Source organism: Microcaecilia unicolor, chromosome 2 (genome assembly GCF_901765095.1).
Source record: "Microcaecilia unicolor chromosome 2, aMicUni1.1, whole genome shotgun sequence".
Classification (NCBI taxonomy): domain Eukaryota; kingdom Metazoa; phylum Chordata; class Amphibia; order Gymnophiona; family Siphonopidae; genus Microcaecilia; species Microcaecilia unicolor.
The window spans coordinates 156,890,311-156,962,399 of record NC_044032.1 but is presented as its reverse complement, the minus strand read 5'-3'; positions in this window follow the sequence as shown (position 1 = coordinate 156,962,399).

Below are 72,089 nucleotides of genomic sequence, written 5' to 3'. Positions count from 1 at the left end.
GGTCAGTGTCTTATTGTGGCTTTGCTAATTGATGCTCTAGTTGCTGCTGCCCAGTCATTTGTTTCCCCAGTGGGTTCTGTTAGTACTAAATTCAAAACAATAATAGAGAATAAACTAATATTCCCCTATTCTCTGCTTCTGGTGCTGCTGCAACTTCTGTCATAGCATAATGGCCTGCTCTGGCCATGCTGTCATGGTCCCAGTGGGTTTTGTTAAGTCTGCGCACACACACATACACACACACACACACACACACACGAGAAGAGAATGGAAAAATGGTCCTCCTTTCTGGGACTTCATTACTTTTGGTGTCTCTGCCTGTTTGCAAACCTCTGGCCTGACATTTTATTCTGTTAGGCCCACATACAAAAACCAGAAAAGAAGAGTAACCTCTTTCCCAGACACTCTCTGCTTCTGCTGTCTTTGTCTCTATAGTTCCCTCTGAGGACAGGGTTGATGTAAGCAAAAATGTTCTGTTACATTACTCTGTGAATGCTACTTACTGTTATGCAATATGCCAATTCATTATAGAATGCATTAGAATATATATTTATTGAAATGGCAGCTTGTTACCAGTTCAATTTATACCTCAAATACAAAGAGCAAACCTTAAGATCATATATTCTTTCAATCAGAAGTCAACATAGTTTACAAAAGAATGGAATGACAGATAATTAAACACAGTTCTTTTTCACTTCCTGCTAATTTAGTTCAGTACTGGAGTTGGTGCTACCTTTCCTCAGATGTGGGGAGAAAGCTAGGACCCTTTAACCAGGGCCGGTCTTAGCAAGTGCGGGGCCCTGTGCAGACCAATTTGGTGGGGCCCCATCCTAGCCCCGCCCTAGCCCCACCCTAGCTCCATTGATAAGATTATTCCATTTTTAGAAATTTTTTTTATTTATGAAATTTCAAATAAAGACAAATGAAGTTAAACTTGTACAAAAAAACTGATTGAAATAATAAGCACAATGCTATCATGAAACCTCCCTCCCCAGAAGTGGAGTGGCCGAGCTGCGGGATCACCATGAATGATGCGGATGGTCGTCCGAGGCGAGCGGAGGTCGGAGCGGAGGCAGAGCGGGGCCCCCTTAGGCGCGGGGCCCTATGCGGCCGCCTAGGTCGCCTCTGCCTAAGCCCGGCCCTGCCTTTAACATCCCCCCCTCCACACCTGTGCAGTCTGCCTAATAGCCTCAGGATTCTGATGCCACACAGGGATCTGGGGCCACTGTGTGCTAGAGCTCAGCCTACTGCCTCAGCAATGAATCCCTAAGCAACTAACTGAAGAACCCTGGCAGGTGTGACACAGACTTCAAGAAGCTGTATATCCTTATCTGCTTATCAGTCAGCAGTGGTTTGAATAGGTGCAGCAGGAGATGAGCCATGAGCAAGCCTTGACTTAAACAAATGGAACCAAGCCTGAGCTCAAGCATAAGCTGGGACTTCTAGATGTCCACTTTCCCCAGACTAAGAAACTGACCTCCTCTATGCAGTCTTTCAAAATGACATGTGCTCAGAGATCTGTCAGTGTGTGAGCATTCACACATGTACAGCATAGAGGGAATTATATTTGTCACTGCCTGCCCTTCTTGCTCCACCCTGCTGCCCCCCATCCTGCCTAGGACTGCAGATAGTGTGGACAATACATTTTTAATGCAAAAGAAATAAATATCTTGGCTCCAGTGGGTTCTGTTAGGCCCACATATTAAAACAGAAAAAGTTAAAAACCCTACTCCTCAGCTGCTGTTGCTGCTCCTGCTGCCTGTATCACTGCCTCGCCTGCTTCAGGCCCTGCTGCTGCCCAGTCTATCTTGAATGAATAGGTTTTGAATTGGGACACATTTACGATTGAATTGGGACACAATCGTAAATGTGTCCCGTATACCCTGAAGCAGCCTTATAGTAGGCAAAATGCTGGCCGTCGTCGTTAATGGGACCTGACATATGATTTGGATATGCTCCATTTCAATTTAACTTTGAACATTTTGATATATTCTTTAAGATAATATTTTTCACGTATATAAAAATTTCAAAAGGTTTTGAGACTGCTGGATGAAAGGTTTTTATGCCTGTGAGGAACCCTGGTTAAATCTGAGAGAACAATTTGAGTTCTGGATTGGGGCTGAGGCTTTTCCTTTCATTCATTTAACACATAAACACATATGTCTGTCTATCTATCTATCTATCTATCTATCTATCTATCTATCTATCTATCTAATCTGCTGTTGTTATAAGTTTTTTGGTTCATACATTGTAGTTAGTTTTTTGGCATGATTTGTCATTGTTAACTACAGTTTCTTTTTGATTTTGAATATTTATTCTTGATTTGAATGGGGATTCCCAGGTTCTTAGCCCATTGCTCTAACCATTAAGTTACTCTTCCACTGCACTAGCAATACTTTGCACTAGGGCTGAAAATTTTAAGGAAGAAGTAGAAGTATTGAGCAATCATTTGGGGGGTAATGTTATAATAGGGTGTCTGGTTTAAGATGGGCAAGTATATGCTTACTTAAGTGCTGTATGTTGTAAAGACAAGTAGGCACATGGTTGTCTTTACAAAATACTAGTAGAGGAGTAGCCTAATGGTTAGAGCACCAGTCTTGACATCTTGTGATCTTGGGCAAGTCACTTAATCCTCCATTGCCTCAGATACAAAATTAGAATGTGAACCCTCCAGTGACAGAGAAATGCCCAGTGTACCTGAATGTAATTCACCTTGAGCTACTACTGAAAAGGTGTGAGAAAATCCAAATAAAATAATATAAGTGCTGGAAATCATGTTTAACATGCAGTCATGGACATTTACACCTCCCCTGGAGCAGGTGTAAATGTCTGCATCTGGACTGTACATAGATTAGCATATTTTATGATCTGTGCAAGTATTTGTGAACTACACCTATGCTTTGCCCATACTGTTATGGCTGTATTTAATAAGAGCCCATTTAAGTTTTTAATCAACATTTTAACATGAAAATGGTTTATAACATTTCCCTCTTTCTGATACGGGCTTATCCAGTAAAAGTGCATTGTTTTTGAACCTGGATTTCTGACTTCAGATAAGTCAGATAAATAAGCACGATCATCCCATGTGCATATCAAGAATATAATCTCGGGGAATGCATTTGTCATTATTCAACAACAGTAAACTGTACTCAGTCTTCTTCAAGCTTTCAATCAGTGCCTTTATTTGCAGCAATAGCATAAAAATTCAGGTAGTAAGTTCTGTTTTATAGTGGCACAAGGACAGCAGAGTAGTTTGAATGTCCATTTTCCTATGGTTCCTGTTCAGTTTACTTTCTCAGTTTAAAGTATAAAATGTTGCAACATCTGGTTTCTGGTGACATTTTTCATCTTCAAAATTTCACTGACTGTACAGCTGCATTTGTGATTTATATGATTATCTACCCTTGTCAGTTATTATATGGGGGAAAACTACCCATGCAGTACGTGTTCATTTGATTGAACATCTGAGCTACCTGAACACAAGGAAACTAGATGTTCCAGTGGATGATCACTGCCTATCTGGAGGTCATAGTTTTGATCGACTGCTAGGTCCATTTGGAGTCTAACTTATGCATGAGAAGGGAATTTAAAAAGGCAACTTTTTTGTGGAGCAATGATGAATTTACAAATTTAAGTCTTCAGTTTCTTTGAGTATAAATTGTAAATTTAAATGGAATATATTCTTAACAATATATATATTCCAGATATATTTGTATTCATTTTCTTTGTCCTTTTCAAAGAATTTATTGATGGATGTGCAGGGATGGTGAAAGACACAGAAACAGAGGCAAAGAGGTAATCAGAGACTCAGAGAGAAAAAAAATGAAGGACAGCAACAGCAGAGGAAAGCAAACAGGCAGCAGAGGCCATGCATCCTTAGACCTAGGCTTGCTGTACTGGGCCTGGCAGAGAGAAATAACATATAAATCCCTGGATGAAAAGGTAAAACCTAACATTCATTGTCAGACAGCAAGGTCTTATGCCATATCTGGTCATGTCAAACTGTTGAGGTCATTATATTACCATGCACTCAGAAGGCAATATTTTCAATCCATTTAACCAAGTACATAATAAGTACATAAGTATTGCCATACTGGGAAGACCAAAGGTCCATCGAGCCCAGCATCCTGTTTCCAACAGTGGCCAATCCATACTGTACCAGGATAAAATTGCCTGAAAATTTCCCTCCTCAGGGTGACTCACAAATATTTCTCTTTAGGGGTAGTCCTATGAAGAAGGTGCTAACATTTAGGCAACAAATATTGCCAAATACATGCATATACTTTTATATAAGTGTATAAATACCAATATTCTAGCTACATGCTATTCTGTAAAATGATGCATAGTTTGAAGGTGTGTGTACACATAGGTGGAGTCTGTGCAGAGTGTGGGCAGAGGTCACAGTTAGGCATGTAAAGCATATAATACTATAATTTATATACATTTTTAAGCAATCTAGATGTAAACATTTTACACCAGCTTTATGGCTGTTATGTTTGTATCTCAATTAAATGCACATATGTTACCTGTTACACTAGTACTTTTTTATTTCATTTACAGTCTGCCTATTAACTAAGCAGGTACCAATAAAATATTCACAATAAAATCAACAAACAAACCTACAACACAAACATTCTGTGCTGACTCTTTGGCCAGCCAGCAGCTTTCTCATCGACAATATGCTTGTACAAACAAATATGTTATTCTATCAAGGCAAGTACGTGCCTGCTTTTCTTTCTGGAATAGGCTCCAATTAGGCACCCTTTAGGTGTCTAAATGTAGATGCCCCTTTAAACAATTGCTCTGTTTATGTGCACTAATGTAGCTTATAAAATGCACTTGCACCTCACAACTTTTTGTAATCCCCATGATTGTGGCCATTTAAAACTGCATGCCCCCCTGGGTGATGCAGAATAATGATGTAACCGTGGAGATCACACCCAGGTCATGACCCCAAATATGGGTTTTGTGACCCCCATTTGGGGTCCTGATCCACACTTTGGGAAGTTTTGCTTTATAGAATACTACTGGGTATATATGCACTAAGACAGGAACATTTTGCCAGACATAGAGCTTGTGTTAACCCTGGATTTTATATAAAGTGACTAAAGTAACAGATGCAAATCAGCGCACATAGCTGATTTGTGCATGCAACTTAATTGATTAATGAGCTAATCATCACCAATAATTGGCTGCTAACAACCATTGGCGTTAATTGGCTTTAATTAGGAGTTACACACACATTATATTCTTTTTTTTAAAAATATTTTTATTAAGGTGCACAGCATATACATTACATGGAATCTTATCACCTCTATAACAAGTGCATCGCAGGCTTACAGATACATAATAGTGAATACAGGTTAAGGTACCGCACTACTTCAGATATCAAAGTACAGGCTCACAGAACCTGCTATACATTCTGTATCAACGATCCCACAGCCTTGTTATGTGCACAAAACAAATAAAAAATTCCTGAAAAATCATAAGCATGCATATCACCCTACTTTTATGTTGGTGCCCCCCACAAACATACATCACCTATTTACTGCCCTTCCCCCCTCCATCCCCTCCCCCTCCCCCACCCTCTTCTGGAGAAGGTTGAGAACCCGTGCATGACACCAGATACAGCTGCCATAAAGATCTATATGCCTGGCCACTTATTTGTCGAGATGCTTGTAGTCTCTCTGTTTCCCATTTAGCCATTTGTGCCATCTTTGATGTCCATTGCTGAACAGTCGGTGGTTCTTCTGCTACCCAATTCACCAATATAACTTTTCTAGCTGTCATTAATCCAACACACACAAAGCGCACCTGTGGGGGAGATAATCCCTGGTCAGACAAATGCGTCTCATCCCCCAGAAGTAGCTTCCTGTATGACCATTCCACCAACACATTTAACATACGCTCAACAGCCCCCAGCACCCCCCCAAAAGTATGCAATTTAATGCATTCCAAGAAAGTATAGACAAGTGTACCCACTCGCTGCTTACATCGCCCACAACTATCATCCTCCCACAGCCCCATCCTCTTCCCCTTTTCCCTAGTGATGAAAGCACCATGGAGCAGCTTAAACTGCATTTCTTGCAAGTTAGCACTTGGAGTAACCCTGAATGCTCCCACAAAATATTTTGATATCATGTCTGCCGTGATCTCCTCACCCAACTGCTCCCCCTTGTAACTCCTTTAGTACGTAATTTCAAGGGGGCATTCCTATAAGTTACACACATTTTTATAGAATATGCCCGATCTATGCCTAATTTAGGTGCCGACATTCATACCTGGTTTCATCAGGCATAGATGCAGGTGCTTTAAGTTAGGCGCGGATTAGTTGCGGATACCCTTTATAGAATAGCTCTTGATGCATACTTTTTTCCTACAGTGATTTTTTGAGTTTTAAGTGTGTACATCCAAGTTCCAATGAAATAGACATAACTTATAGTATTCTATAAGTTAGATATATAAATGTTTGCCTTGCCCATGCTCTATCCTCTTAGGGTGCATTCTTTGTGCTAGCATACTTTCAAAGGAAAACCACCCACTTGGCAAATTGCCCCCTCTGGTAGTACAATATAAGGTGCTTCTGGTCTGGATTTCCTTTGCCAGACAATTTTAAGAAATCAGCATTGAAAAAAGTGAATGTTCCTGCACACAGCCATTGTTAAAGGAAAAGGCCATTTTGATTAGCTCATTTATTTACAAAATTTAAAAAATTCATAACTCAATTTGATTCCCTTATCTACCAGAAATGTGGTGTGAGGGAGTGAGGGAGGTAGCAGCAGGTGTCCCTGAGAACACTCCCCTACTAAGGTTGCAGTTTAGCCACCTTATGGCAGGTGGCACCAACCTACCACATCAGAGACTAAGTCAGAGGGGCGGGGCTCAGGCCAAGAGGTGATTAATTGCCCTGGAGCAGAATGGATCATGGAGGCCCCAAGGGAGAAGGTCTTCAGGAGGAGCTTGAGGAATGATCCTCTCAAGGACTTCTGGCTTGGCTGCGGTACCTAAGGGGAGATCTGGGGAACAGAAGTGGCCCTAGCTCAGACTCTAATATTCTTGTATGATAAGAAGTCTTAAGTCTATGCCTCTAGGGACTCCAAGGTTGTGTGATCACAAGTGAGGTAACTAAAGCCTGCCAAGGTAGGCTAATTATCCCTTGGCTATTGGAACTGTGGTTATGATTAAGGAAGTTATTGAATATTGAAGAGTGTAGTCAAGCCAGGGTCAGGCTACTGGAATTAGGACTGTGTTTGAGACACTTTATTGGAAGTACCAACCCTGTGAGGAAGCAGGGCTGATTATTCTCCTTGCATATACATAAATAAAGGTATTTTAACTTCCTACCTATAACCTGTACATATGTGCCACATGTGTGAGGTCCTGCAGCCAGCTGTAAGCCACACTATCACATGTGAGAATAGCTGAAGCATTTCCAATTTCCAAAGGAACTTTTTGTTTTCAACGGATAAAGGAAGAATAACTTTGCCTTTAAGTTCCGCCTTCACCACATCTCCGACACGCCCCCGTCAACTTTACCCGTTTCCACGACGGGTTGCAGTTGGAAACACCCAAAATCGGCTTTCGATTATACCAATTTGGGTGCCCACGGGAGAAAGACGCCCATCTCCCGATTTGGGTCGCAATATGGGCGTTTTTCTCTTTCGATTATAAGCAGGCTAGTGTGTTCCGAGGACTGGGTTGAGAACTCCTGATCTGATGCTTTGATTAGATGTTCATACTTTATTGCTATATTTTGCCTATGCCCATGTGCTCTCATCCTCCAGGATCCAACTGAAAACAAGACTTACCGATACTCTGACTTTCTAGAGCAACACACTTAAAAAAAAATGTGAGAATGAACATGCAACAACATTTTTAAAGCCATGAACTTTGGTATAACAGCATGTCTGAAAAGTTTGCCTTCTGTCGAACTAAAGGTGTGTATAGTCTTCTGTAACATGCTTCAGCTGGTATAAAAAGAGGCATTGCCGATTATGTATTATAGCCAATACTGGACTAATTTTACCCCCCTTACTACTGAAGAAGTCATCATAACCATATCAATATAAAAAAAATACAGAAAGAATCAAATTCTTGACATGAAAAGTAAAAGCTAAAAATTTAAGTAAAAGGAATCAGCCATATGTTGGTGTTTTAAGGAAAGAGAACAAAACACTTATCTGAGATATCTCGATCAGCTGTTGTTGGAATTTAGGCTGTAAGGAAAAAAATAACATGTATTAGTAATATTGCTGATTATTGGGGGTTCATACTTCATTAATTTAGAACAAATGTGTTTTCTGAATGTTCAGTATACTTAAAAGTCATTTTTGTTTCCAAATAAAGCAAAGTGTAAATTGCTTATCATCCTGTGTTTGGTTCCATTAAATTCTGGGAAATAAACATCAAAATCCTAACATTAGTTTAAATTCCTCTCCCATCCTCTGAAGGTGGGCGAAGTGGTTAGTGAATTTTACACCCTCCTGCTCGGGAGTTTACTTGTAGGGTACCTCAGAGTGCATAAAATCTGCATTTTACCGAGAGTCTGGTAAAATCCCGAGGTTCACAGAGAGGGTGCATTACAACAGCTTCAGGTATTTTAGGCATTCTTAACAAAGCAGGAAACAAATCTGAGTAGCCTTGTGGTTAGTATAGTGGAGTGAAACCCAAGGGACCCCTAGTTGAAATTCCAGTTCTGCTTTTTTTAATTTAAATTGTGAGCCCTCCAGGAACAGGAACATACCTACTGTACCTAAATATATAAGCTACTGGAGAGTCCTGGGCTGGAAGTTTCGTTGAGCCCTGATGATAGAGTGCCTCCCCCTCCTCCTCAGCCATGTGGAACTAGCTCTCTAAAGATGGAGTCTCCGAATCTGAGTTCCGAAGTGGTCACAGGAGCAGGAAGCAAGAGGTGCGATTAGATCAAGCGGAAGCTATGTTAACCACGGCGATCGAAACAGCGATGATGGAGGAAAATGCCTCAATCTTGGCAGGTGTTGCTGTACAACAAACAGAGGTAGAAACTATTTCAATTACAATATTACAGACAATTAAACCTCCCGAAGTGACATTAGATAGTCTTTGGACATTGATTGTTGATTTGGGGAAGGCGTTAGTTCCCCAGATTCAGAAGATAAAACAAGATTTTGGACAGGTAGAGGAGAAAGTTAAACTATTGAATTCGCAAATCCAAAAGCAAGAGAAAGATATTCAACAAGTGCAAGAAGTACAAAATATCATGCTTAAAGATTTAACAAATTTAAGGCGTAAGACAGAAATTTTGGAGAACTACTCTAGAAGTAACAATTTACGATTTATAAATTTTCCTTATCTATTTTCTGTGGCTTCAAGAGAGATGTTAAAATCTTACTTTAAAGAAATTATTCAGATAGGGGAGGAAAATATTCCCCCCTTTGCTCATGTTTACTATCTACCTCCCAGGAATTTACCAATACAGGAAAATCAACCCTTAGATGTAACGAGCTTATTGGAAACTTCAGATATTGAACAAATATTACCAGCAACTTTGGTAGCGATGGTAGCCTTAATGCTGGATAAAATATGGATGCTAAAAATGTTTCATAAAAATTGAGAAAAACTATTTAAGGGACTAAAGATCTCTGTTTATCCAGATGTCTTGAGGGAGACTCAAATACGCCGGAAAAGATTTCTTCAAAAGAAACAAGAAATGATTCATGTGGGAGCAACTTTCTTTCTTAAATTTCCTTGCAAATGTTTAGTTAACTATCACTCTGATAAATTTGTATTTTATGATCCCTCCCAACTTGAGTCATTTATTACAGCGAGAAGGGTAGTTGGAGTAGAAGCTCCAATAATAAGTAGCTCTTCAAATATTATATATAGGATCAAGCGCATGACCGTTAACTCTCTTAATTATATATTGTTTATTCTTCAACGTATGAGATTTTGAACTCCGATTAGTGGACTTATGTTTGGTTAATAGAGAAAAGATATATGTTTTATTATAATTTCTAGAGATGTTAAACAAGATTCTAATTAACCAGTTTTCTGGACAAGTTTGAAATGCTTGTATATATTTGAAAATTCAATTAAAAAAAAAATATATATAAGCTACCTGCAAGCCTAAAGGATATAGAAGTGGTGTACATTCAGGTACAGTAGGTATTTTCCTGTTCCTGGAAGGCTCACAATTACAAAATAAAAATGTTAACGTGGGATTTGAAACTGAGTCCCTTGGTTCATAATCCACTGCACCAACCACTAGGCTGCCCCTCTGCTCTGCAAGGATGTTTGTGTGGCCAATTTTAAAGAATGCTGCCATTCAGACATCTGTCTCCCTTGTTTTACCTGTTCATAATTTGGATGTTCCAGTTTGTAAAACGGATGTTCATGCTGGACGTTTCTAGGGTATGGACGTCCATCTCACATATTTTCGAACACGAAATCTTGACCTATTTTCTGATTGAAAATACATGTGAGTTGGACGTCATTTCGAAAATGCTCTTCTTTATATATCTCCTTCCATATAAAATCACGTGGAGGGTCATTTTTGAAAGGTCGTCCAAGTATGAATGAGGACGCCCTCACAAAGTCGGCCAAAATCAGGCAGGTATAATGGAAAATTAGTATGGACGTCCTTAGACATTCCATTATCGCAGTTGAAAACGCCCAAATCAGGGACGCCCAAAGTATAGGAAAAAGGACGCCCTTAGACGTTCCATTATCGCAATTGAAAACACCCAAATCAGGGATGCCCAAAGTATAGGAAAAATACTGCAAAGATGTCCTTAAAACATTCAATGTATAAAGTACAGTAACAAGGATGCGTTTCTCACAGAATTGCCGAAGGACGTCCATCTTACTAGGCCCACTGAAGGACAGTGGCCCTGTAACAGGGACGTCCTTCGGCTGTTCTATGAGAAAGACGTCCTTATTACTATACTTTGGACTTCTTTGCATGTAGTTGCAGACAGCCAGATACGGAAAATATAAAGAACATTCATAAGTGTAAAATAAAGGAACAAGGACATGTGTCTCAGAGAACTGCCGAAGGACGTCCATCTTGCAAGGGCCACTGAAGGACAGCGGGCCTGTAAGAGGGACGTCCTTCGGCAGCTAAGGGAAATATAAGAAACATACATATTTTATTGTGTATATATGAAGAGGTTCGCACACTTGATAATGATTCAGATAAGAAAGACTCCGCATGTGTGAACACGTACTCATACAAATAAGGCCCCGCACACATGACAACGGTCCATGCACGTCATGGACGTCCATACGACATGGTCATCCACGTGCTGACTCATCGTCCATATATGGAAGTGTGCATGCAAGGATGTCCATCACGCATGGGTGTCCATATAAGGCGATGCACGCTTTCCAACGCTTGTTCACTGAGAAACATGGCGCTGCGATGAGCCTACAAATAGGTGGGAAAATGTGGAATATAAATGTAATAAAATAAAATACATAGAAGAATTTAAAGGTAATGTGTTAAACTAGGACTCATGAGTTTTTGAATGTTTATATCTTTATGGGGGAAGGGACATATTAGGGTGGAAACTGCCAGCTTTTAGATAGTCTTCTATTTTATTAAATTCATATTGCCAGTAAATCAAGGCATCTTATGGGGATCATTTGAATAAACATATATGTAAATACTTGGCTAAGCAGTATGGGATCTAACTATTATCTAGAGGAGGGAATACTATGCGGCCAGCCAGCAGGGGAAACCGATGATCCACAACCAAGCAGTATAAACTTGATAAGCAAGAAATAGAAGACATTTTGTATTCTGATGAACACTGTAGTCTAGCAGCTGCATGCAGGCACACACTTATTCTACAAATATTATGACATGTTATTTATAAGAAAAATGAAAATAATGGAAACAACAGAATCATGTCCTTAGGATCTGATTTTCTTATCTATTTCAACCAGATATCTTTTGCCCAAAATGTGTACTATACAAGATGGTACTGTCAGTGAAACCTATTGTACTTAATTTATCCAGAACATTCTCATGATTTACAATGTTGATTCACTTAAGTTCTGATATGCTAAGCTTAGACACACTGATAGAAAAGCTTTACCAAATCAGGTCCTTAAACCTAAATATACAGCACAGGTGCCAGTCTGTTCTCTTTTACAGTAGTTATATGCTGAGTTTATCATTATCGTTTTGGTGGAACTGACTTTTCTAAAGTAAATTGAAAGAGTGACAGTATGTTGTTTCCTCTATAATTTGTTTTTATTTATATATAATATTTTTCTACTAACTTGATTGCTTCTAACAGAAAAAGAAATTGGACGCAAATTTGCAAGTTAAATTACATGAAGCACCAGAATCTGCAGAAAATGGTTCTTTGATGTCATATTTTTATATGGAATGGAAGAACTATATCATTCAAAATGTAGCTTCTTATCCCTGATAGACTAGTATCTAAACCAGTATGCATCATAAGGTGAAGGGACATACATGCATTGATGATGCAATGAAGAATGTCCAGCATAATAAATGGGTGCAGACTATTACTAAGAAAGTTCCATCTCATAACGACGAAACTAGTGCCAAGAAAATTCAAATCAATTATTAAATCAAAATGGGTATTTATGTTAAGGTTAAGGCCTGGACTTATTGTGGAATATACAAAGCATGTCTGGTTGTGATCAGTGATATGGTTTAGACTATCAAAAAACCGTACTCACCGATAATGAAAATGACAACTCTCAAACAAGTGAAGGGCAATTCTATAACTTAGGTTCTCACATTTATGTGCATGCTACATTTGCAAATGTTTAGAATACTAGCAATTATGCATGTATATGGAATACATTGCCAGAGAATATGGTAAAACCAGTTAGTTTAGCAGGGTTTAAAAAAGATTTAGACAATGTCCTAAAAGACCATAAGCCATTATTAAAATGGATTTGTTAAAATCCACTGCTTATTTCTAGGATAAGCAGCATAACATCTGTTTTACTATTCTGGGATCTTGCCTGGTACTTGTGACCTGGATTGGCCACTGTTGGAAACAAGATATTGGGCTTGATGGACATTCAGTCTGTCCCAGAATGGCAACACTTATGTTCTTATGTTCACTTGCCCGCCTAAAAGCTAGCAGGGTGCCTAAGCACTATTCTGCACAGTGAGTATTTGCAAGGGGACGTACACAGGGGAGAGGTTCCTAGTTGTGCACATCCCTGCTTGTTCTTGGGTACTTGCACTTACAGCAGCTTTATGGCTGGTATAACTGCAGGTGCTGAAAACTTAGGCCTGCCAATAAGGGGGAATGGGATTTGATATACTGCCTTTCTGAGATAACAATTTTTATATGATGCATGCAAGTACTTGTTTTATACCCATAGCAATGGAGGGTTGTGTGACTTTCCCAGATTCACTGGAAGCTGCAGTGGGAATTGAACCTAGTACCCCAGGTTCTTAGACCACTGCTCTAACCATTAGGCTACTCCTTCACTTCAATACTAGATTATGCTAGCAATCTACAATGGAACCTGAGTGCCCAGGTTCCATTATAGAATAGATACCTACCACATAGCTTTGGGATGCCTAAATGGAAGCACCCAGTTATAGAATCATTCCCTTACTGGACTTAGCAAATGTAGAAAATCTAACCATTAGACTATTTGAACTAAAATCAACATATTGTCTTGAAGAGCTATTGAAGAGGTTTATATCCCACAAGTATAAGGCACTTATGAAGAAGAGAAGATGACAGATGTTTACAAGCTCAGAAAGGTAATCAATGAATTAAATCAATCAAAATGTGCATGCTACATGACATTAGATCAAACATTATGCAAAAAAGTGCATAATCAGATCAATGCATCAGTACTGACAACTTGAAGAAAACACACATCTATTTATTTATGTTGATGACATGTTAGTAGGAAAAAATGACACATTTCTAGATAAAGCAAAGCATTTTTTAGAGACCAAAGACTGAACTAGAAAATTGACACAGAAAGAAAAATGTGGACAAGAAATAATTGTTAATCAAGCAAAAGAGCTATTTTGAATAAATCCTAAAATATATGGGTGACTTTAAGCCGGTATCAATATCCACTAAGCAAACTATTAAAAGGATAAAGATCTACCAGACTCCTATTGGAAATTTGATACATCTTGCATGGCTTACAAGACCAGATAATGTAGTTGGCAATTCATTATTGGAACTGTTTCTATACTTAAGTACATAAGTATTGCCATACTGGGACAGTCCGTCAAGCCCAGTATCCTGTTTCCAACAGTGGCCAATCCAGGCCACAAATACCTGGTAAGATCCCAAAAAAGTACAAAATATTTTGTGCTGCTTATCCCAGAAATAAGCAGTGGATTTTCCCTGAGTCCATTACTTGTTATGCATCCGAACATTGATAAATCAGCACATCATTTCCCTGATACCTTCAAGGAACAAAAGATATTTTCTGTTATGAAACTTCTGGAGAAGCAATTATTGGTTATTTCGATGCAAGTTGAAACTATTGGGTTCAGGATGGAAAATCTACCAGAGGTTATGTATACAAGCTATCAGAAATTGCAATTAGCTAGAAAGCTGTCAAAACAACAGATGGTGATTATATATGTAGGAAACTGAAATTGTTTCCCTATGTAAAACTATCAAAGAAGGAAGGTGATTAACTAAAATCCTGAGAGAACTCAAATGTAACAAGTTTTGCAAGGATCCAGTCAACATGAAGTCTAATTGCCAATATGAAAGGAAGCTAGGAAAGTACAACTCAACCTCACCAAACAAAACATATTGAGGGCAATGCTTAGAGGGCCAAGTGTGCATAAAAAGATAATCCACAAATATCCATATAATTGTATGTAAACGTTTTAGCCAATTTCTCCATATAAGTTAACTTTTATACCCAGTCCTAAAGCATATAAACTTAGGATTTCTGTTTCTTCAGTGCACTTACATAGATAAATTCTTCTTGCTGGAGGCTGAATGATGGCATTTTTCAGATAAATTTAAGCCCTGCTTCTTGGATGGACAAATTTGGGTTGGACACCAAACTTTATGGACCAGGAAACTGAAAGAAAAGCACTCCCATTGGTATGATTCATTACAGATGAAGCAAAACAGGAAAGTTTCAATTGAGCTACATTCCTACAGAAGACATGATTTCTGATGCATGGTGAAAACCATAAAAAAAAAGCAAAAATCAGTTCTTTGTGCAAGGATTTGGACTCATGAAAGAAGGTGACCTCATTAATGGCAGACACAAGAGTGGGAGGATTTTAGAAGTTGTTTCATGTGGCAGTGCTGGACTGTGTTTAGCTAATTAATACTACTTTTTTTGAATTATTAGGACCTCTGTACCATTTACTCTGAGTTTCTGGAACTCACAACTGAATGAGTTCAGGGCTCTTATTGATTTTCTGAAATATCATAACAATTAAAAACATATCTGTTTTCCTAGGCTTGGGGGGGTCGGGAATAATTCTATAAAAGATAGGAACAAGTGCACTCCTAGGAAAAGCAGATAGGCACTGAAACAACAGGAATATGTGCGCTTATGTACAACATGGCACATACAAGTACACACTATTAAAAGGTACAAGACCAGAAGGCATATACGTATTTATTTATTTAAAAGTATTTCTATCCCACCTATCAGAAATCTAAGTGGATTAGAAATAATAATATACACATATGGGGAAATTCTATATGTTCTGTCCCCATTTGCATGGAGGCAGATGGTGGGGTTGTATCATAGGACTATAGGACTACAAATCCCTGTAGTCTTGTAGTTCCCTGTAATAGGCTCTTCCAGAGCACATGACCAGTTCCCTGGGTCTTAAATGACTCTTTCTATTGGTTTGCCTTGTTCTTTTTGTAAGATGGGCAAGTAGGCTACCCTGCTCCCCAGCTGTCTCTTCCCTTGGGGCTGTAAGAAATTGCAGTCCACTGATCTTGCTTTGCATGCTTTTAAGACCACTATAATTCCATCCAGATTTTCACCTATTCCATTCCATTCCTACCACCCTTGCACAAATATCAACAACATTACCATTCAGCATGTGGTGAATCCTCTTCCAGCCTCTTGTACCTAGGGAGTACTGGTTGAGAAAAGTAGATTGTGCTGGAGCAAAAACACATAGTAAAAGTTTTTTTTAGTTATATTAAAAGCTAGAAGCTGGCAAAAGAATCAGTTAGACTGTTAGGGGTAAAAGGGGCATTCAGGTAAGAGAAGGCTATGGCAGAGAGATTAAATGAATGTTTTGCTTCGGTCTTCACCGAGGAAGATGTGGGAGAGACACTGGTGCCAGAAATGGTATTCAATGCTGACACGTCAGAGAAACTGAATCAAATCTCTGTAAACCTAGAAGATGTAATGGGGCAATTTGACAAATTGAAGAATAGCAAATTATCTGGACAGGATGCTATACATCCCAGAGTAGTTATAGAATTGAAATATGAACTTTCATAACTATTGTTAGTAATATGTAATTTATCTTTAAAATCAAGCGTGGTACTGGAAGATTGGAGGGTGGCCAATGTAACTTTGATTTTTAAAAAGGGTTCCAGAGGTGATCTGCTATGGATACTGATTTGAATAAAAATATGATGTCTCTTTTGACCTGGAGCATTGATTGGTGCATTTTGCCGCTGTTTGGCATGTCAGTGCATGGTCAGTCTTTATTCAACCTCAAACTATCAACATCTCTGCCCTAACTAAACTCTCTACTGCCTCTTTCCCACTCATTCTGCTCCTTTTTGCTCTCTCCCAAACATTTCCACCACTAAAACCATCAGTGCCTATTACAACATTATTCTTTAGAGGAAATAAATTCTTGTAATTTTTCTGGGTCAAAGAAAATATATGATATAGAATCAATAGTAATAAGACATTTACAGGGAAACCTCAACTGAAAGGTTCCACCTAAACGGAGAACTCTTTCTTTTAATAACAGGAAAACTTTTCTTCTTCTCTGGGTGTCCTTGGAAAAGTCTGGAAAAATCTGTATTTTTGACCCAAGAAAAGTGGAGTTCATATGGCGAAAATAAAGTCTCAGGATGTTATTACAATCTGTTTGCAGAGCAAATGTAACAAGCAGTGTGGTTCTCTCAGTTATGACCTCCATAGAACTTTCTAGAAAGTCAGTTAAGTTTGTAGCAGCTTGAGGATTTTGAGGAATATCACCCCTTCTTGCACCAGAAATATATTGTACTCTAATAATAGGAGGGAATCCCTCAGAGGGGACTCCCAATATCTCATGCACATATTTCCTCAACATTTCCAGTGCTGGGATGAGTGGAGATTTTGGAAAGTTAAGAAAACGTAAGTTATTAATACGAATTTGGTTTTCAAGGAAATCTATTTTACGCTGCTGAAAATTAGAACTTTTCATCAACATTTCTGTTGAAGATTTCACAGCTTTAAAGTCATTGTCCAAAACATTCATTTTAGTTGTATGCTCTGCAACTTTAAGAGAGATATCTATTTGAGTTTGCTTTACCTCTGCCAGTTCTCCCGTTAGGATTCGGGCAATCTGTTGTACGTTGGAATTTAGGCCTTGTATCGCTTCCCATAAAACTTCTAGGGTGATAGCTGTAGGTCTTTTCAAATCTCCCAGCACTACAGAGGGCACGCTCAGATTCACTGCAGGCAATACACTCACCTGCAACGGTGTTCCTTCTGGCGTTGAGGAAGCAGCGGGGTCTCCGCAAATGAACGCAGGGGACCGACTTCCGGATACCTCGCTCCGTTCCACCACTGAATCCTGCCTCTCTCCTGGCCTTGGGGTACAGCCATTGGGGGAGGACTCAACGAGACTCCCTCGGTGCTCAGGTCAATAAGGTTACCCGGACCACCCGTAGCGAGACCGCCAGCTCCCGTCATCAGCAATCCCACTTCTGCCAGAGTCATCTGCCGTAACGGAGCTGGTTCCACCCTGCGTGCGGAGACAAGTGCACTGGGTTTGCCCTTTCGCTTCCCCATAACGGTAAGCGAATCTCCGTGTGCAAGTTTCAATGGAGAAAGGAGAGAGCTAGACGCACGTCCGCTCACCTAGACGCCATCTTGGATCTCCCCCATCTGTCTTTCTAGAATCCCCTTTACAGCCTTTCTCTCTCTGCTCCTTCACTCTTTCCCTCCAAAGATCTTCCTCTCCATCACTCTCTGTGCTACTGCTAGCTTATGTGTTTGATGTGTAAGAGAGAGAGTCTTACTGGGTGTGTCTCTCTGCCACTGCTTGTCTGTGTGTGTGCGCAGACTTGTGAATATGGACACATGCATGAATGCGTGTGTGTGTGTATATCCCTGTGCCATAGCTTGTGGTGGGTATGAGCTGGTAGCAGGTACTAGGTGCTGTGGCAGAGAATACTGGGTGATTGATGGTGGGTGCTAGTCATGGTAGGTGTTGCTGGTGGTTGAAGATAAATGCTGGTGGTGGGCAGTGGGTACTGCTGGTGGTGGATGCTGGTGGTGGTGAAAAGTATGAGTGGAAGCAAACTATTGTTCCTGTGAGCACTGGCTCAATGAGCATATACAAGCTCAGAGCAGCATTCATGGTCATGACAGAAGAGTTATATTTGCAGAGGTTCAGGTTTGATAAGGAGACATAATCTGTGTTTCACCAAAAGGCTTTCTCAGGGGGAAATGGGGAAACATAGTTTTCTGAAAAATAAAAAATAATGAAATGAATGAAACAATATTGAGAACTGTATATATATATATATATATATATATATATATATATATATATATATATATAAAGCAGTTTTTAAATCAAAATATTTATATCGATCTTATCATAAGTACATAAGTAATGCCATACTGGGAAAAGACCAAAGGTCCATCGAGCCCAGCATCCTGTCCCCCGACAATGGCCAATTCAGGTCAAGGGCACCTGGAAAGCTACCCAAACAAACAAACATTTTATACGTTATTCCCGAAATTGTGGATTTTTCCCAAGTCCATTTAGTAACGGTCTATGGACTTGTCCTTTAGGAAACTGTCCAACCCCTTTTTAAACTCTGCCAAGCTTACCGCCTTCACTACATTCTCCAGCAACAAATTCCAGAGTTTAATTACGCGTTGGGTGGAGAAAAGTTTTCTCCTATTTGTTTTAAATTTACTACACTGTAGTTTCATCGCATGCCCCCTAGTCCTAGTATTTTTGGAAAGCGTGAACAGATGCTTCACATCCACCTGTTCCACTCCACTCCACTCATTATTTTATATACCTCAATTTTATCAAAAAAGCACAGGAGGGACCTCAATTCAGCTTGTCTACTTCTTTTTCAACTGACAAGCCATTGACTATTTAAACTTCCCTTTCTAATAACACATGATGGCATACAGTCTTTTAATTGCCACAGATCAGTGTTGGGGACTGTTGGTTATGTTGTTGTTGACTTGAAGGATAAGAAAAGGACATTTCTTTTTTGTTCACATGGCACTATGGAGGTGATTGGCTAATTGCATCAGGGACCGAGAAGGCCTTTTGGACAAAGATATTTTCATAATCTTAACTCCTAGCATTATTAAAATAAGTGCAATAACAACTCAGTGTGAGATCCTTGTTTTTGACCAGGATGAATAAATGAATAAGGATGAATAATACAGGATTGTGCTGTATATTTGATGTTATTTTTATTTTTGAATAATGCAACTTAGGGCCTCTTTTACTAAGCAATTCAGTTCCTATGGGCTTCCCCTCATTTGCCGTGTGGGAATCACTAGTGTGGCTTATTAAATGAAGCCCTTAGGTAGGCTATTGGATTTAATTATCCCAATAATTTTTTATGATGATCATCACAGCCAATCCTGAGGGGGAAGTTGAAGAGAACTATAATGAAGAATACTAGAAGACCTAAACTGTGATAAAGGTGACATTTGCGAATTTGAAATCTTGCTTTGGTTGCCAGGACTAGTCAGGGGGACAATTGCTGTATTCCTTGGGCAAAGTGTCTGCATATTTATTGCCTGCTCAATGCTCCACAGCCTAGCCCTCAATCTCAGGATGCCTGACTCAGAGGGACCAATGCTGTCAAGCAAAGGAGCAATGAGGAGGGGGAAGCTGTGCAACCTTGGTATCTGACACCCCCACAAACCCATCAGTTTATTCTGGCTACAAGGAATAAACTCATCCAGATACATTTCTTGTGACTAAGTGAGCATATTTAATTACAAATGTTCAAAACTATATAAACACCATTAATCCATGTGTCTCACTGTACCAATGTGCACAGCGTATCCCTAATAACAAACATCCATCTGCTTGTATATACATATGTCAAGGTGTTTGATGTGCTCCCATGAACCCAAACATCCCTATGCCCTGTGTGAGAGTGTGCATGTGAATGTTTGACCCTTTTATTCCCTTTATCTTCCACCTGCCATAGCTGCATTTTTTTTTTTTGGGGGGGGGGGGGGGGGGGGGGGTTGGACACGGGCATGTGTTGCCATGCTGAGCCTGTTATAAGACCAAGGGCTGCTCTGGAGAGGCCAATCCACCTTACCCCACTCCAGACATCTGCCTGGTCACTCCATGCAAGTTGGGGAAAACCATGAATTGTTGCATCACATCACTGTAGCCAAGCTCAAGGTGGGGTCAGATAGACTAAAGATGGTTCAGGTGCAAAGGTAGCTGATGAGGTCACCCCAGGTGTTGGTAGTTGCTCAACTAGCTGGAAAAGAAGGGAAGCCAGCGTGTGATTCAGAGTATGGAGCTCAGTCCCAGTGACACTCAGTCATTTGTCCAGGCAACCCAGTCTTTTATCCAGTATAGGTCATAGATCCTGAACATTCTCTCAGAGGCCACTAACTTCTGCACTGAGCAGGGTGTGTGGCTACCAGATGTTTTTTTGCAAGCTCTAATATTATGCCTTCCCTCTTCCCAGGGTCACTAATGTCATGGTCTGTTGTGTCCTCTTCCTTGACCTCTTCTGGTTGATGGCCATTCTCCTTCAACTTCTCTTCTTCACATGGCATATCTTCTGGCTCATCTGCCACGGATGTATCTTCTTCTCTAGGCTGGTGCCCTGCTGTAGCATCTGCAGGATAGAAAACAGCAAGGCATTTGTAAGGCCTGAGCTGTGAAAATGTAAATATCTGGTGATTCATGAATGTACAATAACTGGAACTGTGGATCCTATGAGTAGGCAACAAACATTTAATATTGCTTTGTAACATATGGCTCTCTGCCGAACAGACTGTACCCTTAGTACATCATTTAAAAGGATATATGTTAACCTTTACCATATCTATATGGGGTGTCTAGCAATGAGACTAACAGCCTACATTTAGTAGCCAAGTATGTACATATTCTGAAATGCTTTGTTGGGTATTATATGTATTTTCTTGAAGAATGCTTCAGTATCTTGATTGTAATCTGCACTCAACTGGTCGGTAGTTGTGGGATATAAGACTATAGTTATAATAATATAATTTTACTCCATTTCAATGTATATAAAGGATGGCTGCCTGTTGGACATACAGCTTGCATATTTGTTGTATTGCTATGATACTTTCAAATGAGTGCAAAATAACATTACCCTGGTAGATGGAGGGGAGAAGGGTTGGATAGAGGATGAGGAAAAGTATGACCTCCAGTGTGGGATAGATAATGGAAGCATCATTACATATAGGTGTGGCCATGATCAAGGCCTACAGAAAAGAAAGTGTGAAAAAGGCAAGGCCCATGTCCCCTAGGCAACAGTACCAAAGGGTTCCTCATCTATGTATGAGAAGGGACATGTGGGGAAAGAAGTGTGTAGTGCAGAACTAATATCGTTTAGGCTATCTACAATCATCATTCACAGATGCAGTGTACAGAATAATATTAGCCAACTCTCATCTGATCTTCTGTGTGCCATGTCATATTGGCTCACCTTGCTATGGTGTCCTGGTGATAAGTGGCTGCTACCTCCTGTTCAATTTCTGTGAGGATGATGCCCCTGTTGGACCCTTGAAAATTTCAGGCAGCCTGCTTCTTGCAGGCTTTATCTTGCAGATCCTGCCACTTCATCTTGAGGTCCTCGACATCTCAGTTCTGATGATATAACACATTGAGTCACTGGCATATTGCATTTTTTGATTAGTTCTGACCCAGTCCCCAGCAGCCCTATATAGCACATTGTAGTGTTTACATATGTCCCTTAAGAGGAATCTTAGCTCTCCCTTTAAGAAATTTGGCTTTACAAGGCTGGATCCCCTGCATCTTGACATGCTGCAAGCTCTGTGAACTGAGTATGTGTGCATATGTCTATTTTATAGGGTGTATATATTTTACTGTTAATTACACATATGTGTCCAATCAACCTGTGCACCTTATCTTGGTGCATGTAATTAAAGAATTGGCCCCAAAATTGTATACTATAGCTGTGTGTGCATATCTATCTGTGTGATTGCTAGCAGGATGCCTAAGGGTTATTCTGCAAATGGTTTCTTAACTTAGGGATCACGTATTTGCAGGAGGGTAAACACAGGGGTGAAGAATGGATGAGACATAGTTTGGGGCTCCCACTTACATGGATAACTTACAAAATACTGTACTTTACATGCACCCCTGCTCTAGGGCTCATGTAACTGCACACACCTAAATGTTAAGTGCACCAATACCGGATTATACTAGCATTCTATAAAGGAACCTAGGTGCCTATCAGGCTTATTTTCGAAAGAGAAGGGCGCCCATCTTTCAACACAAATCGGGAGATGGGCGTCCTTCTCCCAGGGTCGCCCAAATCGGCATAATCGAAAGCCGATTTTTGGCGTCCTCAACTGCTTTCCATCGCGGGGATGACCAAAATTCATGGGGGCGTGTCGGAAGCATTGCGAAGGCGGGACTGGGGCACGCCTAAGACATGGGTGTCCTTAACCAATAATGGAAAAAAGAAGGGCATCCCTGATGAGCACTTGGGCGACTTTACTTGGTCCATTTTTCTTGCGACCAAGCCTCAAAAAGGTGCCCGAACTGACTAGATGACCACCGGAGGGATGACCTCCCCTTACTCCCCCAATGTTCACTAACCCCCTCCCACCCTCAAAAAAAACTTTAAAAATATTTTTTGCCAGCCTCTATGCCATCAAATGTCATACCCAGCTCCCTGAGAGCAGTATGCAGGTCTCTGGAGCAGTTTTAGTGGGTGCAGTGCACTTCAGGCAGGCAGACCCAGGCCCATCCCCCCCACCTGTTACACGTGGTGGTAAATGTGAGCCCTTCAAAACCCACCAGAAACCCACTGTACCCACATGTAGGTGCCCCACTTCACCCCTTAGGGCTATGGTAGTGTTGTACAGTTGTGGGTAATGGGTTTTGGGGGGGTTTGGGGGGCTCAGCACCCCAGGTAAGGGAGGTATGCACCTGGAAGCAATTTATGAAGTCCAATGCAATGCCCCCTAGGGTTGGGTCTTGGAATGTCAGGGGGACCAGTGAACTACAAATGATGGCTCCTCCCATGACCAAATGGCTTGCATTTGGTCGTTTCTGAGATGGGGGTCCTCGGTTTCCATTATTGCCAAAAATTGGGGACGACCATCTCTAAGGTCAACCTAAATTTTGCGATTTGGTCGTCCCCGACCGCATTATCGAAACGAAAAATGGAAGCCCATCTTGTTTCGATAATATGGGTTTCTGCACCCCTTCGCAGGGACGTCCTGCGAGGACGTCCTTAGGAAAACTTGAGTGCCTCTTTCAATTATGCCCCTCTATCCAGCTTATTTTCAAAAGAGAAAAACGTCCATATTTTGAACCAAATCGGGACATAGGCGTCTTTCTCCCATGGGTGCCCAAATCGGTATAATCGAAAGCCGATTTTGGGTGGCTTCAACTGCAAACGAGCAAAGTTGATGGGGCCGTGTTGGAGGCGTGGTGAAGGCGGGACTGGGGCCGAGGAGAGATGGGTGTCCTCGGCCGATAATCGAAAAAAGAAAGGCGTTTTTAGTGCGAATTTGGGTCACTTTTTTTGGACCCTGTTTTTTCACGAATAAGTCCCCAAAAAGTGGCCAAACTGTCCAGATGACCACCGGAGGGAATCAGGGATGACCTCCCCGGACTCCCCCAGTGGTCACTAACCCCCTCCCACCAAAAAAAACTCACTTGAAAAACCTTTTTTGCCAGCCTCAAATGCCGTACCCACCTCCATGACAGCAGAATGTGTTCTATCCTGTGACAGCCTTTCCCTGGTTCTGATGTGGCTCTCAGGTGAGTGTGACACCTTTTCTGTTATGTGCACTGCAGAGTCACATCAGCAATGCATTGTGGTGGGTGTAGGGTATTGGGCTCCGTGATTCCACTAGCTTGTGTTAAATGCTCATGATGTTGGTAGGTGTAGGCTCTACTCCCATGGTGCTTTCCCCCCTGCCTACTGGGTCAGAGTTTGCCCTGTTTTGTTTCCGGTAGTCCATGAGGTAGTGGCCATTTTTGTAAGCCAGTTTTAGATCCCTTTCATGTGTTAGCCATGTTATAGAACCTAGTTCTTACCTTGAATGTTGCTGAAAGAGGGCATTGTACAGCATTCTGCTAGCTCTGACCTACTGCTAATCTCAGTACCAGGGAGACTCATTGCCAGTGGGGCACAACCTCTGATCTGCAGTTAACTGTAAGTAAACGTGCTTATTCCAATAAAGGACGTTTTCGGAGCGATTAGTCTTTAGGTGTCAACTGGTGTGCCAAGGTTATACAGCAGCAACAAGTCCTAGAGGCCTGCGTGTATGCAGGTTCCTGGAGCACCTTTAGTGGGTAGCGCAGTGCACTTCAGGCAGGCGGACCCAGGCCCATCCCCCTCCCACCTGTAACACTTGTGCTGGTAAATGGGAGGTCTCCAAAACCCACTGTACCCACATGTAGGTGCCCCCTTCACCCCTAAGAGCTATGGTAGTGTTGTACATTTGTGGGTAGTGGGTTTTGGGGGAGGGGGGTTGGGAGCTCTGCACCCATGGAAAGGGGGCTATGCATGTGGGAGCAGTTTCTGAAGTCCACCGCACTGACCTCTAGGGTGCCCAGTTGGTGTCCTGGCATGTCAGGAGGGCCAGTGTACTATGAATCCTGGCCCCTCCCACAACCAAATAGCTTGGATTAGGACATTTGTGACATGTGTGGGCATGTTTAGTTGTGGGCATGTGTGGGCATGTTTAGCTTGGATTAGGACATGTGTGGGCATGTTTAGTTTCCATTATCGCAAAAAAAAAAAACCAACAAATGCTCAGCTCACAAACGACTAAATCCATGGCACATTTGGTCCGTACAAACCGTATTTTCGAACCGAAAGATGGACGCCCATTTTTTTCGAAAATACGGTCTGGTCCGCCCCTTCACTTACCCATTTTTGGAAATAGTCACCCATGGAGATGGGCGTTCGCGTTCACGTTCGATTATGCCCCTCCACGTGTTATAGAATAGACTTGAATAGATATCAGTCACTTAGGTTCTGTCACAGAATAGACCAACAATGCAGCCTATGTGATGCAAGGTTCCACATTAGGAGTCACTGCCCAGGAAAAGGATCTAGGTGTCATTATTGATGATACGTTGAAACCCCCTGCTCTGTGTACAGTGGTGGCTAAGACAGCAAATAGAATGTTAGGAATTATTAGGAAAGAAAAGGAAAACAAAAATGAGAATATTATAATGCCTTTGTATCTCTCCATGGTGTGACCGCACCTCAAATACTGTATGCAATTCTGGTTACTACATCTCAAAAAAGATATAGCACAAAAATGTGGACTTACGCTAGTATTCTATAAAGGTAGTTCCATGCGGAACTCCTGTTATAGAATTGTTGCTTAGCACCCAAATGTTTGGTGCCTTTTAGCCAACCTTTCTTGAATTTACCCCAAAGGGTAAAGGGGCTCTATTCAAGCCATAAATCGAGAGACATTCAGATCTCCCGTAGACTTTAGTTATTCTTTTTACAACCCATGGATAGTCCATCCCAGCTATATAAGCATAAGATTAAACTTTCCCTTCCCTACTGCCATAATCAAAAGTGAACTTGAACAAAGTTGACTAGCATAACTAAACCACAGTAAGTTATATTCGGATGGATTGTGTGAATGTACCACTGGCTCAGAGAGCAACCTTACACTTCTTGAAGACCAGCCATTATATGAAGGTTGCAAAAGGGGCTAGGCTGGCCTGCATTCTGCCATTTGAAAAACATCAGGATGTCTTATTCCAGCCTTACACCTTCCCCCCAATTTGGGTATGAGCCATAGCAGCTAGATCCACCTCAGCCTCCCCACACTGAGGGGCCGATGCTCAAAGCTTACCAGGCTTGAAATGTTCTGTTTTGACCAGTTTCAGATGGTTTTGCACATATGCTATTGTGCGCTTAATGCTCAAAGGGTTCTGATACTGCTTTTACCGTTCACGAAAGCAGTGTCTGAAAACTAGATACAAATGTAGTCATTAATATTAAAATGAGCATTCCATGAGATGCACATATGTTTCTGTGCAATGCACAGAAGGGAGTGCCTGCCTGTGTGTACTGCTATGGATTTTTACAGCCTGCTTCACTGACACAGACTATTCAGTAATTACTGTGGATTCTTTTGGATTCTTATTAGGTAAATGAGACCTTTATTAGAGGTTCTAAAATCTACAATGATTAAAATATATACAATGGTTACGAAATATTCAATGATTAGTTATATACACACAATGATTAGCTATATAACTAAAAAGAAACAATTCCTATCTATAAACAATCATTACATCACTGGTCTCTACATCTAAGTAATGCTAAGAGTTCCTAGACCAGGAAAAGAAGCAATAAAACAATCATCACTGGTCCTTACATCATCCAGGCTCTTATCATCAGCTGGGGGGCCCTGTTTACAGCGAAAGCCAGAAGTTTCTTTGATCAGGAAGCATGGTTCTCTGCACAGTTCGTACCTTACTCACAGATGAGCTCCCAATTTCACTGAAAGAAACTCCTCTTTTTATTAGGCTTAGAACTCATGTTCAGAGCTAAGGAAAATGACAGGATGCTTCTCTGTTTAGGTAAACAAGCCATACTGTGGGAATGTGGTCACATATTTCCTAGTCCAAGTGACCAGTCTGAACTTGAAAACAGGCCCCATCTTTCCCTTCACATAACAAATTAATTACAGCTGTGTCTTATCTTCTACATTCCAACTTATTTTCACACAATCAAAGTTAAACAATCATTTTTAAACAGAATTACTTCTAACTACAAATACAGACCCCGAGTGTACTGGTCAGTCAAGGCAGAGTTGAAAAACAATTTTTAAAATTCACTTCCACTACACTGTAAAATTCAAAATTTGCTAGCAGGTCCGAGGTGGCATTGCATGTGAAAGAGTAGCTCTTGGTGGTCTGTAGTTTTTAATATCATCTGAACTTTTCATGTGCGTGTATCATATGTGTGTGTGTTCTGCCTGGCCATACATAAAATATAACAGTAAAAAAAAAAACACAATAAAAAGACAACCCCCCTCCAAAAAAAAGTAACCAAGAATTGTCCATAAACATGCGCATATGATGCATTCTTTTACAGCAGGGTCCATAAAGCAGTTGTTGACATTTTTCAAATCATGTTCTGTCTTGTTTTGTATTTTATTTTATTTCCACTTTTTTCCTGTGTAATGGAGCACATCTACTGCACTCATTAACCCCCCCCCCCCCCCCCCCCCCCCGGTCTCCTGTTTCTCTGGTCTGGGCATGCACCATACATTGACATTTACTGTGAGACTTTTCTGTGCATGTGTCGGCTGTTTCTCTACTGAACTTCATGCAAACTTTCCACACATATCATTTGCATGCAATTTTCTTTGAGCAACGATCGCTAGTCCTCATTCGGTAAGTTCAGCTGCGGCTATAAACGCACACGGCTATTAACAATGACTTTTGAGTATTGACCTCTGAGTATTCTAACCCCATATCCTATTTCAGGGCTAGAGGCCAGAGGCTGAGCTATCATTTTGAGTTAGAGGTCTGTGGGTCCTGCGGCTGTGGTGTGATATGTCCTCAGTTGTTCCAACAGGCACAGTGGCTCAGGATCTGTAATTGCATTGATATGTTATGATATGTATATGCAGTTCTATTGAAAATTTTGATTATAGAACATTTATAATAAAGTAACTCATTACAATATATCCCTTGTATTTTATTAAGATATATTTTATCATCATACTATCTTAATTTAGACAATGAAAGAAAGAATTATTATGATAACCAGATCTAACTTATCCCATGCAAGCACTAATAAAAGTACTTCTAAAACCTTCTTACTGAGCTTACTGTTTTGCTCATGACAATTAGAAGGTTGAATTATTGGATCTGTTCAATCAATAAAACCCTAACACTGTGACACGTCTTACTTGTCTGGTCTGCTAATTTTCTCCTGATTAGATCTTATCACAGAAATTCCTTTAGCTCAGGGACTTGCATCTCAAGTTTAAAAAGGAGGTGCAGACAGATGCTATTCTTTCTAATTGAAGGTTGTTGAGTGACTTTTCTTTTGGCCATGATCCATCAACCTGCAATTTATGCCAGGCTTGAAAAGACAGAAGGGCTCTACTGAAGATCTTTATGAACATTTAAATGCTAATTGCAATTTGTCTATTATATTTTATGCTCTGAATCTACAAACCCTTTGTGCATCTTTTAAAACTTGTTTCATTACTATGACCAAACAGATTTTCTAGAATTAAGACATGACCTGAGCTTTGCACCTCAGGAAATAAATTTTCAGTAATGACAAAACTTCATGTAGTGGTTACTATCAGCCTTATTTTCGAAAGTGATGGGTGCCCATACTTTGACCCAAATCAGGAGATGGGCGCCCATCTCGCAAAGGCGCCCAAATTGGTATAATCGAAAGCCGATTTTGGGCGTCTTCAACTGCAATCTGTCGCAGAAACGGGCAAAGTTGACGGGGGGAGTGTCGGAGGCATGGTGAAGGTGGGACTGGGGTGTGTTTATCAGCCAAGGAGAGATGGGCGCCCTCGGCCGCTAATTGAAAAAGGAAAGGCGTTTTTATCTTGAATTTGGGTCACTTTTTTTGGACCCTTTTTTTTCACGAACAAGTCCCTAAAAAGTGCCCTAAATGACCAGATGACCACCGGAGGGAATCGGGGATGACCACCCCTGACTCCCCCAGTGGTCACTAAATCCCTCCCACCCAAAACAAACAACTTGAAAAACTTTTTTTTCCAGCCTGTATGCCAGCCTCAAATTCCATACCCAGCTCCATCACAGCAGTATGCAAGTCCCTGGAGCAGTTGTTAGTAGGTGCAGTGGACTTCAGGCAGGTGGACCCAGGCCCATCCCCCCCTACCTGGTACACTTGTGGTGGTAAATGAGAGCGCTCCAAACTGCCCTCAAAACCCACTGTACCCACATCTAGGTGCCCCCCTTCAGCCATAAGTTCTATGGTAATGGTGTAGAGTTGTGGGCAGTGGGTTTTGGGGGGGGGGGATTTGGGGGGCTCAGCACCCAAGGGAAGGGAGCTATGGACATGGGAGGTATTTTACTTTTGTTTTAAAATTGTTACAAGTGCCCCCTAGGGTGCCCGGTTGGTGTCCTGGCATGTGAGGGGGGCCAGTGCACTACGAATCCTGGCCCCTCCCATGACCAAATGCCTTGAATTTGTTTGTTTTTGAGCTGGGCGCCTTCGGTTTCCATTATCGCTGAAAAACAAAATCGCCCAGCTCAAATCCGCACAAATCCGATGCATTTGCCCGGCACAAACCGTATTATCAAAAAAAAAAGATGGACGCCCATTTTTTCCAAAAATACGGTCTGTCCCACCCCTTCACGTACCGCGTTCGATTATGCCCCTCCACGTCAGTTAATACTGGCTGTGTTCTTAAATTTTCATATTTAGCTTTAGCAGTTGTTGCTTCAAGATAGGCATTTCTGACTGTCAATAAAGATGCAGAATATGGAATTGATGCTATTACCCTGTAGTAGGTGTACTTACATCTGTTCCTCTCCATTTCTTCTTGCACCTCATGTGGACCTGATAAAGTTCTGCACTTTCCCCCTAAACCCACCTCTCCTCTTCCCCCATTCTCTATTTCTGTGGATAATATTCTCATCTTCCCTGTCTCATCAGCTCATAACCTTGGGGTCATCTTTGACTCCTCTCTCTTTCTCTGCACATAGCCAACAGACTGCTAAAACCTGTTGTTTCTTTCTCTATAATATCACCAAAATTTGTCATTTCCTTTCTGAGCACACTACCAAAACTCTTATCCACACTTTTATCACCTCTCGCTTAGACTACTGCAACTTGCTTCTCATAGGTCTTCCACTAAGCCATCTCTCTCCCCTTCAATCTGTTAAAAATTCTACTGCACAACTTATATTTCCGCCAGTGTCACTATGCTCATATTAGCCCTTTCCTCAAGTTACTTCATTGGCTCCCTAACTGTTTCCACATACAGTTCAAACTCTCTAATTGACTAACAAATGAATTCACTCTGCAGTTCTTTAGTACCTCTTCACTCTTATCTTTCTCTACACTTCTCCCCGGGAACTCTGTCCATTGGGTAAATCTCTCATATCTGTACCCTTCTCCTCCACTGCCAACTCCAGACTCCTTGTATCTTGCTGCACCTTATGCCTGGAATTGACTTCCTGAATCAGTACATCAAGTGCCATCTCTGGTCATTTTCAAATCTAGGCTAAAAGCCCACCTTTTTGAGGCTGCTTTTAACTCCTAACCCCTATTCATTTGTTCAGTACCCATGTCTGATTTATCATTCCCACCTTAAGTAATTCCCTTATCCCTTATTTGTCCTGTTTGTCTGTCCTGATTAGATTGTAAGCTCTGTCGAGCAGGAACTGTCTCTTACATGTTCGTGTACAGCGCTGCATAAATCTAGTAGCGCTATAGAAATAAGTAGTAGTAGTTGTTGTAGTATTAGTAGTAGTATTTATAGGTTTAACATATTAAAACTTTATCCTAGATTTTTTTTTTTGGAACATGACAAGGTGAAAATCTTTGGCAGAAAGGTGAGCAGAGTGAAGCAGTCCAAAGTATTCCAAAATACTATTTATTAGCAACAACACTGGAGGGGTTAACACTATGCCCAACTTGGCTAAGTTTCACCCTTCTTGGGCTAATTCAGGGGCCAGTAGTACTGTCAGAACAACATAAATGTAAGTACCATAAAAAGAAAATATGCATAATCAAACTTACATATTAAATCATAAAAAAATGTATGTAAATGTGATTATGCATGTATATATATATGTGTAATATATGAGGAATGGCTGGAATGGTTTGTGTGGAAGGGTGTGTACGTGTGAACTGCTTCTGAGTGTTGGGATGGAAGGGGGCCTATTGAAGCTTTGTGTTGCCTCAATTGGACTTTTTTGTGAGTTTTGTGGTTCTTGTTTTGCTTTACATATAACTAGCCGTTAAGCCCGTAACAACGGGCTAGTTTTTTGTTTTCCTATGGCCTCCCCCCGTCCACCAACCCTGGCCTCTCCCCTGCCCTCCCCCCATGTCCAACAACCCTCCTCTCCCCCCTCCCATCCGTTCCATCCACCCGTGTCCATCAACTGTTCTCTCCCCTACCCTCCATCCTCGGGCTCCCATCCACCGCGATTGTGACCTCCTGTGCCCTGCCGTCCCCACCGCTGCCATTTCGCCGTCCCCCTGGCATTGCCCCTCCTCTTTCTGCCGTCATCGTGTCGTCAGTTCTCCATCGCTACGTCTGTTTCCCTCAGTTCCACCCCCTCCTTCCCTCCCTGCTCCCTCCTCTTCCAATTTCCACGCCCATGTCCAAGCCCTACTCCCTATTGGGCTGTACTGCTGATGGAGGCGGGGCTTGGACTTCTACACTCTCAGCGTTCCGACTCTACTGCGCATTTGCAGGTGAGTCTGTCACGTGCCGTTTATAAGTTTGATATCTTTGGATGTGTCAGGTTTTGCAGTCTATCCTTGTTTTTCTAGCCCTGCTCCCTCCTCGTCTCATGAGTGTCTGAGTAACAGATTGATATTGTGGAACAGGGGGGGGGGGGGGGATCACTTCCCCTATTGAAAGGGCAAAACTTCCAACAGCACTGAACTGGGTCTGGACTGATATTGCCTGTCTCCAGGAGACACGACAAGGGGTGGATTTTTCTCTGAACAATTTTTAGAATATCTGCAAGCTTCAGGTATGCCGCGCTGCTCTCCACAGGCCCTAGAATTCTTTAACAGCCCTTTCTAGGCTAAGGAGCTTCAACAAGTGATTAAGAAAACCCAGGCTTTCAAATCCACAGGTCCTGATGGTTTTTCAGGTGAATTTTATAAGCTTTTAGAAGAGCAATTATGTGGCTCTCTTTTGGCATATTTCAATGCAGCAGTTACTCAGGTTGAGTTCCATGTATATGTCAATGAGGCCTTGGTGATCTTGCTGTTGAAACTGGACAAGGTGAGTAATTCTCCAGAATCCTTCTGCCCTATCTCCCTAATCAACGTTGGCCTTAAATTATTTTCTTGAATTCTAAAGCTGAATGTCTCTCTCTACACATCTCTACTGTGGTGTCTGAGGATCAGACTGGCATTGTCAGGGGCTTGCAATTGGTTGTTAATGTTTGTAAGGCTTTGCTCACTTTGACTTATAGTCAAGAGAAAGATATCCCGCTCTTATAAGTACATAAGTGTTGCCATACTGGGACAGACTGAAGGTCCATCAAGCCCAGTATTCTGTTTCCAACAGTGGCCAATAAAGGTCACAAAATCCCAAAACAGTACAATACATTTTATGCTGCTTATCCCAGAAATAAACAGTGGATTTTCCCAAGTCCATTTTAATTATGGCTTATGAACTTTTCTTTTAGGAAGCTATCCAAACCTTTTTAAACCCCGCTAAGCTAACTGCTTTTACCACATTCTCTGGCAAACAAAGTCCAGAGTTTAATTACATGTTGAGTGAAGAAATATTTTCTCCGATTTGTTTTAAATTTACTACTTTGTAGCTTCATTGTGTGCCCCCTAGTCCTAATATTTTTGGAAAGAGTAAACAAGCAATTCACATCTATACGTTCCACTCCACTCAGTATTTTATACACCTCTATCATATCTCCACTAAGCCGTATTTTCTCCAAGCTGAAGATTAGATACAGCCAAAGTTTTTGATCAGGTGAATTGGACTTTTATGTATAATACTTTGTCCCATGACAGGTGGTTTTCTGATGCAGTGCACACCTTGTATGCTCACTCTCATGCTTCACTTTTGGTAAACGGAGTGCATACTGAATCATTTCCTATAGAGTGGGCTACGTGCCAGGGGTGTCCTCTCTCCCCCTCCTGTTCATTCTTACTTCGGAACCATTGTTATATACCATGCAACGAGAGGAAGAGATTAGGGCTTTAGAGTCGAAACATCATGTTGTTAAAACTCTGGCCTTTGCAGATGATCTATTGCTGGTGTTATCTGATCCTCAGAGTTCTTTCTCACCAGCACTGGAGTTTATTTAGGAATATGGGTTCCTATCAGGGTTCATGTTAAACTTAACTAATTCTTTAGCTTTGCCCTCTAACCCACAGGGATCCGCTCATCCTGGGTAGATCCCTTTGCAGTAGGCAGATGTTTTTTTTCAAATATCTGGGGATCCTCATACCTGCCAATTTATCTCACTTGTATAGATTGAATATCACTTCTTTGCATGTAGGGGGCATGTATGGTTGTACATCTTTCAAATGTTGCCTCTGTAACTCCAAATTGCTGATGAAAAATTGCTGGTTTGATGGCTTCAACATTACTTGTGGCAAAGCAAGCACGCTCGGTTATCTATGGCTCATATTGCCTTGCCTAGAAAGCAAAGGGGGTCTGGGCCTGCTGAACCTTCACCTTCTGACAGTTGGCTGCGATATGCGACATATTAATGATTGGTTCTCTTACACTATTGGAACATGAGCATTTTACTGCAGACTCCTTCTTGCATCTGTAGACTTTGGCTGTACTCTCCTTTATGCCGAATTTGGAGATAGATCTGCAAGTATCATAGTTTGGATGCTATGTGCATACCTTTGTTACCCTTGCAGAACAAAACCTTCCTACTTGGTACAGACTCTCCTTCTTTTGGGGCTGGGGCCTCCAGTATCTTTTTCAGGTGCTGACAGACAAGGGCCAAATTAAATCATCTGCCACTTTAAGAGAAGAGTTCTGGATTGCATCAAAGGACTTTTATGCATACTTGTAGCTATGACATTATGTGCTTTCATTACCACCCGCATGTCTCACTGAAGATGTGTACGAGATGTTGTCCACTGCTTACACTCTCAATTCACAACAGAAGGTACCCCTCCATTTTCATCATTGCCATCTGCAGGATACAGCACCACAATGGAGCTATGCTTCCTTGTCACAGGCTCGGTCTGTTGACCTCGGGGAGGCTGTGGAGGAAGAGTGGTTGGTGACTGGATTGCAGAGCCTCAGGATACATATGGTCAACATCTCTTTTATGGAGATGCAATATAAAATTGCTATGCGTCTTTACGTTTCTCCTAAAAAGGCACAACTGTTGAGACTCCACACTACTGTCCGAAATGTGGGTCAGCAGTGGCATCTTTGGGATACATATTTTTGGACATGTCCAGTTATTGTGACCCTTTGGCAGCGAGTTCTCCAATTTGCCACCTCAATCTGGCACACAACATTTTCTTTATCATCTCGTCTGCTTTTTGGTGCTCTCCCTCGTCCATGACCAGCTCGCATCATTGGACTATTTTGATTCTCTTATGTGTTATCTTGAAACATTGGCTGTCTTCAGTAGCCCCTTTCTTTCAACATTGGTGACTGCAAATGATTGTTATCTTGTCCCTGGAGCGCCACCTAATTCATAATCTTTCTTTTTCAGCTGGAGAATTGTTTCAGTCTGTATGGCAACCTTGCATAACTGAAAGTAACGCCCCCAATCTGTCCATGACCCTCCCATTTCTGGGTTCCCTTTTATGACGTGTGTAAAATTTAGGTGTGACTCCAACGCTTAAATTTACGCATATACATTTTAATTCATTCTAATTACTGCCAATCATTGCTTGTTAAAAGGCCAATTATCAGTGTTAATTAGCTCATTATTCAATTAAATTGTGCATGCAAATTGGGCACGTGTGAAGTTTGCACACACAATTTGTAGAGCTTTTTTTTAGAATTTGGGGGATGATACAATGAGAGCTAATTGAGTCCTGAATAGTACAGAAAACTCATATATATATATATATATGTATGACAGTCCAAATTTAAATATTTTTTTAAAAGTTCATTTGTATGTTAATGAAGATTAAATAATATGGGTTGACATAGTTTATTAGAGTCATTTATAAAATAGGCATAACATGGTCCAGTTTTGCTCATTTTTATAGGCACTCGTAAAATTATTCTTGAAGAGTTCTGAAATATCTTTGAACAGTTTTAGACTTAAGAAACACAATGCTCCTTCCTATATTCTTGAAAAGAGTATAATAGTTACTCAACTAAATGCTACGTAAACAATAGTTTGAATATACTAATTGTGATGCCCCCAGTCTGTAAATGCAGTATTCGGAACAAAATAAATGTGCTTGGACTAAGCAATTTATTAAGTCTGAGGAAAATTCTGTAATGGGCTCCTTGGGCATGTGTTTGACAGGTATAAGAAACTAGCAGCCACTGAACATTTTCTACACTTGACATCATCTGTTAATAGCAGTCCTGTGCAGCTTGGCTGCTCAAATGCCATCCGCTGCAGGAAACACAAAATGAAATAATTCCTGAGAGAAACCTAAATGAAGATTTTAATTAAAAAAAAAGTCTGTCTGGGGCTTCTGAATTTATAAAACTCAATTTCCTGGTTTAGACATTTAAACATCAGCAGGCATTCTTTCAAATAAGAATATCAAAATCCAATTTATCTCTGTTTTATGAGAAAGTGGGTAAAAAAGGTTGATAATAGGAAAAACAGTGAAAGTAATGATGACTGCTTTATTTTTTTGACTGAAATATTTTTATAACTGTCATGGAGCAAAATATTAAAACGTAGATACTCATCTACCTGGAAACAAAGGTCATTACAGAGTGGCAATACCGCTGCATCAAGCTCTCAAGCTCCCCTGGCTAAACTTTTCAATGCTTTTCTAGCATCGGGAGTGGTCCCGGAGGACTGGAGAAGAGTAGATGTGATCCCTCTCCACAAAAGGGAAAGTAAAGGAGAGGTTGAGAACTAGAAGCTGGTAAGTCTGAATTCTACGGTATCAAGTGTACAGCGCTGCGTATGTCTATTAGTGCTATAGAAATGATAAGTAGTAGTAGAAGAAATGCTTTTGAAACAGAGAATAGTAAAGTTTTGGGAATCCAATGGATTATAAAGGATATTCTATATATAGCGCCTAAAAAAAAATTGGTGCTGAAATCAGTGCCAACTAAGTGCATTCTATAATCGGCACCTAGATTTAGGCGCAGATTGTAGAACATGCTTAGTTGATATTTCAGCACCCAAATCTGTAGTAACGAAAGAGAGGCTAATACAGCATACAAGTATACAGCACAGACAAAAAAGACCCGACACAAGCGCCTGCCTCAGGGGTCTAACATAAAAACACACAGAAATGCAATTATAGATTCAGATTGCACATACATTTATTTATTGCATTTGTATCCCACATTTCCCCACCTATTTGCAACATTCATACCATAAAATATGTTTATTTATGTGCGATTTGAATCCATAATTGCATTTCTGTGTGTTTTTATGTTAGACCCCTGAGGCAGGCGCTTGTGCGCCAAAACACGGCCCGTGTCGGGTCTTTTTCACAATAAAGGGTGGCTATTATCTCTTTCTTGAAGGCCCAGTGGTGCTTTTTTGTCTGAGCACCTAAATCTGTGGCATCCATTTAGATCAAGGAAAATGTGCCGTAAATCCTGGCAAGTAGATTTAGGCACATTGGGCCATATTCTATAACTAGGCGTGGAAATTTCAGAACACCCATGAAATGCCCATTTCCCTGCCCATAACCACGTCCCTAATGGCCTGTGTGTATTAGAACTTCGATGCACATTGTTACAGAATACGCTTTACGAGTTGTTTGCCTAAATTCTAATCAGTGCCAATTAGTGCTCATTATTGTCTAAGGGCTGTTATCAGCGCTCATTAGCTTGTTAAATTGTGTGCATTTTTATAGAATCTGCGCCGATTTTAGCACTGATCTTTAGGTGCGCTATATAGAATGCGGGGTTATAGGACCTGAGGCAACATGGGTTCACTAGATGCAGGTCTTGTCAGACAAATCTGATTAACTTCTTTGGCTGAGTGACCAGAGAGTTGGATCGAGAGAGAACACTAGATGTGGTGTATTTAGATTTTAGCCAAGCCTTTGACATGGTTCCACAAAGACGACTAATAAATAAACTTGAGTGTCCTCGGTATGGGTCCTAAAGTGGCTGACTGGGTTAGGAACTGGGCGGGACATGGGCATATGCACATTATTATAGAATACACCTGTTCTGCATGTTATTTAGGGGCCCTTTTACAAAGCGTCAGTAAGTCCAATGCAGGCTTACCGCATGGTATCCCGGAACTACCAATGCAGCTGCTGGTGGTAGTTCCAGCTTGAGTATATGCCCTTTCTGGCATGCCAGAAAATATTTTTAAATTTAATAGCATGGTGCTAACCCAGCGGTAATTGGGCATCACCCTCAGTGGGTGGGAGTAAGTGCTCCCACCCGCATGGCCACATGGTAAGAGTACTTTTACCACATGGCCATTTTTTTAGGTGTCTCCAGGAGCGAGGAGAGGTCCATCTACCACTGTCACCATCTATCCTGAGCACTCTCTTTAACATCAAGGACTGTCTGACTGTTCTTGGAATTCATCTTTACTTGTATTACATTTAACCTTTGAACCTCAGATATTAACTTTGTTTTGATCATCTTTTTCTATTTTTACAAGATTTTGAGCCCCTGGCCACATGCTTGATATTAAATACCTAGAGCTCCATATCCATGTGCTTATTATAAATCACGTTTGAATACTACAATTCCCTGTACTGTCGTTTCATAGGAACCTCTAAAAAAAAACAAACAAACAAAAACTTATGCAGAACATTGAGGTGAAAATTATCTACAGGGCTGATAAGTACAGTTAAACTAACCCCCCTCCCCCCCACATGGCTGCACAGTAAGAATAATCTTACTGCATGGCCATGTCTTTTTTTTTTTAGGGTCTTTTCATCCACTGCAGTAAAAAGGGCCCTGGCACGTGGCAAAAATGGCCCCTGCCACTACCTCAGGGCCCTTTTTACTGCAGCTTGGTAAAAGGACCCCTAAGAGCTTTTTGCTTCGTTTTCGGTAGAAGATGTCGTGAAGAATTATTTCAGTGTGAATTTAGAGAAAGTATTAAAGAAAATTTACAGACATAATCATAGCAAATGAACAGGACCTATTTGTATTCATCCCAAAATTATCAACTTGCCACTGGCAATCTGAAACATCATTCAAATCTGCCTCTTTACTTGATGACTGAAAAGTAACCAATGTAAAGCCAATTAATATAAAATGGTACCAGGGATGATACAAGGTACTGCAGCCTGATGTCATTGTCAAGTAGAAACACGGTGTAAGAACAAAATTACTGGCCATATTGATAAACATGGTTTATTATAATTAGCCAATTAGATTATTGTAATCTGCTTTAAGTGGGCTGCTCTGATAGATTACATAGGTGATTGGAGACATTGCAAAACACCTCAGCTAGATTAAAATGTCAAGCAAACAGATTGGAAAGAGCAACTTCTTTAATAACGCATCTTCACTGACTGATGATAGACGCATGGGCATTGTTCAGATTATGCATATTAATATTTAATATTATTCATGGACTGGCATCGTTGCCATTAATTCTGATATTGCCCTTTTCTTTATCTGGTAGAGGTCTCTGTTTAAACTACCAGTTTAATCTTAATTTTCCTTCTGTTGCTCATATCAAATATAAATATACGCATTCTCTTTTGGTCTCTTATCAACCAGCAAAGATTTGGAACTCATTGATGTATACTATTAAGAAACAAACTATGGGAGTTCTAGGAAGACACTGAAAATGATTTATTTAAAGGCCTCTTTTACTAAGCCACAGTAGCACTAGCGCATGACTGCCTTATGTTAAAAAGAACTACCGTGGGATGCGCAGAGACATCCTATGGTAGAGTGCTGCTCAGTGCGTGCTAGTCCTGCACTAAAAAATATTTTAAATACTTCAGCATGGGAGGCATGACCATGGGCAGAGAGTAGGTGTACCCTGCACTAATCAGGTAGTCTGAACACATTGCTGCATGCTGCCTGATTACTGTGGGAGCAGTGCAGGTGCCCTCACTGTCAAGTACATAGGTGGCGGTAAAGGCTTCTGCAGGAATGGCCACACGCTAATTGGGAAATTAGCGTGTGGTCATTAATGGGGGGGTATAGCAAATGCAGCCATTTTACTGCCATGCTAAAAGTGGCCGCAGTGCATGGTAAGACCATGTGCTGACAGCAGCGTCGGCCACTTTTTAGCAAGGCTTAGTAAAAGGACTCCTTAGACAGTTGTTAGGTGATTAATTTTTTTTTCACTTAAATTTTTTATTAGATGTTTTTGTTACAATTAAATGTCTTTCTGGCTGCTTCTTTTGTAATCTGCATTGAACCTTTGTGGTGACTGCAGAATATAAATGTATTGTATTGTAAAAGAGAGGCTGTGTCTTACTACACGTATCATAATTTTCTTTGAAGGAATGAATAAGCATGTGGTGAGAGCATTTGATATAATGTACTTGGATTTTCAGAAGGCATTTCATGCAGTTCCTAATGGAAGACTCCTTAGAAAATTAAAATGTCAATGAATAGGATGTGAAGTCTTACTAGTTAAAGATAGGAAGTAAATAAGTAGAAAGGAGTAAAATAGTAAAGTGACTCAGAGGTATGTACTAGAATCAATGTTGTGTAACACTCTCGGTAATCCGGAAAAGATGGCAATAAGGGAACTAGTAAAAAATGAAGATCAAAAATGTGACCTACTGCAAAATTTCAGCTTCAGGTATGGAATAACTGCATCTTTAAAAATGAGAAACATTTATCAATAAAAATGTAATTAACCCCAGAAATCACATATCCCACTTTAGGTACCTGCAGTTTTTGGGCTGTGGAATATAAAAATCATTAAAGTTGTGAAAAAAATGCATAATTCCATTCTACTGACCCTATAGTACAAAAACTTTCAAAAACAAAAGTTGCCCCTCCAAACGTAAAGCCTTGTCAGATTGGAAAAATGGGTATCATAAAATCTGATGTAACTTCATCTGGCTCATTTCTGGTTGAAACGTTCTTGCATCTTCATTGTTTTAGCTTGTACATTGTACTCTATTTTGCTGTTTCAGCATGAAAGAAGAAGTCTAATGGTGAGGTTACTGGACTGAGAACCAGGTTAGCTTGGTTCAAATCACACTGTAGTTCCTTCTGATCTTGGGCAAGTCACTTATTCCTCCATTGCCTCAGATACAGAAAACTTAGATTGAGAGCCCTCCAGGGACAGAAAAATACCCAATATGCCCTCCACTTTGAAGACTTGCAGGCAGTATATAAGAAAATTATTTAAAAAAAAAATGAAAGATGGTCAATCAGATCAATAAATGTGTGGATATAGCTTACACCTTTCTAAGTAGTTCAAGGCAACTTACATTCAGATACATTAGCCATATTTCTTGCCTGCAGAGGGTTTATAATCCAATTTTGTACCTGAGGCAATGGAAAATTACCCCCCCCCCTGTTTACAAAGCTGCACTAGCAGCTGACGGTGCGGTAATGCCAACACAACCCATTCACAGGCCTAAGGGGTCCTTTTACAAAGGTACGTTAGTGTTTTTAGCATGTGCTAAAAAATAAGCACACGCCAAACACTATAGATGCCCATATATTCCTATGAATCATTAGATTTAAGGAGAAGATAACTGAAGCTGGGTATATTGAAAGTGATTCATATATTCCTACGGGCATCTCTAGTGTTTAGTGCGTGCTAATCATTAGTTTGTGCTAAAAGCGCTAGTGTGCCTTTGTAAAAGGACCTGTAAGTGTCCTGCCGAAGAACAGAAGGAGCAGCAAAGATAAACTCGTCTTTCCTGGTTCTCAGCGCACTGCTCTAACCATTAAGCTGTCCCTAAACCTAACACTTATTATGACCCAGTAAATATATCACCTTTAGCCATGTAAATCTGTACAGACTCAAAAATAATGAGGTCTAAACTGGGGAGAGATTTGGGACAGACTAGGGGTAGAGAGAAACTTCTATGGATAGAAGTGATATTCAGATATAACTATACATGGATAAGATAACCATCCAAAAATATACTTGGATATTTCACAGAGATACTTGTACATATATCACTGCTGAATACACACATATCTTTATGTGAATAAAGCTACACCTATTTCCCTTCTTTGAAAATGTAACTTCATAGCTTCCATTATAATCTAAGGGACTGATGTTGTCATTCTTTTATTTTTCTTGCAACATAAAAATAGATAACCTTGTTTATGAAAGCTATGCCATTGTACTCTGTCACATGTAATGAAAAGAAAATGTAACAAAGCAACCTTTTCTGTAAAAAACACAACAAATAAAATCCTGTATGCACTTTCTTAGGGCAAAAAATTGCTTTTGAACAGTATCATTTGCTTTACAGCGGATCATGGCACTCTTCTTTTCAAAGTACTTGGTCAGGCCATAAATCCTATATGACCTGTCAAACACCCTTGCTTTTCTGTCATATACACAGAAGCATGACTCATGAAAAAGTCTTGCAAGTAACATATCTCAAATGACTCACTCACAATATGATTAACAAAACACAAAAACTGTGGCCTTGGTACTTAAGGGACCCATTTACTAAGCTGTATTACATGCTAACATGAGCCTAACACAGCTTACAATGGTGCTCTGAGGGACACAGGCATCCAGCAGTAAGTGCCAAATTAGCGTACCCTAATCCAGGTGCAATAAATATTTAGAATTTTTGAAGGTGATGTGTTAGGGGGCAGAGAGTGGGTGTTCCTGCACTAAAATGTCTTCTAATTTTGGAGTGCAGAATCAGAACCATTTGCAGAAAACATTCAAAATCAGAATTTTATGTTATGTTTCCTGCAAATGGTACTGATTATGTGCCATTTAACATAAGAACAGCCATACTGGATACTGTGTCCAACAGTGGCCAATCCAAGTCACAAGTACCTGGCAGAAATTGAATTAGTAGAACATTCCATGCTACCAATCCCAGGGCAAGCAATGGCTTTCCTCATGTCCATCTCAATAACAGATTATGAACTTTTCCTCCAGGAACTTGCCAAACCTTTTTAAAACATAGATATGCTAACCACTGGTACCACATCCTCTGGCAGCAAATTCCAGATCTTAATTATTCACTGAGTGAAAAAATATTTCCTCCTATTTGTTTTAAAAGTATTTCCATGTAATTTCATCGTGTCTCCTGGTCTTGTACTTTTTGAAACAGTAAAAATTTGATTCAATTCTACCTGTTCTGCACCGCTCAGGATTTTATAGACCTCAATCATATCCCCCTTCAGCTGCCTCTTTTCCAAGCTGAAGAGTCCTAAACTCTTTAGCCTTTTCTCATATGGGAGGAGTTCCATCCCATTTATCATTTTGTTTGCTCTTCTATGAACCTCTGCTAATTCTGCTATATCCTTTTAGAGATACGGTGACTAAAATTGAATGTAATACTCAAGGTGAGGTCACATCATGGAGTGATACAGAAGCATTATAATATTCTTGGTCTTATTTTGCATTTCTTTCCTAATAATTCCTAGCATCTTCTTTGCTTTTTTGGCCATTGCTGCACACTGGGCAGATTTCAATATTGTCTACAATGACCCCTAGATTTTTTTCTTCAGTACTGACTTCTAAGGTGGACCCTAGTATCAAGTAACTATGATTCAGATTATTCTTCCCAATGTACATCACCTTGAATTTGTCCACATTACATTTCATCTGCCATTTGGATGCCCTGTCTTCCAGTTTCCTAAGATCTTCCTGCAATTTTTTTTACAATCTGCATTTGTTTTGACAGTTTGAATACTTTGTGTCATCTGCAAATTTAATCACCTCACTCATTATTCCATCTTGCAGATCATTTATAAATATGTTAAATAGCATCAGTTCCAGTACAGATCCCTGTGGCACTCCATTATTCACCCTCCTCCATTAAGAAAAATGGCTATTTAACCCTACTCTATGTTTTCTGTCCAATAACCAATTCCTAATCCACACAAGAACCTTGCTTCCGATCCCATGACTTTTATTTTCTCAGGATTCTCTTATGAGGAACTTTGTCAGAAGCTTTCTGAAAATCCAGATATACTACATCATCCGGCTCACCTTTTACTCACATGTTTATTTACACCTTCAAAAAATGAAGCAAATTGGTGAGGCAAGACTTCCCTTGGCTGAACCCATGCTGACTCTGTCCCATTAAACCATCTTTGTCTATGTGTTCCATAATTTTATTCTTTATAATAGTTTCCACTATTTTCCCAACACTGAAGTCAGGTTTACCTGACTGTAATTTCCCAGATCACCCTTGGAAACCTTTTTAAAAATCAACATTACAAAGGCCACCCTCCAATCATCAGGTACTACAGATGATTTTAATGACAGGTTACAGATCACTAACATCAGTTTCATGTTTGAGTTCTTTCAGTACCCTGGGATGCATGTCATCCACTCCAGGTGATTTATAATTCTAACTTGTCAATTTGGTTCAGTATCCACCTTATAATCGAAAGAGAAAAACGCCTAGATTTCGACCCAAATCGGGAGATAGACGTAAAATGAATAAATCGGTATAATCGAAAGCCGATTTTGGATGTTTTCAACTGCACTCCATCGCGGATGCGGACAAAGTTAATGGGGGCATGTCAGAGGTGTGGTGAAGGTGGAACTGGGGCGTGGTTATCAGCCGAGGAGAGATGTACGCGTTAGGGCGATAATCAAAAAAATAAAGGCGTTTTTAGCGAAAATTTAGGACACTTTTGTTAGACCCTTTTTTCACACGAACAGGTCCCGAAAAAGTGCTCTAAATGACCAGATGACCATCGAAGGGAATCGGGGATGACCTCCCCTGACTCCCCCAGTGGTCACTAACCCCCTTCCACCACAAAAAATGATGTTTCACAACTTTTTATTTTCACCATCAAATGTCATACCCACCTCCCTGGCAGCAGTATGCAGGTCCCTGGAGCAGTTGTTAGGGGGTGCAGTGGACTTCAGGCAGGTGGACCCAGGCCCATCCCCCCCACCTGTTACAATTGTGCTGCTTAATGCTTATTAGTCGTCCAACCCCCCCAAACCCACTGTACCCACATGTAGGTGCCCCCCTTCACCCCTTAGGGCTATAGTAATGGTGTAGACTTGTGGGCAGTGGGTTTTGAGGGGGATTTGGGGGGCTCAACACACAAGGGAAGGGTGCTATGCACCTGGGAGCTCTTTTACCTTTTTTTTTTTTTTTTTTTGTAAAAGTGCCCCCTAGGGTGCCCGGTTGGTGTCCTGGCATGTGAGGGGGACCAGTGCACTACGAATCCTGGCCCCTCCCACGAACAAATGCCTTGGAGTTATTTGTTTTTGAGCTGGGCACTTTCATTTTCCATTATCGCTGAAAGACAAAAACGCCCAGCTCACAAATTGTCAAATAAAACATGGACGTCTATTTTTTGCGAAAATACGGTTCGGTTCGCCCCTTCACGGACCCGTTCTCGGAGATAAACGCCCATGGAGATAGACATTTTCATTCGATTATGCCCCTCCACGCCTTCCAGGTTCACTGAGATTTCTTTCAGTTCCTCTGCATTGTCACCTTTGAAAACCACTTCCAGTACAGGCAGATCTCTTACATCTTCTGTAAAGACCGAAGCAAAGAATTCATTCAATCTCTCTGCTATGACTTTGTCCTCCCTGAGTGCCCCATTTGCTCCTTCATGATCTAACGGTCCCATGGATTCCCTCCCAGGCTTTTTGTTTCTGATGTACCTTGAAAAGGTGCTATGAGTTTTTGTCTCCATGGCAAGTTTTTCTTCATATGCTTTTTTTTTTAGTTTTCTTTATCAATGCTTTGCATCTAGCTCAACACTGCTTATGTTGCTTATTATTTTCTTCATTTGGATCCTTTTTCCATTCTTTGAAGGATGCTTTTTTGGCTCTAATAACCTCTTTCACTTCACCTTTTAACCATGCTGACTGTTGTTTGCTCTTCTTTCCGCCTTTTTTAATATGTGGAATACATCTACTCTGGGCTTCCACAATGGTATTTGTAAACAACATCAATTCATGATTTTGAGTACTAATCTTTGTGGCCAACCCTTTCAGCTTCTTTTTAACCATTTTCTTCATTTTGTCAATGTTACCCTTTTGAAAATTGAATGCTGCTGCAGTACATTTCTTTAATGATTCAAGATAACAGTTCAAATTTATCATGCTATGATCACAGTTTCCTAGCAGATCCTACATCATTACCTCTTATACCATGCCCTTCATTCCACTGTGGACTAGATCTAAAATAGCTCCCATTCTTGTTGGTTCTTGGACCAGTTGCTCAAGAAGCAGTCATTTATTAATCTAAGAATTTTATCTCCCTAGTGCTCCCTGATGTAGCATTTATCCAGTCAATATTGGGGTAATTGAAATCAAATGGAATAGGTAGAATCTATTATCAAACAAAAACACACCTTCCTACCTTATATACAACGTGTTTGAAAGCAACAATGGCGTCCCTAAAGTGAAAAAATAATAACAAAAAATGTGGAGAAAAAAAGACATCAGATCCCTCGGAAACACTTCTTTGTCAAAGGACACGCCTTTTGTATAATGAGGGAACCGTATCAGTCATGTGTCTTTAAAAAAAACTCCACAAAACAATATTCACACTGGCTTAACCATGTACTCTACAAACACTTGTAAAGGAGACATAAATAACGCATTTCCCAAAACTTGGCAAGAGTACTTATCTCGGCTAAAGAATTGTCCAACTTTATATTATGAATCCAGCCTCGCGTGTAATGTACTCCTCACTTCAATAAAGGAACAACAATCTGTCCTGAACCTCCCATGACCCTTCCACTTCCACGCCTTTTTTTTCAGGATGCACATAAAATGTAGGTGCAAATCACGTGCCTTAATTTACAAGCATTTCGCGTATTGTTCATATGGTTGTGTGAGGCAGCTACAGTGGTGGAAATAAGTATTTGATCCCTTGCTGATTTTGTAAGTTTGCCCACTGACAAAGACATGAGCAGCCCATAATTGAAGGGTAGGTTATTGGTAACAGTGAGAGATAGCACATCACAAATTAAATCCGGAAAATCACATTGTGGAAAGTATATGAATTTATTTGCATTCTGCAGAGGGAAATAAGTATTTAATCCCTCTGGCAAACAAGACCTAAATCATTAAGAGTTCTGGGCTGTCGCTTGGCAACTCGCAGCTTCAGCTCCCTCCATAAGTTTTCAATGGGATTAAGGTCTGGTGACTGGCTAGGCCACTCCATGACCCTAATGTGCTTCTTCCTGAGCCACTCCTTTGTTGCCTTGGCTGTATGTTTTGGGTCATTGTCGTGCTGGAAGACCCAGCCACGACCCATTTTTAAGGCCCTGGCGGAGGGAAGGAGGTTGTCACTCAGAATTGTACGGTACATGGCCCCATCCATTCTCCCATTGATGCGGTGAAGTAGTCCTGTGCCCTTAGCAGAGAAACACCCCCAAAACATAACATTTCCACCTCCATGCTTGACAGTGGGGACGGTGTTCTTTGGGTCATAGGCAGCATTTCTCTTCCTCCAAACACGGCGAGTTGAGTTCATGCCAAAGAGCTCAATTTTTGTCTCATCTGACCACAGCACCTTCTCCCAATCACTCTCGGCATCATCCAGGTGTTCACTGGCAAACTTCAGACGGGCCGTCACATGTGCCTTCCGGAGCAGGGGGACCTTGCGGGCACTGCAGGATTGCAATCCGTTATGTCGTAATGTGTTACCAATGGTTTTCGTGGTGACAGTGGTCCCAGCTGCCTTGAGATCATTGACAAGTTCCCCCCTTGTAGTTGTAGGCTGATTTCTAACCTTCCTCATGATCAAGGATACCCCACGAGGTGAGATTTTGCGTGGAGCCCCAGATCTTTGTCGATTGACAGTCATTTTGTACTTCTTCCATTTTCTTACTATGGCACCAACAGTTGTCTCCTTCTCGCCCAGCGTCTTACTGATGGTTTTGTAGCCCATTCCAGCCTTGTGCAGGTGTATGATCTTGTCCCTGACATCCTTAGACAGCTCCTTGCTCTTGGCCATTTTGTAGAGGTTAGAGTCTGACTGATTCACTGAGTCTGTGGACAGGTGTCTTTCATACAGGTGACCATTGCCGACAGCTGTCTGTCATGCAGGTAACGAGTTGATTTGGAGCATCTACCTGGTCTATAGGGGCCAGATCTCTTACTGGTTGGTGGGGGATCAAATACTTATTTCCCTCTGCAGAATGCAAATAAATTCATATACTTTCCACAATGTGATTTTCCGGATTTAATTTGTGATGTGCTATCTCTCACTGTTACCAATAACCTACCCTTCAATTATGGGCTGCTCATGTCTTTGTCAGTGGGCAAACTTACAAAATCAGCAAGGGATCAAATACTTATTTCCACCACTGTATATCTGATGTTCCCCAGATACTAGATAGTTATCTATAATATCCTGCATTCTACACTGATGTCTGGGACATGATTGTTTTTATTAATTATTAGTCCCCACACTTTTCCTTTTGTTTGGTGGTTTTTAATGAAGAGTTAATTTACAAGCAAGCATCTTAATTGATTCCAATTAGTGCCAATAATTGCTTGTTTAAAAAAGCCAACTATTGGCACTAATTGGCTTGCTATTCAATTAAATTGCCCGTGCAAATTGGACGCTTGCCCAAATTTGTGTAACAATTTTTGGTGACTTTTATAGAAATAGGGTGAACATGTGTTAGCAACCTATAGAGCATAGACTGGTAAGCTGCATCTATACCGTTTTAAGGAAGTGTATTAACCTCTGCATGCAGCCAATGTGAACCAAAGCACAGAAAACTGAGAAGCTGTCAAGGGGCTGTAAAGTCTAAATAGGCAGCCCTGGCATTTCTCCTTCAGGGCAGGTCACTGCCTCATAAGCAGTGTAGAAGTTTACTAAAAGAATAAAAGTGAGGTGGATCAGTGACGATCCATGGAGACACTGAATTCAGAACAAAATGAAAATGGCAGGGCTGGCTAGAGATAATCCATGATCTCCTCCTCTTACCCTAGCGTAAGGCTGCCCAGCAGGATATAGAGGCCCTTTTTCTATGTCCCTCTCTTTCTTGCGTGTGGTTTCCTGCGTGCGGTGTCCATTTTAGTGCAGCTGTAAAATGGCCACAATTTCTTTTTTTTCCCCATTACTGGCCTTGCACTAATTTTGCGCTAATTAGGTGGTAAGGGCTCCCATGCTAAACCTGCACTAATCGGCAGCGCATGATGATTTGCCGATTAGAGCAGGCAGGGCCGCCGAGAGACTGGGCCAGGCCTGGGGAAAAGCCACCCCTGCCACCCTCACCGCCCTGTCCCCCCTCCACCCCCGAGGTCACCACTGCTCCCCCCCGAGATCGCCGTAGCCACTGCTCCCCCTCCACCCCCCCGAGGTCACCACCGCTCCCCCTCCATCCGCCACTGGGCCAGGCCCCCTGCATTAAAATCGCAGTCTCACCTCCGTGAAAGCAGCTCTCAGGCAGCAGAACACCTCCCTTCGGCCCTCCTTCCCTCCTTGTGTCCCGCCCTCGTGGAAGTTACGTCAGACGAGGGCGGGACACAGGGAGGGAAGGAGGGCCGAAAGGAGGCATTCTGCTGCCTGCAGCGCTGCTTTCATGGAGCTCAGACTGCAATTTCAATGCGGGGGCAGACAGTTGATGATGGAGGGCGGGTGGGACTGCGGTGCCGGGCCGCCCTTGGAGGTCCGGGCCCGGGGAATTTTGTCCCCCCTGCCCCCCCCTCTCGGCGTCTATGATAGCAGAGCATACATAATCTCTGCCCCCAAATATGCCCCCTGTGCTAAAAACATTTTCTATTTTTTATCACAGGATTGACGTGCGCTGATCCCAGAACTACAATGGGACGCCTGAGTGCGTACTGTGGTAGTGCCTTTTAGCTTGCGGTAAACATGTGTTAGTGCTTACCGTCACTTAGTAAAAGGACCCCTTAATTTGTACATCTTGAGATCTAAGGGCCCTGTTTACTAAGACACGCTAAAGGCGCGTTAGTGCTTTTAATGCACGCTAACCATTATTGCGCACTAACTGTAGGTGCCCACAATATTCCTGTGGGCGCTTACACAGTTAGCACACACTAATTTTGTGCATGTGCTAAAAACGCTAGCGCAGCTTAGTAAACAGGGACCTAAATCTCTTGTGCCTGGACAGGACTACTGGCTAAACCTTCAGGGTGGAAGTTGATACTCCTTTTTTTTTTTTTTTACTGGGCAGAGGACATTGCTTGCTCAAGGTTCACATCCTTTTAAAACAGCAGTACACATTGATTATGTAGTGGATTCTGCTGACTGTGGGGCTAATCAATCATCAAGAGGAGAACAATTTGTTGTAGAAGATGCCTGCTGTAACCTAAAGGTCAGAGGTTCAAGGCTGGCTTGTTCATGATAGCTATTAACACTGGAAAATAAAGATGCTGAGAGACTTTAAATGAGATTTGTAATTGGATGTGTGGGACATAGCAGTTTAAATAATATAATTCTGCAACATGAGCATATAACACAAAAATAATTATAATACATCTATAATACAAATGTCATGACCAGATTAAAAAATACAAAAGTCGACAATAATAAAAATATTATAAAATATAAAGTTTAAAAGAAAATCAAGAATAAAATTTATCATAAATCCACCCAAGCTTCACTAAACTCTGTGCTCATCACACCTACAAATGGGTCACATAAAAGAACATGCCTTCTTGGCACCACACTTTCTTTTAAGGGATAATCTCTAGGATGAGTCTATAAAAGCCCTTTTAAGCTTGGGATAATTTTAAAACAGGACAACTAGGCTGTGAAGGAAGAAAGGTGCATATGCATATCTATTTTGCACAGGCTGTTAATATAACAAAGTCATCCAGACCCAATGAGCTATGCTGTGGACACTGTCAGCTCGCCACACTCCTCAGTGAAACTGATTGAATGTTTGATCTATATAAAGGACCTCAGACACAATGGCCTTATTTGCAACACAACACATTTTTCTGCTATGTATTTAGCCCTGAAGTTGTAATCGCTGGCTAGTGAGCTCTGCAAAAGAGTTAAAATATTTACAGGAAATGTTTCAATGTTTTTAGGCGGCAAAGTGAACACTCCTTTTAAGTGCCCTGTTGCCACAAAGTGAAGTCTGTTCTAGAGGGTGACCTAAACCAGGGCTTTTGGTTTCGACCAAAAACAAATCTGCAGCTGAAATGTACTGCTTGGTTTTGCTGGAGCCGAAGCCAAAAGCAAAACCAGCCCCCCCCCCCCCCCAACACTGCTGCCACTGCAAACCCATTCTCCCTGAACCAGCCTCCTCCCTGACAAAAAAACTCATCCTCCCCCAGGCTGCCCACCAACTTTGCCCTCCCCCCACCCATAGGGTCTCCCTGGACCTACCTTCAAAAAGCCCTGGTGTTCTAGTGGCCTCTTCAGAACAGGAGCAATCCTGGGTTGCTCCTGCCTACCCCTACCCACTGCATAGTGAAAATGGCAGCCAAGACTGTCTTAGGAGGTCATGGACACCATTTTGGGATTGGAATGATCATGGGCAGAAGCATTCCCAGTCACTCTTTCTCATGCCGTTTCCAATCTCAAGATGGCAGTCATGACTTCTCTTGCACCTAAATGTAGGCACACTCAGTGTGCTGTAACAAGGCATCTAACTTGTGCTGCCCAGCTAATGAACTGCCCCTCTATGGGCATACATGTTTAGAATAAGGACATTTACACATGTATATTGCATAAACCTTCACAAGTGCCAAAATTCTGCCTAAGCGCTATTTTATAAATACCTGCTTAGTTATACAGCATGTATTTGCAAAGTGGGCATTCACATGGGTACAGCTTAGGCAGGGCTCAGACTTAACATGCATAACTTACAGAAAGCTATAAGTACTGTCGGTATCTGCTGCACTTAGACGCTAACACTTATACCAGCTTGAGCCCAAATGTTAATATATATCCAGTTACATTAGTATTTTATAAAGGAATGAAAGGTATCTACTTTCCTTCATAGAATAGACTCCTACAGTGTACACACTGCGTACCTAATTGCAGGCACCTTGTTATAGAGTCACTTTTTTTATGACTGGCTTTTGAAAGCAAGAACTTTCTTCCTCAGGTCAGGACCAGCGCACTGCATCAATGACCTTTGGATAAGTGTTATTTTATTTTATTCTGTTTTTTTTATCCTTTCTTATTTTTCTTTATTTTCTATTTTTAATGAATTTACTTTTTTCTCTTTGTTTTACATTGTTTTATTGTAAATCACCTGGATGGTTTGTCTTACAGGCAGTATATCAAATAAAAGAAACCTTGAATCTTGAAGACCATATGAGCAAAAGATAACAATATTGCAAGCACATTTTGCGACTTTCTGGCTGGAAAAACTGCTGAGGATTGTCTGTGCTTTTTTTGTTTTTTTTTTACGTTACCTTTATCGTCATACTTGTTGTTCCGGGGGTCCTTGTTTTTAGGTTTTACCGGCTGTGAGCCTGCTTTCTACTTTTTAAGATCAGAGGAAAAAGTTTGTTTATCTGCTCAGGCTCAACTTTATCCTTAGCAGACCACAATGCTGTCTTTGAGACTAGCTTTCTTTGTTTGCCTGGCCTTCCCTGGTATTTGGGGGGGGGGGGGGGGGCATCTGTAGTGGTAGCCTTGCCAAAAAATGGGGCTAAACTTGCAACTGTAAAAAAGTGGCAGGCAGTTATGAGTTGGTATTGAAGAAAACAGATTCTCTCTATTGGGACTGATACTCCATTTTCATTTTAAACAGGAATTCTGAAAAAAAAAAGAATTAAAAAGAAGCTTGTGAGAACACAGGATAAACTGTAGGGAGCTGTCCTGGATTTTGAAAGCTATTCTTTTTTAAAGTGTACGAATGATTCAGAAAGTAAAACAACATTTTCCTAAATTACCTCAAGGTAGGTAAATGACATCTAAGTTATTCCAGATCTAGTGAGTGTATTAATTTAGCTGTGATTAATTGCATAAAGAAATTAAATGAAAATATTTGTTTCCACCTGTGAAGTTAATAGAAAAACTGAACTTTTGAAACTATTTGGCAAACATGAGAAAATAAGACGTAGTCTGAAAGACTTAATCATCCTGACAGAGAGAAAGAATGGTTCTTCCAAAGTAAAAATAGAAGACAAATAAAGCTGCAATTTCTTGTTAAAAAAAAACAACAACAACAACAACAACAAGACAGCAATTCTAAAAATTGATGCCTTATTTTGGGGTCCTTTTACTAAAGGGTTGCTGCATGGCAACCCGGAACTATCACCGGCCCACTGCAGGTGCCGGTTTTAGTTCCACCCCCAGTGTGTGCCATTTCCGGTGCTAGTGGAAATATAAAAAAAAATATTTCTGCAGGGGGGTTACCCGGTAGTAATCAGGCAGCGTCATGCTCTGCCCAGTTACCACTGGGTTAGAGCGGGATCCCTTACCACTACTTCAGTGGGTGGTGTTAGGTTCTCCCCCCAAAATGGCTGCGTGGCAACTGCAAACTTACTGCACAGCCATTTCTTTTTCCGCCTTTTTAGCCACTGAGGTAAAAAGGGGCCCTGGCACGTGGCAAAAATGGCCGCTACTGAGAGAACAGGGCCCCTTTTACTGCAGCTTAGTAAAAGGGCCCCTTTAAGTGCCACAAAAGGCAGGGGGAGTTTGGTGCCAATTCTATAATGGCTTAAGGGCATATCCAAGCTATTACAGAATACTAGCACAAAGCTGCATTGTCACACAAACTTATGACAGGGGCATAGCCAGACCTGACATTTTGGGGGGCCCAGAGTTAACATGAGGGGAACTAGGCATATAGGGCGAGTAGTGCTTAGTATACTCCTAAATAGTGCCTTAGAGTGCACTTGATAACGAATTTCAAGGTAAACATTGTGTCCTGCATAAAAATAAACCATATGCAAATTTATGGAAACCTTGGAAACACTTATTTTTAAATGAAGTTTCATTATTCCATAACTTTAACTTTACCATTATAATAGACGAGTCTGGTCAACCTCTCAACACTCATCACAGTATCCTGGAAAAGCATTACTGCAGTGGTACATATCCTTCAACTTTATAAGAAATATAAAATGCCTTATCAAGCTGTAATAATAGCTCTTCCTCTGGTTCTACTGTTTTCTTTCCTTTCTGAAGCTGATATTAACCAGTTCAAGTCCCTGGGGTTCCTAACAGTGTTCCTTCCACCCTCTTCTCCTTATGAAAGAGCAGACAAATTCTGCCAAATTACTTTGTGAAGTAACATTACATCCTGCAAAGAAGCTTCTCAGAGCCTATGTGACAAGCTTAACAGCACCGATTCTGAACACACAAATATCAGTAACTACCTTTAGAAAGGCAGCAATGAATGTACAGAACCACAATATGCTTCTTTTTGGAAAGGCCAGACATCAGACTCCTATGGATCCATGCACAAGTTACATGCCAGTAGAATCTTTCACCTTGGTTGCCCACAGAACACAGACCAATCCTTACCAATTACAGAATAAAGGACCAAAATTAGAAAAGGAAATACTGAGAAATCACATTCTCTGTAAGCAGTACAGCACAGGAGAAGTACAAATAAAAAGGGATTATCTACTGTAGGGAGCAAAATACTAGATCACTTTCTACCCCAAAATAAAACCCACAAATAAATTATCTGGATACCCATGAAAAGTTAAAACTTGTGGGACAACAGTGAGCTGTATTTTCAAAGCACTTACTGAATCTGCCAGCGGCCCGTAAAATTGAAGGACACCGGTGCAAGGAGTGGTGAAGAACAGTGCTGCAAGGAGCAGGAGGGCAGCCAGTAGTGCCTAAAACATAGGCACTTGACTGGACACCAGGGTTGGGGGGCCTGAGGCTGGAATGGGGGGGGGGGGCTGGGACCCCAAGGCCTTCCGTAGCTACACCACTGCTTATGACAGGTCAATAGCTGGTGTAAGTGGGTGCACCTAAGGTCACCATGCAATGTGTACAATTTGTGTACGTTGCTTGGTGACATACGCATCTGTCCAATCTCTGAGTTCTGAAATGGTTGTTGAAGGAGATGGAATCCTATTGAGCTGTTGGTGTTTTAAAATAAGTTAGGGTAGTGCATACTTAGGTCATTTTAAATATTTGTTTCTGCATATAAACATGCTATCAGCTACTAGAAAATATGCCCGAAAAAAACTGACAAGTGATGAAAATGCCCATACAGTTTTTTGTACCAGGTACCCTGAAAAATAAACAAATGGGGGGTATGGAACTCTCAAGGCCCCCTGTAGCTACACCACTGCTTATGACAGGTCAATGGCTAGTGTAATTGGGTGCACCTAAGGTCACCACGCAATGTGTACAATTTGCGTGCATTGCTTGGTGACATGCACATGACATGTCATGCTCTGTCCATGTGTATGCCCCTCCCCCCAAAGATGAATGCTAAGCAATTTAGGCACTCTCTGTTTGATATTCACAAGGATCTAACCTGCAGGAGAGGCTCTCCTCTAGTTAAGTCCAATTGAGTAATCCAGCACACGATATTAAATGGTTAGTGCTGTTGAATATCGCTGCTATTTGGCCATCTTGTAGCTGGTTAGTTAGGGGTGGGCTGGTGGCCCACAAAATGCCTACTTATCTGGTTAGTGGTGATTTTCAATTCATTATCTGGCTAAGTAACTGCATAAAGTTAGGACAACAAAAAGGCTGCTCTAACTTTGGGCCCCTTTTACTAAGCTATGTCTGATGCAATTTCCTGTTTCACTAAACAGGATATTACATCAGAAAGAAAGCAGAAGCTGGCAGAGGAGGGAAGGCCCTGGAGCAGGCCTGTGGGAGATCTTATTCGTGGTTCCATAGGTAGAGAGAGTGGGAGGGAGGGAGGGAGGAAGAAAGACAGGAAGAGATGCAGGACCCACGGTAATCTCATTTTTTTTAAACTATGAGAGCAAGGCTTTTTACTGCTTCCCTGGGGCGGTAAAAATTTTTGCTCCCATACGCATGGTAAATATGGTAAGTTTTTTTTTGCTGCTGTCTGTTGTGGATTTACCATGGATCCCTATCCATATGTCATTCTCTAGTTAACAAGAAATTTCAGTTGTTCATCTGCACTGCTTGCTTACTGACTTATTAACACCCCAGCTACTGTGATTGGATAAAATGAGAAACTATACTGTGATTGGATGGATAAGAAGGAAGTACTGTGATTGGATAAAATAAGAAACAGCACTGGGATTGGATGAATAGGAAGGAAGATTTGTGATTGAATAAAATGAGAAACTGCATTGTGGATTGGATAAAACGAGAAACTGTACTTTGATTGAATGGATAAGAAGGAAGTACTAGGCTGTGATTGGATGAAATGAGAAAATGCATTGGAAACATTTCTTTTCTTTTGTGTTATGGCACAGCTAGTGTTCGTTGTTGATTTAGAAATCCGTTACTGTTTAATTAAGCCAAAATTAATAGTTTAGTAGTGAGAGAATTTTATGAGAAGCTGAGATTGAAAAGTGATAAACCGGATAGGAAAATTGATAGCAAACTATAAATTCTGTGAATGAAGTGAGATCAGTGGCAATGTCACTTCAAGCAACTTCATCAAGTATCTCAAGATGAGTATTGTAGGCTATTGGTGCACTGATTATCTGTTAGTCAAAAGCGCCCGGTATTGGAGGCTTGGGGAGGCTAAGCCTCCCCAGCTGCAGCGACGGTGGTGTACTAATTCTTCGGGGCAGTCTTGCCTGCCTGCCCGCCCCGCTGCCAGCGCTGATTCCCCCGCTGGTGCTGCGCTGCCAGCATTCGCGCTTTAAAAATGGCCGCCGAGACTTCCATTTGGCCATTTTGAAGCGTGAACGCCGGCAGCAGCAGCACCAGTGGGGGAGAGTCAGCGCTCACAGCGGGCAGGCAAAACTGCCTGCCCGCCCAGCGCCTGCCCCGAAGAATTTGAAGAGTCAGGATCTGGAGGGAGGGAGGAGAATAATTCATGCAGGGCAGGGGAGGGTCACTGCTGGACATGGGTGGATGGAGGGCAGGGGAAGGAGGGTCACTGGACATGGGTGGATGGAGGGCAGGGGAAGGAGGGTCACTGGGCATGGGTGCATGCAGGGCAGGGGAGAGGAGGGTCACTGCTGGACATGGGTGGATGGAGGGCAGGGGAGAGGAGGGTCACTGGACATGGGTGGATGTTGGGCAGGGGAAGGAGGGTCACTGGGCATGGGTGCATGCAGGGCAGGGGAGAGGAGGGTCACTGCTGGACATGGGTGGATGGAGGGCAGGGGAGAGGAGGGTCACTGGACATGGGTGCATGCAGGGCAGGGGAGAGGAGGGTCACTGCTGGACATGGGTGGATGGAGGGCAGGGGAGAGGAGGGTCACTGGACATGGGTGCATGCAGGGCAGGGGAAGGAGGGTCACTGGGCATGGGTGCATGCAGGGCAGGGGAAGGAGGGTCACTGGGCATGGGTGCATGCAGGGCAGGGGAGAGGAGGGTCACTGCTGGATGGAGGGCAAGGGATAGGAGGGGAGAGAGAAGAAATGCTGGAAATGGATGGAGGGGAGAAAAAAGCGAGGATGGAGATGAGATGAGGGAAAAAGGAAGAGAGGAGAAAAACTGCACATGGATGAAGAAAATAGGCAGAAGCTGAGGACCAGAAATGAAGAAGAAAGGCAGAAAGTAAAAGAAATAAATGGAAAGGAAGCCCTGGAAACGGAGTTAAGAGGACAGATAGTAGCAGAATCGGATACTGGGCCAGCATGATCAGAAAAACAATGTCACCAGACAACAAAGGTAGAAAAAAATCATTTTATTTTCATTATAGTGTTTGGAATATGTCTACTTTGAGAATCAGGTGCTCAACATTAAAAGTTTATATTTATTTACTTATGTATGGCATTTTATCCCACATTAAACATGAATTAGGATGTTTTGTGGCTCTACGTGAGAATTGTGATATTATGATCCCTTGTTTCATATTGTTGACAGTCTGCATTTTCCGTATGGGTGGTATATTGGTGTATTAGGTTCTGCCCAGTGTAATATTTATGGTACAGTAAGGTTCTGTGTGTGTTTTTGCACAAAGTTGTGCATAGTGTTTTGCAGTTGAGCAATTATGGTTAGTATATGCTTTGAGCAACCACTTTATTCTTTGACATATGATACATAGCTAATATCTAAATTTAATAAAAGGTATTGTGACTTTTATTTATTTATTTTTTCTGTGTGTTATCAGACAATTATGGATTTAAGCTCCACCCCTGGCCCCACCCCTAACCCCGCCCCCTTTAGCCTCCCCAAACAGTTGGGCCACCGACCGCCTATGCTGTTAGTGTCTCATTTCATTTAGATGGTGCTGGTTTAGCAGGTTAAAATGTGAGGGCAGCACATATTTCACCAGCTGCTGCAATTTGTTAAAATGCTGTTGTGATATATAACTATCTGACAAATGTTGCAATTCAGTTGTTATGTAAAAATAAAATTTAAAATCACTTTAGTGGCTCATTTTCGAAAGAGAAAAAATGTCTAAAAAGTGGCATTAAGCAGCATGTGAGATCCCGGACAAGGGTTATGGGGTGACCCTATCATTAACACAGTTAGACAAGATTGTAAACATGCAAGTTGGAATTAGATGTAATATCAAAAATGCCCCTCTTAATCTCTTCCTTAATTAGATTCCTTCATTGATACATTATAATCTCTTCAGTATAACTATGGATGTGTGGTTTAACTTCAATAAATTAACTTATTTGCACTTACTGAGACCTGGCTTCTCCCTGGGGAAGAGTCTTATTTCAGTGTTTAACACCAGGTTTCTCAGAAACGTACGCCTCTTGGGTTGGCAAACGGGGGTGGTGTGGTGGACTGGCATATATTTACTCTTCTATTCTTAAAGTTAAGGAAATTCCATTTCATGGTCTCCCTTACCTCAAACTTCTATTCAACAACCACTTTTCATACCCTTCTTTTCTATTGTGCTCCTTCCTCTACAATGGAAGATTGGGAGAATGTATATCAATCAATAGCAGATGCAGTATTGAAATTTCCTAATCTCTTAATCTGGGGAGACTTTAACATCTATCTCGATGACAACACAAAACCGCATTCCTTGAGATTGTCAATGCTGTTAGAAGATATTGGGGTAACGCAATATGTGAAAGGGCCAACACATATAGCAGGCCATACCCTGGATCTAGTAATGACTAATTCCTCGGATCTGCTACATTGTACTAACCTTCTGACAGTGCCACTGTCCTGGTCTGATCATTATTTCTTTCATTTCAAATTATCACTTTCTAAACCAGTTTAGATAACTACGCCTTCTCCTATTCAGACAAGATGTCTGAGACATCTAGATCCTGTCTCTTTGACCCCTCTCTCTGATAACTTTCCTATAGAGTTTAAAGACCAATCATTGGAGGAACAGGTTATGGTTTGGAATCATGTCCTTACGAAAGCACTGGACAACATCGCTGCTATGAAAACCATCAAAGCACGGGTAAAACAATCCCAGCCCTGGTATCATCCTGGCTTGAATTTATGTAAACAACAGGTGCATAAAGCTGAATGGCAATGACAAAAAGGGAGAACTGAGGAATTGAAAAATTAAATGTAAATAATGTTAATGGTATTTTCTAACCCAGGTTAGGATAGCCAAGACTTCCTACTTTTCCAAAAAAATTCAACAATCCTCAAACTCACCTAAACAACTCTTTTTCATTGTAAAACAACTGGCAGCAAAACCAGAGATGAGGGTAGTTACACCGCACTGAGATCTTAGCTAACTTCTTTATATCAAAAGTTGATAACCTACGAGCACATTTTTCATGTACAATAAATACGTTAGAAGATATTTCTGTCTCAAGTCTCTCTGGGTCATGGCATTCATTTGATCCCTAAAGTAATAAATGGGGATGAGTTTCCACTAATAAGGGAAATCTTATCTTAAACAGCTTGGAAACAAGTATTTTGGTAAGCACATTAATAAATAATTTATTTTCTAAGGAGGAAAAAAGCCTCGAGAAGCACCTTCACTCCGCTAAACTGTGCGGATGGAGGGCTAGGACTTCTTCATCATCGGCTAAAACCTCCTGCTATTCTTCAATTGCCTTCCTTTTCAATTCCAATTAATCCTGATAAATTATCAAACTTGCTTATTGTTCGAAAAGGATCTAGGCGTCGTCAATGAAACGTTGAAATCCTCTGCTCAGTGTGCAGCGGCGGCTAAGAAAGCAAATAGAATGTTAGGTATTATTAGGAAAGGAATGGAAAACAAAAATGAGGATGTTATAATGCTTTTGTAATGGTCCATGGTGCGACCGCACCTTGAATACTGTGTTCAATTCTGGTCACCGCATCTCAAAAAAAGATATAGTGGAATTAGAAAAGGTACAGAGAAGGGCGACAAAAATGATAAATGAGATGGAATGACTTCCCTAAGAGGAAAGGATAAAGCGACTAGGGCTCTTCAGCTTGGAGAAAAGATGGCTTTGGGAGATATGAAAGAGGTCTATAAAATAATGAGTGGAGTGGAACGGGTAGACGTGAATCGCTTGTTTACTCTTTCCAAAAATACTAGGGGGCATGCAATGAAACTACAAAGCAGTAAATTTAAATTAAATCACAGAAAATATTTCTTCATTCAGCGTGTAATTAAACTCTGGAATTCTTTGCCAGAGAATGTGGTAAAAGCAATTAGCTTAGTGGGGTTTAAAAAGGTTTGGATTGCTTCCTAGACCAATGGCTTCATAGACCATTATTGAATTCTATACCACCCTTGAACTCTAATGCAATACCTCTCTGTATTTCTCATACCGGAATTGGCGATCGCCATCATGGTACTATGTAAGCCACATTGAGCCTGCAAATAGGTGGGGAAATGTGGGATACAAATGCAACAAATAAATAAATACAAATTATTAAAATAGACCTGGGGAAAATAAACTGCTTATTTCTAGGATAAGCACCATATACTACTACTACTTAACATTTCTAGAGCGCTACTAGGCGCTGTACAGTTTAACAAAGAAGGACAGTCCCTGCTCGAAGGAGCTTACAATCTAAAGGACGAAATGTCAAGTTGGGGCAGTCTAGATTTCCTGAATAGAGGTGTAGTGGTTAGATGCTGAAGGCAACATTGAAGAGGTGGGCTTTGAGCAAGGATTTGAAGATGGGCAGGGAGGGGGCCTGGCGTATGGGCGCAGGGAGTTTATTCCAAGCATGGGGTGAGGCGAGGCAGAAAGGGCGGAGCCTGGAGTTGGCAGTGGTGGAGAAGGGTACTGAGAGGAGGGATTTGTCTTGAGAGCGGAGGTTACGGGTAGGAACATATAATATAATGTATTGTACTGTTTTGGGATCTTGCCAGGTACTTGTAACCTGGTTTTGCCACTGTTGGAAACAGGATTCTGGGCTTGATTGGTCTTCGGTCTATCCCAGAATGGCAATACTTATGTACTTATGTACCTTTGCATATAAATGTTATACTCTATGAGCTATGCTTAGAGGTCTTTACATTTTATAGAGTAAGTACAGTTTATATTTGTTCATATTTACCATATGGCTATCTTAAAAGCTCTGAAGAAGTCATAAATCATTAGGTAAAGAAGCAGTTAATCATTTTTAATCTTGATGAATGCATTTATCTTGTGGTGATTTAATTACAGCATGTAACTCAATAGCACTGCAGATCACAGATAAACAGCAGAAGAAATTTTGAAAAACCTGCACCAATTAATATCCATTTTAAAACATCTGTTATTTATTTATATTGTTTCACAGCATACTGCTCATGAGATGTTTTCATTGTTGTTATATTCTACATTGTGAGATCTTAGAAGATTGAAACTAACTAACACACACACAAAGAATTTTTAAATTGGATACTAGTGATTTATTTTCACAGGCTTTGGTTTCTGAACTGCATTAATATCACCACAAATGGCCTGATCTCTTACTCTCTTCCTATGGATCACAGACTTCTTTCACCAGCTCCTTCAAACATGCATCCCTATCTCTTTATCATTGTTGTCACCCTTCTCTGTACCTTCTCTAATTCCACTATATCTTTTTGTAAGATGTGGTGACCACAATTGAACACAGTATTTGAGGTGTGATCGCATCATGGGGCGATACAAAAGCATTATAACATCCTCATTTTTTTCCCCCATTCCTTTCCTAATAATACCTAACATTCTATTTGCTTTCTTAGCCACCACCGACACTGAGCAGATGGTTTCAATGAATCATCAATAATGGCACCTCGATCCCTTTCCTGGTCAGTGACTCCTAATGTGGAACCTTGCTTGCATAGCTGTAATTCGGGTTCCTCTTTCCCACATGCATCACTTTGCACTTGATCACATTAAGCTTCATCTGCCATTTAGATGCCCAGTCTCCTAGTCTCGTAAGGTTCTCTTGTAATTTTTAACAATCCTCTTGTGATTTAACAACTTTGAATAACTTTGTGTCATCAGTAAATTTAATCACCTCACTAGTTACTCCCATCTCTAGTGCTTTTCGCAACATTTTTATAGTATTTGCTAATTAAAATGACCAGCCTAATTTGGCTACTTTCTAAATCTGATGAGTAAATGTAATATTTATTTATTAGGATTTCTTTACCGCTTTGTTGAAGAAATTCACCCAAGGTGGTGTATAACAAGAATATTAATAAGAATAATTGAGGGTAATGGTATAAAGTTGCACCTAGTTAACATGCATTATTATGTGCCTACTTTATGCTTATTTTAGAAGTCAACTACATGCCTACTTGGTTTTATAAAATATTGGTGCAGGTGCAAAAGAACACATGCACATATAGATACTGGCATGTACACCAGCTTAAGGGCTGGAATAAATGTTAGTGCACACTTTCCACAAATGAAATCACTAACTATCTATCCAGCTGGCAATCAAACTGATGGAAAGCACGGTAACCAAACAGCTTACTGATTACATAAACAAATTCTCAATACTACACGAATCACAATCAGGATTTCGCCTCCTCCACAGCACTGACAGTACTAATTATTCTCCAAGCCAAATTCAAGCAGGAAATAGCGACAGGCAAAAGCATCCTTCTCCTCCAATTCGACATATCTAGTGCATTCGACATGGTAAACCATAATATACTACTAAGACTACTAGATTACTTCGTGATCAGTGGAAACATACTTAGCTGGATCAAGGGTTTCCTAACCACAAGAACATATCAAGTGAAATCAAACTCAAACATTTCATCACCATGGAAAGTAGACTGCAGAGTACCTCAAGGATCACCACTATCACCGATCCTCTTCAACCTAATGATGACCCCACTAGCCAAGTCCTTATCCAACCAAGGCCTCAACCCTTTCATCTATGCAGACAACGTCACAATATACATTCCTTATAAACATTAACTGACAGAAATCACCAACGAAATCAAGCTCAGCTTAAACCTCATGGACTCATGGGCAAATGCATTTCAATTAAAACTCAATAAAGAAAAAAACACACTGTCTCATCCTCTCTTCCCAATACAGCGTGGACAACCCCACAAGCATCAACACCCCTGATTACACCCTCCCTATCTCAGACAGCCTGAAAATCCTCGGAGTTATAATAGACCGTTACTTAACATTGGAGAGCCAAGTGAAATCCACAACAAAGAAAATGTTTCACTCGATGTGGAAACTTAAACGTGTGAAACCATTCTTCCCGAGGGAAACATTTCGCAACCTGATACAATCAATGGTACTAAGCCTTGTAGACTACTGCAATGGAATTTATGCGGGATGCAAAGAACAAATCTTAAAGAAACTTCAGACCGCCCAAAACACGGCAGCCAGGCTTATATTTGGAAAAACGCGATTTAAAAGCGCAAAACCCCTCTGTGAAAAACTACACTGGCTCCCAATCAAAGAACATATTGCCTTCAAAATCTGTACCCTGTTTCACAAAATTATCTATGGTGAAGCCCCGGGATACATGATAGACCTCATCGACCTACCAACCAGAAAACATCCAAATCAACATGAGCATATTTAAATCTGCACTACCCAAGATGCAATGGACTCAAATACAAATCAACTTACGCATCCAGTTTTTCCTACATAAGCACACAACTGTGGAACACATTACCAAAAGCCTTGAAAACAACGTACAACCACCTAAACTTCCGGAAATCACTGAAGACTAATCTGTTTAAAAAGACATACCCCACCGATCCAACTTAAATGCCTACTCTCTGCAACACAACAAAAGTAAAGTATGTAATGGACATAACACAACTCTTCTATTGACTGTTCCACATGAACTTTATCTAACCAGAACATCACTTTGTATTTGTTCACACCGGAGTCTGGGAACACCCCTCCGGTACTATGTAAGCCACATTGAGCCTGCAAATAGGTGGGAAAATGTGGGATACAAATGTAACAAATAAATAAATAAATATATATACACACATTGATTAAGAAATTTTATAATCTACATGTGTAAGTGCAGACCCAGCCCACATTACACCCTGAGAATACCCACAGTAAAAGTACCCACCTAGTTTCATGCTGGTTGATAGCTTATAAGTGATCACTTATGAGTGTAAGTGACTAAAATACTGGTATTTACATGTATTCTTGCTGCCTAAATCTAGGCAACTCTTTATAGAAGTACCCCTATAAAGCCAGTTCTGCATGCTAAATAGGCCGTTTTTAAAAAACTGTGCTGCATCTATTTAAAAACATATAAGTGCTTAAAGATATCACATGTTTATGCAAACCACCTGTAGGCATTTCTAGGGCATAACTGTAACAGAACAGAGGTGGAACTCTGATGTACATACATAATTTGTGAAATATATGAGTGCACCTCAGTTCTTGAGGGCCACAATCCTGTTGGGTGTTCAGAATTACCTCAATGAATATGCATGAGATCTATTTGTATGCACTGCCTCTATTGTATGCAAATAGATCTCATGCATATCCACTGGGGAAATTCTGAAAACCCGACCTGGCGAAAGCCAAGGTTGAATACCTCTGACAGACCATTCTTCTAATTTTTGAAGGTCCCTCTTCATGTTTTCTATTCTTTCTGTAGTGTCCACTCTGTTGGATATTTTTGTGTCATCTGCAAAAAGACAAACCTTCTAATCCTTCAGCAATGCCACTCACAAATGTATTATGTTATGTTGTAATGGATTTATAACCCGTCAGCTCCCTCACTTGAGGTTCTAAGTGGGATACAAAAAGAGTACTGATACATTTTATCAGGATTTACAAAAGCTATTCAAAATTACTTATTAAAAGATTTAGAAAACAGATAGTCTTCACCATTTTATGAAAACAAAAATAATTTCTTAAAGAACGGATTTTAATAGGAAGGTCGTTCTATAACTACACCGATCCCTGAGGCACTCCACTATTCACTTTCCTTTGCTTCAAATAAACTCCATTCACCACCACCCTCTGTCATCTGTCAGTCAACTAGTTTCCTATCCAGATCACTATCTTGGGCCCTATCTTCAGACCACTCAGCTTACTCAGAAGTATCCTGTAAGGAACCGTATCAAAGACTTTGCTGAAATCCAAGTAGTAAATGTCAGAGAATGGAATATAGTGACAAACTTATGCACACAATTAGTAATTTTTTGTAATTTGTCCAGTAAGATTTTATGCTATTGTATGGTACTGAGCCAGCATTGAGAAGGGTAGCAAACAGAGAAGCTGCCCTGATGTCACATAGCAAGGGGCGTCAGTTCACTTTTCTTCCTGGAGGCAGCACTGCCTTATCTAATCTCCCATCTTATCACATATCCCACCTCTCAAACAGCAGCAGAGGATGATGTTGGATTAACTGTTTCTTGAGTAAAGATGGGCAACTCCATGGCCCTGCTCAGCCTTACAGGTGCAAAATTTAATCATTTTATGAATAAAAAAAGGTACAGCATTGGGCCACACTTCATTTTAGTAGCAGTGAAGAAAAGGAAGGGTGAAGAACCAAGGAGAGAAAGGGGGGGGGGGGGGAGAAGGAAAATGAACCTGGGAGGAACAGGGTGAGAAAAAGGGAATAGCATCTGAAGGGTGGTAGAGAATGAGAAGGAGGAAATGACATTAGGAGGGAGGGGCAGAGAAAGAGAGAAGTGCCTCTATAGGTAGGGAGTAAGAATGGAAGAATATCTTCACTAGGGAAGGAGTGAGAAGAGAAAAATAGTATTGAGGGAGGGAGAGCATAAGAACAGAGGAATAGTGTCTGAAATGTGTGGGTGTGAAGGGAAAACAGCCTTAAGAGATTGAGGGAAGTGATGAAAATTGGGGATACATGTCTGAAGAGTGGGGTGGAGATATGTTGAGAAAGTCCCGGAAGGGCTAGGTTTGTATTGAGAGGGCATGCACAGAGATAGGATGTGAAAATGAGACTATGAAAGACTTGAAAGAGGGGTAGGAAGCTGGGTAGAGGTAAGAGTAAGCTGGGTAGAGGTAAGAACAGAGTTTGGATGCCAGGAGGAAACGAGTGATAGGGAAAGAGTTATGCTGATGAGAGAATTAGATTCAGAAGAAGGTGGAGTTTGGGAGGGGATGAATATAGAGAATGGAACTGAAGGGCCTCGGAGTGGGTGAAAGTCAGAGGGAAATAAGAAGCTATGAAAGGAGAGAGACAGGAGATATTGGGAAGACTGCAGAAGGGGTAAAAGTAGAAACCTAAGGATTGGAGGGTAAGATAAGGGGAGAGTGAGATATCAAACCTAGCTGTGAGTGGAGAGATTTAGAAAAGAATAGAAAAATGAAATCTTATGCAAGACAAATGCAATAAAGGAAAGAAGGAAGGAAGGAGAAGAGAAATAGGAAAAAACACTGGAAAATAACTTAGAAGATTGACATAAGGAAACTGGAAAAGAGAAACTGCTATAACCTGATTAGAACATTTTAAAGGACCAAAACAACAAAGAAAGAAAACAACAACATATGGTTTAAAATTTTTTAGAGATTCGAATGTGCTAGCTTTGGGAAATGTGCATTACTTCTATTTTTGTATTTTGCTTGGTATAGAAAGAAATGCAATTTTTCCAGTAATAAATTGAGTTATTCTGAAATATTATATGCACTTTTACTTCCATTGAATAATTATCTGTCCAAATTGCAACCAACAAAGAATTGTTATACAAAAGGAATTATTTAGTTATCTCACAGCAGTGATTAAGAAATTGAACTCTTCAGAAGCCTACTTAGTGCTTTGAGCTTTATTAGAGAGATTTATCTTCAAGTATCTATTGAATTTCTATAAGCATTATAAATTTTTTGCAGTACAATCTATGGTCATCATTTTTGCTCTTGTTAATATTTAGTATCTTTTAAACCTCTTTTGGGATCAATTATCACATTTTAACATGTAGAAGACATTATCAGAAATGGAAGCTAATGTACCGGATTGCATTTGTTTTTGCAAACATGATAATGTGCAACATACATACATGACATATGTGAACATGATTATGCATGTTCTTGGCTCATAGGAAAGATTTTAGAACAAGGTGCCTAGGCTGCCAAAGCTTGGACCCTTTACTGGCTCCCCTTTCATGTACAGGTCTGGGCAATCCTTGAAAGTATATATGTATTCCATATTTTGCAATGGGAAATTTCCACATTGACATTTACACCTGCTTCAAGTCATACATAACAACAACAACAACAACAACCATTTCTAAAGCGCTACTAGGGTTATGTAGCGCTGTACAATTCAAACATAGAAGGACAGTCCCTGCTCAAAGAGCTTACAATCTAAAAGACAAGAGAACAAACTAAAGACAAATGAACAATCTAGAGGACGAGTGAACAGTTAATCTGATAGGGTGGATAGATTGGAGTATTTTATATTTATCGAGTGGTTAGGCGCCGAAGGCAGCATTGAAGAGGTGAGTTTTAAGCAGAGATTTGAAGATGGGTAGGGAGGGGGCATGGCGTATGGGTAAAGGAAGATTATTCCAGGCATAGGGTGAGGCAAGGCAGAATGAGCGGAGCCTGGAGTTGGCAGTAGTGGAGAAGGGTACTGAGAGAAGGGCTTTGTCCTGTGAGCGGAGGTTGCGGGCGGGAACATAGGGGGAGATGAGGGTGGAGAGGTAGAGAGGAGCCGCAGACTGAGTGCATTTGTAGGTAAGGAGGAGGAGCTTGAATTGTATGCGATATCTGATCGGAAGCCAATGAAGTGATTTAAGGAGAGGGGTGATATGAGTATATCGGTTTTGGCGGAATATAAGACGTGCAGCAGCATTCTGAACGGATTGAAGGGGGGATAGATGGCTGAGTGGGAGGCCGGTGAGGAGTAAGTAATAACTTTTCATTTGGATCTATGCTTTGTAGGATAGCTTGATGGGGAATTATGCTTTAGTGGCGTAGCTACGTGGGGCCACGGGGGCCTGGGCCTCCGTAGATTTGGCCCTGGACCCCCCTGCCGATGACCCTCTCGACCCCCTCCCGCCGCCAACCCACTGTCACAATCGCCTACCTTTGCTGGCGGGGGACCCCAACCCCTGCCAGCCGAGGTCCTCTTCTTCCGGCACAAGACCTTGCAGATCAGCCAGCAACCGCTGTACAACATGCAGGACATCAGACTCAGAAACAGAACAAAGCCTTGCGCCGGAAGAAGAGGACCTCCGCTGGAGGGGGTTGGGGTCCCCCGCCAGCAAAGGTAGGCGACATCGAGGGCGGGTTGGCGGCGGGAGTGGAGGTCGAGAGGGTCGTCGGCAGGGGGGGTCAAGGTTGTTGTTGTTGGTGGTGGCGGTGGCGGCGACAGGGGGGGTCAGCAATGGCGGAGGGGGGGGGGGTTGGTGGCACTGGGGGGGGGGGGCTAAAATGTGCCCCTCACCTCGCGCTCAGGACCCCCCTCCCGCCGAAGTCTGGCTATGCCCCTGTAATGCTTACCTCTCTATGGACCTCTTATCAAGCCGCACTAGCGGCTCCCGGTGCTGTGACGCCGACAAAGCCCATTCATTTGGAATGGACTCCATCAGCATTGTCATGCGGGAACCGCTAATATGGCGTGATAAAAGAGATCTTATATTTTAAAACCACCTCAGAGGAAAAAAAATTGAGTTTTGGATCATGTTTGGCCCACTGCTCTAAACTCTAGGTTGTTTTCTCCACTCCAATGCTTATCACTATCCACTGTCAGGCCCTTAGAAATGTATTTACCCAAATGTGCCATTTTTACTTCTTGGTGTCTTCAGCAAGCACCATTTGGACGGATTTCTTCTCAAATCATCCAAATTGGTATTTGTGAAACCTGCATTTCTTCTGCAGTATGCCCCAAATCACAAGGGACATGTTGGGGGGTGTTTCAAAGATGGGATTAGGGATGTCTTAGGGTTTGCCTAACACTTGGATGCTTTACAGTTGTAATGGAACAAAACCAAAACGTCTAGGGGGAAAACTTCAGTGTTTTGGTCTAGAACTGTTTTTCTAATGAATAAGATACAAAAAGGTGCCCTAAATGATCGGATGACAACTGGAGGGATTCAGGGATGATCCCCCTTGCGCTCCCAGTAGTCACTGATCCCCCTCCCAGCACGAAACAATGAGAATAAAAAATTTTACTCACCAGCCTCTATGACAGCCTCAGATGTTATAGCGGGTTTGGGGTGGGTTTTGGAGCACTGAGAGAAGAGGACATTTGTCTGGTAAGTGAACACTATTTTGCTTTGTGCTTTGGGAACTTAAAGATTGAGGTTTAAAGGAGGAATTGTAGGTTAGTGATAGGCAAAATAAAAATATAAAAAAGCAAATTTTATCAACTAATCTCCATAGTCTTTTCCCCTTAGTTTTAAAAACTTTGTACCACAGCATTAAAAGACAGACTGTAGCAGGCACTGCAGGATCTAGTTTAGTATTAAGGGGGAATAAAAAGAGAGAGAGAGAGAGAGAGAGAGAGAGAGAGAGAGAGAGAGAGAAAAGCAAGCATTATTAACTAGTTGCCGTGGAGGGGCATAATCGAACGGCACCGGCCAAATAGCTGGCCGGCCATCTTCGGGGCCGGCGCCGTAAGTGGGCGGAGCCAACCGTATTTTCGAAAAAGATGGCCGGCCATCCTTTTCTTTGCTAATACGGTTGGGCCCGGCCAAATGTCAGAGTTCACCAGGGTTGAGATGTCCGGCATCGGTTTTCGGCCATAATGAAAAATAATGCCGGCGATCTCAAACCTGGCGAAATCCAAGGTATTTGGTCGTGGGAGGAACCAGCATTTGTAGTGCACTGGCCCCCCTCACATGTCAGGACACCAACCGGGCACCTAGGGGGCACTTCTAAAAATTAAAAATAAAAATAGCTCCCAGGTGCATAGTTCCCTTGGTTGTTTAGCTGCACAAATCCCCCCCAAAACCCACTCCCCACAACTCTACACCATTACCATAGCCCTAAGGGGTGAAGGGGGGGCACCTAGATGTGGGTACATGGGTTTCAGGTGGGTTTTGGAGGGCTCCCATTTACCACCACAAGTGTAACAGGTAGGGGGGATGGGCCTGGGTCCACCTCTCTGAAGTACACTGCACCCACTAAAAACTGTTCCAGGGACTTGCATACTGCTGTCAGGGAGCTGGGTATGACATTTGAGGCTGGCATACAGGCTGGCAAAAAAGTTGCTTTTTTTTGTGGGAGGGGGTTGGTGACCACTGGGGGAGTAAGGGGAGGTCATCCCCAATTCCCTCCGGTTGTCATTTGGTCAGTTGGGGCCCCTTTTTGAAGCTTGGTCGTGAAAAAAAAGGGACCAAGTAAAGCCGGCGAAATGCTCGTCAAGCCTAGCTTTTTTTTCCATTATCAGGCGAAGCCGGCCATCTTGTGAGCACGCCCCCATCCCGCCTTCACTACCCTACCGACATGCCCCCTTGATGTTTCAGAAAGCAGTTGAACCCAGCCAAAATCGGCTTTCGATTACACTGATTTCGCCGGGTTCAGGAGATCGCCGGCCATATCCCGATTTGTGTCGGAAGATGGCCGGCGATCACTTTCGAAAATGAGCTGGATAGTGTACAACCCTTTTCCCATAGTTTTGAACTGAAATTTTCTCTAGAAATAGGCATTTTTTCCCATAGTTTTAAACTGAAACCTTTTCTAGAGGTAGAAACTTAACAGCCAAAAATTCTTGTTCTAAAAGGCAGTTATTTTCTGTTCTTTGGCTGCTGGAGAGGTAGCAAGTCCAGGGACCTCAATTAGGTGCTAACAAAAGGTGTGAGGAAGTAGAATATTTGCATAAGTAGCTGAGTTAGCTTCAAAGAGCCTGTTTGAAAAGGCCCCTTAGATTCAAAACTATATAAAGAGGAAAGGTCCCACTGAACTTTCTTCCTGAGAAGCTCTGAGAGAAGAAGACATTTCTCTGGTAGGTGAACACTATTTTACTTTGTGCTTTGGGAACTTAAAGATTGGGGTTTAAAGGAGGAATTGTAGGTTAGTGAAAGGCAAAATAAAAATATAAAAAAGCACATTTTATCAACTAATCTGTATAGTCTTTTCCCCTTAGTTTTAAAAACTTTGTACCACAACAATAACAGATAAGACTCTAGCAGGCACTGCAGAATTTAGTTTAGTCTTCCCACCCACCCTCCCCAACTGTCACGTCTGTGGCCGTGACCCCTCTCAGACTCACCTTATTTCCTGTGGTCAGCTTCTGAGCTGGCTTCTGTCTGTTCTTTGTGAGTTAGTTCTGTCTCTGTCTCTGTGGGCTGGCTGTATTAGATTGTCGGGTTGCTGTCACCCGTTCCAGATTTCAGCTGAGTCCAGTCCGGATCTTCCAGGCTGCCCGACCCTTAGTTGCTTGGTGATTGTTGCACCTGTGTCTCAGCTGCCTGCTGGGCTTATTAGCCATTTGGAACCTCTCTGCCTTTGCCTTTGCATTGCATCTAAGGCCCTGGTATGTTAGTGCTTGTTGCTCTGCTGCCTAGTTTTGAATCCTTGCCTTGATTCTTGTCTGTTCTTGCCAGTCAGTGTGTAGTTAGATTAGGTTGTAGTTAGTTTGCTAGTCTTGTCTCTGGGCTTTAGTTTTGTGTTTAGTCCTTGTCTGTTTGTATCCTGCTGGCTGCTCTGCAGCTTTTAGTTCTGTGTCTTGTTAGTCAGTGTTTTGTTCCCTGTTTCAGTGGCTGCTTGCAGCTTCCTGTTTCTGTCCCCTAGCTTGTCCTGTCCCTGCCTGGTGTTGTATTGTCTAGCCCAGTTTTCTGCCTTGCTGCCCATGTTCCTTCCTTTCCCCTCTCACACTCAGTCCCTGTGCTGCCTTGCTGTTATCCAGCTCCTGCCCTGCAAAGTCCTGTCGGCCACCTGAAGCTGGGAGCTTAACTCCTGGTGGAAAGTGGCCAGGTACAGGTGAAGCCTAACTGTTGTCAGTGTTCTGCCTTGCCCCTGGTGTGGGGTGGTTTTGCCTGCCACTGCCACACCTCGGCAGTGGCCCAAGGGCTCACAAAACAGTTTCCAGCTTTGAGTACGTGACACCAACACCTGCCCACCCCTAGGACAACTATTATTATTTATTATTTATTTATTGCATTTGTATCCCACCTTTTCCCACCTATTTGTAGGCTCAAAGTGGCTTACAGAGTTATTGTAATTAGGGTAACAAGCAAGGCGTGCTCTTACAGAGTTTTAAATACATTTCATTAACATCTAAGAAGGAAACACTAAATAAATCATACAATATACTATATAAAACTAAAATACACTTTTATATTAGGCTAATATCCTTAATATTGTAGCAAGTTTTAAATTATTGAAAAACACTAAGATGGAGCCAGCAGTCCAGCAGCGAGAGGGGTGCTATCCAGTTTTTTGCATTGAGTGTCACATGTATGATTATCTCCTACTTGGTGAGATGTCATATGTGTGTGCCAGATGCAAAGAGCTCCTAGCTCTCAGAGAATGTGTCCGATCT